Here is a 72,089-nt window from a genome sequence, read left to right as displayed (position 1 = left end):
CCATCAATATTCTAGTCCATATTCATTGAATCGTTGATGCTATCTAGCCATCTCATCCATATTCAAGTCCATATTCATTGCATCGGTGATGCTATCTTGCCATCTCAGCCATATTCAAGTCCATATTCATTGCATCGGTGATTCTATCTAGCCATCTCATCCATATTCAAGTCCATATTCATTGCATCGGTGATGCTATCTTGCCATCTCATCCTTATTCAAGTCCATATTCATTGCATCGGTGATGCCATCTAGCCATCTCAGCCATATTCAAGTCCATATTCATTGCATCGGTGATGCTATCTAGCCATCTCAGCCATATTCAAGGCCATATTCATTGCATCGGTGATGCTATCTAGCCATCTCATCCATATTCAAGTCCATATTCATTGAAACGGTGATGCCATCTAGCCATCTCAGCCATATTCAAGTCCATATTCATTGCATCGGTGATGCTATCTTGCCATCTCAGCCATATTCAAGTCCATATTCATTGCATCGGTGATGCTATCTAGCCGTCTCAGCCATATTCAAGTCCATATTCATTGCATCAATGATGCTATCTAGCTATCTCAGCCATATTCAAGTCCATATTCATTGCATCAGTGATGCTATCTTGCCATCCCATCCATATTCTAGTCCATATTCATTGCATCGGTGATGCTATCTAGCCATCTCATCCATATTCAAGTCCATATTCATTGCATCGGTGATGCTATCTTGCCATCTCAGCCATATTCAAGTCCATATTCATTGCATCGGTGATGCTATCTAGCCATCTCATCCATATTCAAGTCCATATTCATTGCATCGGTGATGCTATCTTGCCATCTCATCCATATTCAAGTCCATATTCATTGCATCGGTGATGCTATCTAGCCGTCTCAGCCATATTCAAGTCAATATTCATTGCATCAGTGATGCTATCTAGCCATCTCAGCCATATTCAAGTCCATATTCATTGCATCGGTGATGCTATCTTGCCATCTCATCCATATTCTAGTACATACTCATTGCATCGCTGATGCTATCTAGCCATCTCATCCATATTCAAGTCCATATTCATTGCATCGGTGATGCTATCTTGCCATCTCATCCATATTCAAGTCCATATTCATTGCATCGGTGATGCTATCTAGCCGTCTCAGCCATATTCAAGTCCATATTCATTGCATCGGTGATGCTATCTAGCCATCTCATCCACATTCAAGTCCATATTCATTGCATCGGTGATGCTATCTTGCCATCTCAGCCATATTCAAGTCCATATTCATTGCATCGGTGATGCTATCTAGCCATCTCATCGATATTCAAGTCCATATTCATTGCATCGGTGATGCTATCTTGCCATCTCATCCATATTCAAGTCCATATTCATTGCATCGGTGATGCTATCTAGCCGTCTCATCCATATTCAAGTCCATATTCATTGCATCAGTGATGCTACCTAGCCATCTCAGCCATATTCAAGGCCATATTCATTGCATCGGTGATGCTATCTAGCCATCTCAGCCATATTCAAGTCCATATTCATTGCATCGGTGATGCTATCTTGCCATCTCAGCCATATTCAAGTCCATATTCATTGCATCGGTGATGCCATCTAGCCATCTCAGCCATATTGAAGTCCATATTCATTGCATCGGTGATGCCATCTAGCCATCTCATCCATATTCAAGTCCAGATTCATTGCATCGGTGATGCTATCTAGCCGTCTCAGCCATATTCAAGTCCATATTCATTGCATCGGTGATGCTATCTTGCCATCTCATCCATATTCAAGTCCATATTCATTGCATCGGTGATGCTACCTAGCCGTCTCAGCCATATTCAAGTCCATATTCATTGCATCAGTGATGCTATCTAGCCATCTCAGCCATATTCAAGGCCATATTCATTGCATCGGTGATGCTATCTAGCCATCTCATCCACATTCAAGTCCATATTCATTGCATCGGTGATGCTATCTAGCCGTCTCAGCCATATTCAAGTCCATATTCATTGCATCAGAGATGCTATCTAGCCATCTCAGCCATATTCAAGTCCATATTTATTGCATCGGTGATGCTATCTAGCCATCTCATCCACATTCAAGTCCATATTCATTGCATCGGTGATGCTATCTAGCCGTCTCAGCCATATTCAAGTCCATATTCATTGCATCAGAGATGCTATCTAGCCGTCTCAGCCATATTCAAGTCCATATTCATTGCATCAGTGATGCTATCTAGCCATCTCAGCCATATTCAAGTCCATATTCATTGCATCGGTGATGCCATCTAGCCATCTCAGCCATATTCAAGTCCATGTTCATTGCATCGGTGATGCTATCTAGCCATCTCAGCCATATTCAAGTCCATATTCATTGCATCAGTGATGCTGTCTAGCCATCTCAGCCATATTCAAGTCCATATTCATTGCATCGGTGATGCTATCTAGCCATCTCATCCATATTCAAGACCATATTCATTGCATCGGTGATGCTATCTTGCCATCTCATCCATATTCAAGTCCATATTCATTGCATCGGTGATGCTATCTAGCTATCTCAGCCATATTCAAGTCCATATTCATTGCATCAGTGATGCTATCTTGCCATACCATCAATATTCTAGTCCATATTCATTGAATCGGTGATGCTATCTAGCCATCTCATCCATATTCAAGTCCATATTCACTGCATCGGTGATGCTATCTTGCCATCTCAGCCATATTCAAGTCCATATTCATTGCATCGGTGATGCTATCTAGCCATCTCATCCATATTCAAGTCCATATTCATTGCATCGGTGATGCTATCTTGCCATCTCATCCATATTCAAGTCCATATTCATTGCATCGGTGATGCTATCTAGCCGTCTCAGCCATATTCAAGTCCATATTCATTGCATCAGTGATGCTATCTAGCCATCTCAGCCATATTCAAGGCCATATTCATTGCATCGGTGATGCTATCTAGCCATCTCAGCCATATTCAAGTCCATATTCATTGCATCGGTGATGCCATCTAGCCATCTCAGCCATATTCAAGTCCATATTCATTGCATCGGTGATGCTATCTAGCCATCTCAGCCATATTCAAGGCCATATTCATTGCATCGGTGATGCTATCTAGCCATCTCATCCATATTCAAGTCCATATTCATTGAAACGGTGATGCCATCTAGCCATCTCAGCCATATTCAAGTCCATATTCATTGCATCAGTGATGCTATCTTGCCATCTCAGCCATATTCAAGTCCATATTCATTGCATCAGTGATGCTATCTAGCCGTCTCAGCCATATTCAAGTCCATATTCATTGCATCAATGATGCTATCTAGCTATCTCAGCCATATTCAAGTCCATATTCATTGCATCAGTGATGCTATCTTGCCATCCCATCCATATTCTAGTCCATATTCATTGCATCGGTGATGCTATCTAGCCATCTCATCCATATTCAAGTCCATATTCATTGCATCGGTGATGCTATCTTGCCATCTCAGCCATATTCAAGTCCATATTCATTGCATCGGTGATGCTATCTAGCCATCTCATCAATATTCAAGTCCATATTCATTGCATCGGTGATGCTATCTTGCCATCTCATCCATATTCAAGTCCATATTCATTGCATCGGTGATGCTATCTAGCCGTCTCAGCCATATTCAAGTCCATATTCATTGCATCAGTGATGCTATCTAGCCATCTCAGCCATATTCAAGTCCATATTCATTGCATCGGTGATGCTATCTTGCCATCTCATCCATATTCTAGTACATACTCATTGCATCGGTGATGCTATCTTGCCATCCCATCCATATTAAAGTCCATATTCATTGCATCGGTGATGCTATCTAGCCGTCTCATCCATATTCAAGTCCATATTCATTGCATCAGTGATGCTACCTAGCCATCTCAGCCATATTCAAGGCCATATTCATTGCATCGGTGATGCTATCTAGCCATCTCAGCCATATTCAAGTCCATATTCATTGCATCGGTGATGCTATCTTGCCATCTCAGCCATATTCAAGTCCATATTCATTGCATCGGTGATGCCATCTAGCCATCTCAGCCATATTCAAGTCCATATTCATTGCATCGGTGATGCCATCTAGCCATCTCATCCATATTCAAGTCCAGATTCATTGCATCGGTGATGCTATCTAGCCATCTCAGCCATATTCAAGTCCATATTCATTGCATCGGTGATGCTATCTTGCCCTCTCATCCATATTCAAGTCCATATTCATTGCATCGGTGATGCTATCTAGCCGTCTCAGCCATATTCAAGTCCATATTCATTGCATCAGTGATGCTATCTAGCCATCTCAGCCATATTCAAGGCCATATTCATTGCATCGGTGATGCTATCTAGCAATCTCAGCCATATTCAAGTCCATATTCATTGCATCGGTGATGCTATCTAGCCATCTCATCCACATTCAAGTCCATATTCATTGCATCGGTGATGCTATCTAGCCGTCTCAGCCATATTCAAGTCCATATTCATTGCATCAGTGATGCTATCTAGCCATCTCAGCCATATTCAAGTCCATATTTATTGCATCGGTGATGCTATCTAGCCATCTCATCCACATTCCATATTCATTGCATCGGTGATGCTATCTAGCCATCTCAGCCATATTCAAGTCCTTATTCATTGCATCGGTGATGCCATCTAGCCATCTCAGCCATATTCAAGTCCATATTCATTGCATCGGTGATGCCATCTAGCCATCTCAGCCATATTCAAGTCCATGTTCATTGCATCGTTGATGCCATCTAGCCATCTCATCCATATTCAAGTCCATATTCATTGCATCGGTGATGCTATCTTGCCATCTCAGCCATATTCAAGTCCATATTCATTGCATCACTGATGCTATCTGGCCATCTCAGCCATATTCAAGGCCATATGCATTGCATCGGTGATGCTATCTAGCAATCTCATCCACATTCCATATTCATTGCATCGGTGATGCTATCTAGCCATCTCAGCCATATTCAAGTCCATATTCATTGCATCGGTGATGCCATCTAGCCATCTCAGCCATATTCAAGTCCATATTCATTGCATCGGTGATGCCATCTAGCCATCTCAGCCATATTGAAGTCCATGTTCATTGCATCGTTGATGCCATCTAGCCATCTCATCCATATTCAAGTCCATATTCATTGCATCGGTGATGCTATCTTGCCATCTCATCCATATTCAAGTCCATATTCATTGCATCGGTGATGCTATCTGGCCATCTCAGCCATATTCAAGTCCATATTCATAGCATCGGTGATGCTATCTAGCCATCTCATCCACATTCAAGTCCATATTCATTGCATCGGTGATGCTGTCTAGCCATCTCAGCCATATTCAAGTCCATATTCATTGCATCGGTGATGCTATCTAGCCATCTCATCCATATTCAAGACCATATTCATTGCATCGGTGATGCTATCTTGCCATCTCATCCATATTCAAGTCCATATTCATTGCATCGGTGATGCTATCTAGCTATCTCAGCCATATTCAAGTCCATATTCATTGCATCAGTGATGCTATCTTGCCATACCATCAATATTCTAGTCCATATTCATTGAATCGGTGATGCTATCTAGCCATCTCATCCATATTCAAGTCCATATTCACTGCATCGGTGATGCTATCTTGCCATCTCAGCCATATTCAAGTCCATATTCATTGCATCGGTGATGCTATCTAGCCATCTCATCCATATTCAAGTCCATATTCATTGCATCGGTGATGCTATCTTGCCATCTCATCCATATTCAAGTCCATATTCATTGCATCGGTGATGCTATCTAGCCGTCTCAGCCATATTCAAGTCCATATTCATTGCATCAGTGATGCTATCTAGCCATCTCAGCCATATTCAAGGCCATATTCATTGCATCGGTGATGCTATCTAGCCATCTCAGCCATATTAAAGTCCATATTCATTGCATCAGTGATGCTATCTAGCCATCTCAGCCATATTCAAGGCCATATTCATTGCATCGGTGATGCTATCTAGCCATCTCATCCACATTCAAGTCCATATTCATTGCATCGGTGATGCTATCTAGCCGTCTCAGCCATATTCAAGTCCATATTCATTGCATCAGAGATGCTATCTAGCCATCTCAGCCATATTCAAGTCCATATTTATTGCATCGGTGATGCTATCTAGCCATCTCATCCACATTCAAGTCCATATTCATTGCATCGGTGATGCTATCTAGCCGTCTCAGCCATATTCAAGTCCATATTCATTGCATCAGAGATGCTATCTAGCCGTCTCAGCCATATTCAAGTCCATATTCATTGCATCAGTGATGCTATCTAGCCATCTCAGCCATATTCAAGTCCATATTCATTGCATCGGTGATGCCATCTAGCCATCTCAGCCATATTCAAGTCCATGTTCATTGCATCGGTGATGCTATCTAGCCATCTCAGCCATATTCAAGTCCATATTCATTGCATCAGTGATGCTGTCTAGCCATCTCAGCCAGATTCAAGTCCATATTCATTGCATCGGTGATGCTATCTAGCCATCTCATCCATATTCAAGACCATATTCATTGCATCGGTGATGCTATCTTGCCATCTCATCCATATTCAAGTCCATATTCATTGCATCGGTGATGCTATCTAGCTATCTCAGCCATATTCAAGTCCATATTCATTGCATCAGTGATGCTATCTTGCCATACCATCAATATTCTAGTCCATATTCATTGAATCGGTGATGCTATCTAGCCATCTCATCCATATTCAAGTCCATATTCACTGCATCGGTGATGCTATCTTGCCATCTCAGCCATATTCAAGTCCATATTCATTGCATCGGTGATGCTATCTAGCCATCTCATCCATATTCAAGTCCATGTTCATTGCATCGGTGATGCTATCTAGCCGTCTCAGCCATATTCAAGTCCATATTCATTGCATCAGTGATGCTATCTAGCCATCTCAGCCATATTCAAGGCCATATTCATTGCATCGGTGATGCTATCTAGCCATCTCAGCCATATTCAAGTCCATATTCATTGCATCGGTGATGCCATCTAGCCATCTCAGCCATATTCAAGTCCATATTCATTGCATCGGTGATGCTATCTAGCCATCTCAGCCATATTCAAGGCCATATTCATTGCATCGGTGATGCTATCTAGCCATCTCATCCATATTCAAGTCCATATTCATTGAAACGGTGATGCCATCTAGCCATCTCAGCCATATTCAAGTCCATATTCATTGCATCAGTGATGCTATCTTGCCATCTCAGCCATATTCAAGTCCATATTCATTGCATCAGTGATGCTATCTAGCCGTCTCAGCCATATTCAAGTCCATATTCATTGCATCAATGATGCTATCTAGCTATCTCAGCCATATTCAAGTCCATATTCATTGCATCAGTGATGCTATCTTGCCATCCCATCCATATTCTAGTCCATATTCATTGCATCGGTGATGCTATCTAGCCATCTCATCCATATTCAAGTCCATATTCATTGCATCGGTGATGCTATCTTGCCATCTCAGCCATATTCAAGTCCATATTCATTGCATCGGTGATGCTATCTAGCCATCTCATCAATATTCAAGTCCATATTCATTGCATCGGTGATGCTATCTTGCCATCTCATCCATATTCAAGTCCATATTCATTGCATCGGTGATGCTATCTAGCCGTCTCAGCCATATTCAAGTCCATATTCATTGCATCAGTGATGCTATTAAGCCATCTCAGCCATATTCAAGTCCATATTCATTGCATCGGTGATGCTATCTTGCCATCTCATCCATATTCTAGTACATACTCATTGCATCGGTGATGCTATCTTGCCATCCCATCCATATTAAAGTCCATATTCATTGCATCGGTGATGCTATCTAGCCGTCTCATCCATATTCAAGTCCATATTCATTGCATCAGTGATGCTACCTAGCCATCTCAGCCATATTCAAGGCCATATTCATTGCATCGGTGATGCTATCTAGCCATATCAGCCATATTCAAGTCCATATTCATTGCATCGGTGATGCTATCTTGCCATCTCAGCCATATTCAAGTCCATATTCATTGCATCGGTGATGCCATCTAGCCATCTCAGCCATATTCAAGTCCATATTCATTGCATCGGTGATGCCATCTAGCCATCTCATCCATATTCAAGTCCAGATTCATTGCATCGGTGATGCTATCTAGCCATCTCAGCCATATTCAAGTCCATATTCATTGCATCGGTGATGCTATCTTGCCCTCTCATCCATATTCAAGTCCATATTCATTGCATCGGTGATGCTATCTAGCCGTCTCAGCCATATTCAAGTCCATATTCATTGCATCAGTGATGCTATCTAGCCATCTCAGCCATATTCAAGGCCATATTCATTGCATCGGTGATGCTATCTAGCAATCTCAGCCATATTCAAGTCCATATTCATTGCATCGGTGATGCTATCTAGCCATCTCATCCACATTCAAGTCCATATTCATTGCATCGGTGATGCTATCTAGCCGTCTCAGCCATATTCAAGTCCATATTCATTGCATCAGTGATGCTATCTAGCCATCTCAGCCATATTCAAGTCCATATTTATTGCATCGGTGATGCTATCTAGCCATCTCATCCACATTCCATATTCATTGCATCGGTGATGCTATCTAGCCATCTCAGCCATATTCAAGTCCTTATTCATTGCATCGGTGATGCCATCTAGCCATCTCAGCCATATTCAAGTCCATATTCATTGCATCGGTGATGCCATCTAGCCATCTCAGCCATATTCAAGTCCATGTTCATTGCATCGTTGATGCCATCTAGCCATCTCATCCATATTCAAGTCCATATTCATTGCATAGGTGATGCTATCTTGCCATCTCAGCCATATTCAAGTCCATATTCATTGCATCACTGATGCTATCTGGCCATCTCAGCCATATTCAAGGCCATATGCATTGCATCGGTGATGCTATCTAGCAATCTCATCCACATTCCATATTCATTGCATCGGTGATGCTATCTAGCCATCTCAGCCATATTCAAGTCCATATTCATTGCATCGGTGATGCCATCTAGCCATCTCAGCCATATTCAAGTCCATATTCATTGCATCGGTGATGCCATCTAGCCATCTCAGCCATATTGAAGTCCATGTTCATTGCATCGTTGATGCCATCTAGCCATCTCATCCATATTCAAGTCCATATTCATTGCATCGGTGATGCTATCTTGCCATCTCATCCATATTCAAGTCCATATTCATTGCATCGGTGATGCTATCTGGCCATCTCAGCCATATTCAAGTCCATATTCATAGCATCGGTGATGCTATCTAGCCATCTCATCCACATTCAAGTCCATATTCATTGCATCGGTGATGCTGTCTAGCCATCTCAGCCATATTCAAGTCCATATTCATTGCATCGGTGATGCTATCTAGCCATCTCAGCCATATTCAAGTCCATATTCATTGCATCGGTGATGCTATCTTGCCATCTCATCCATATTCTAGTACATACTCATTGCATCGCTGATGCTATCTAGCCATCTCATCCATATTCAAGTCCATATTCATTGCATCGGTGATGCTATCTTGCCATCTCATCCATATTCAAGTCCATATTCATTGCATCGGTGATGCTATCTAGCCGTCTCAGCCATATTCAAGTCCATATTCATTGCATCGGTGATGCTATCTAGCCATCTCATCCACATTCAAGTCCATATTCATTGCATCGGTGATGCTATCTTGCCATCTCAGCCATATTCAAGTCCATATTCATTGCATCGGTGATGCTATCTAGCCATCTCATCGATATTCAAGTCCATATTCATTGCATCGGTGATGCTATCTTGCCATCTCATCCATATTCAAGTCCATATTCATTGCATCGGTGATGCTATCTAGCCGTCTCATCCATATTCAAGTCCATATTCATTGCATCAGTGATGCTACCTAGCCATCTCAGCCATATTCAAGGCCATATTCATTGCATCGGTGATGCTATCTAGCCATCTCAGCCATATTCAAGTCCATATTCATTGCATCGGTGATGCTATCTTGCCATCTCAGCCATATTCAAGTCCATATTCATTGCATCGGTGATGCCATCTAGCCATCTCAGCCATATTGAAGTCCATATTCATTGCATCGGTGATGCCATCTAGCCATCTCATCCATATTCAAGTCCAGATTCATTGCATCGGTGATGCTATCTAGCCGTCTCAGCCATATTCAAGTCCATATTCATTGCATCGGTGATGCTATCTTGCCATCTCATCCATATTCAAGTCCATATTCATTGCATCGGTGATGCTACCTAGCCGTCTCAGCCATATTCAAGTCCATATTCATTGCATCAGTGATGCTATCTAGCCATCTCAGCCATATTCAAGGCCATATTCATTGCATCGGTGATGCTATCTAGCCATCTCATCCACATTCAAGTCCATATTCATTGCATCGGTGATGCTATCTAGCCGTCTCAGCCATATTCAAGTCCATATTCATTGCATCAGAGATGCTATCTAGCCATCTCAGCCATATTCAAGTCCATATTTATTGCATCGGTGATGCTATCTAGCCATCTCATCCACATTCAAGTCCATATTCATTGCATCGGTGATGCTATCTAGCCGTCTCAGCCATATTCAAGTCCATATTCATTGCATCAGAGATGCTATCTAGCCGTCTCAGCCATATTCAAGTCCATATTCATTGCATCAGTGATGCTATCTAGCCATCTCAGCCATATTCAAGTCCATATTCATTGCATCGGTGATGCCATCTAGCCATCTCAGCCATATTCAAGTCCATGTTCATTGCATCGGTGATGCTATCTAGCCATCTCAGCCATATTCAAGTCCATATTCATTGCATCAGTGATGCTGTCTAGCCATCTCAGCCATATTCAAGTCCATATTCATTGCATCGGTGATGCTATCTAGCCATCTCATCCATATTCAAGACCATATTCATTGCATCGGTGATGCTATCTTGCCATCTCATCCATATTCAAGTCCATATTCATTGCATCGGTGATGCTATCTAGCTATCTCAGCCATATTCAAGTCCATATTCATTGCATCAGTGATGCTATCTTGCCATACCATCAATATTCTAGTCCATATTCATTGAATCGGTGATGCTATCTAGCCATCTCATCCATATTCAAGTCCATATTCACTGCATCGGTGATGCTATCTTGCCATCTCAGCCATATTCAAGTCCATATTCATTGCATCGGTGATGCTATCTAGCCATCTCATCCATATTCAAGTCCATATTCATTGCATCGGTGATGCTATCTTGCCATCTCATCCATATTCAAGTCCATATTCATTGCATCGGTGATGCTATCTAGCCGTCTCAGCCATATTCAAGTCCATATTCATTGCATCAGTGATGCTATCTAGCCATCTCAGCCATATTCAAGGCCATATTCATTGCATCGGTGATGCTATCTAGCCATCTCAGCCATATTCAAGTCCATATTCATTGCATCGGTGATGCCATCTAGCCATCTCAGCCATATTCAAGTCCATATTCATTGCATCGGTGATGCTATCTAGCCATCTCAGCCATATTCAAGGCCATATTCATTGCATCGGTGATGCTATCTAGCCATCTCATCCATATTCAAGTCCATATTCATTGAAACGGTGATGCCATCTAGCCATCTCAGCCATATTCAAGTCCATATTCATTGCATCAGTGATGCTATCTTGCCATCTCAGCCATATTCAAGTCCATATTCATTGCATCGGTGATGCCATCTAGCCATCTCAGCCATATTCAAGTCCATGTTCATTGCATCGGTGATGCTATCTAGCCATCTCAGCCATATTCAAGTCCATATTCATTGCATCAGTGATGCTGTCTAGCCATCTCAGCCATATTCAAGTCCATATTCATTGCATCGGTGATGCTATCTTGCCATCTCATCCATATTCAAGTCCATATTCATTGCATCGGTGATGCTATCTAGCCGTCTCAGCCATATTCAAGTCCATATTCATTGCATCGGTGATGCTATCTAGCCATCTCATCCACATTCAAGTCCATATTCATTGCATCGGTGATGCTATCTTGCCATCTCAGCCATATTCAAGTCCATATTCATTGCATCGGTGATGCTATCTAGCCATCTCATCGATATTCAAGTCCATATTCATTGCATCGGGGATGCTATCTAGCCATCTCAGCCATATTCAAGTCCATATTCATTGCATCGGTGATGCCATCTAGCCATCTCATCCATATTCAAGTCCAGATTCATTGCATCGGTGATGCTATCTAGCCGTCTCAGCCATATTCAAGTCCATATTCATTGCATCGGTGATGCTATCTTGCCATCTCATCCATATTCAAGTCCATATTCATTGCATCGGTGATGCTACCTAGCCGTCTCAGCCATATTCAAGTCCATATTCATTGCATCAGTGATGCTATCTAGCCATCTCAGCCATATTCAAGGCCATATTCATTGCATCGGTGATGCTATCTAGCCATCTCATCCACATTCAAGTCCATATTCATTGCATCGGTGATGCTATCTAGCCGTCTCAGCCATATTCAAGTCCATATTCATTGCATCAGAGATGCTATCTAGCCATCTCAGCCATATTCAAGTCCATATTTATTGCATCGGTGATGCTATCTAGCCATCTCATCCACATTCAAGTCCATATTCATTGCATCGGTGATGCTATCTAGCCGTCTCAGCCATATTCAAGTCCATATTCATTGCATCAGAGATGCTATCTAGCCGTCTCAGCCATATTCAAGTCCATATTCATTGCATCAGTGATGCTATCTAGCCATCTCAGCCATATTCAAGTCCATATTCATTGCATCGGTGATGCCATCTAGCCATCTCAGCCATATTCAAGTCCATGTTCATTGCATCGGTGATGCTATCTAGCCATCTCAGCCATATTCAAGTCCATATTCATTGCATCAGTGATGCTGTCTAGCCATCTCAGCCATATTCAAGTCCATATTCATTGCATCGGTGATGCTATCTAGCCATCTCATCCATATTCAAGACCATATTCATTGCATCGGTGATGCTATCTTGCCATCTCATCCATATTCAAGTCCATATTCATTGCATCGGTGATGCTATCTAGCTATCTCAGCCATATTCAAGTCCATATTCATTGCATCAGTGATGCTATCTTGCCATACCATCAATATTCTAGTCCATATTCATTGAATCGGTGATGCTATCTAGCCATCTCATCCATATTCAAGTCCATATTCACTGCATCGGTGATGCTATCTTGCCATCTCAGCCATATTCAAGTCCATATTCATTGCATCGGTGATGCTATCTAGCCATCTCATCCATATTCAAGTCCATATTCATTGCATCGGTGATGCTATCTTGCCATCTCATCCATATTCAAGTCCATATTCATTGCATCGGTGATGCTATCTAGCCGTCTCAGCCATATTCAAGTCCATATTCATTGCATCAGTGATGCTATCTAGCCATCTCAGCCATATTCAAGGCCATATTCATTGCATCGGTGATGCTATCTAGCCATCTCAGCCATATTCAAGTCCATATTCATTGCATCGGTGATGCCATCTAGCCATCTCAGCCATATTCAAGTCCATATTCATTGCATCGGTGATGCTATCTAGCCATCTCAGCCATATTCAAGGCCATATTCATTGCATCGGTGATGCTATCTAGCCATCTCATCCATATTCAAGTCCATATTCATTGAAACGGTGATGCCATCTAGCCATCTCAGCCATATTCAAGTCCATATTCATTGCATCAGTGATGCTATCTTGCCATCTCAGCCATATTCAAGTCCATATTCATTGCATCAGTGATGCTATCTAGCTGTCTCAGCCATATTCAAGTCCATATTCATTGCATCAAAGATGCTATCTAGCTATCTCAGCCATATTCAAGTCCATATTCATTGCATCTGTGATGCTATCTTGCCATCCCATCCATATTCTAGTCCATATTCATTGCATCGGTGATGCTATCTAGCCATCTCATCCATATTCAAGTCCATATTCATTGCATCGGTGATGCTATCTTGCCATCTCAGCCATATTCAAGTCCATATTCATTGCATCGGTGATGCTATCTAGCCATCTCATCAATATTCAAGTCCATATTCATTGCATCGGTGATGCTATCTTGCCATCTCATCCATATTCAAGTCCATATTCATTGCATCGGTGATGCTATCTAGCCGTCTCAGCCATATTCAAGTCCATATTCATTGCATCAGTGATGCTATCTAGCCATCTCATCCATATTCAAGTCCATATTCATTGCATCGGTGATGCTATCTTGCCATCTCATCCATATTCTAGTACATACTCATTGCATCGTTGATGCTATCTTGCCATCCCATCCATATTAAAGTCCATATTCATTGCATCGGTGATGCTATCTAGCCGTCTCATCCATATTCAAGTCCATATTCATTGCATCAGTGATGCTACCTAGCCATCTCAGCCATATTCAAGGCCATATTCATTGCATCGGTGATGCTATCTAGCCATCTCAGCCATATTCAAGTCCATATTCATTGCATCGGTGATGCTATCTTGCCATCTCAGCCATATTCAAGTCCATATTCATTGCATCGGTGATGCCATCTAGCCATCTCAGCCATATTCAAGTCCATATTCATTGCATCGGTGATGCCATCTAGCCATCTCATCCATATTCAAGTCCAGATTCATTGCATCGGTGATGCTATCTAGCCATCTCAGCCATATTCAAGTCCATATTCATTGCATCGGTGATGCTATCTTGCCCTCTCATCCATATTCAAGTCCATATTCATTGCATCGGTGATGCTATCTAGCCGTCTCAGCCATATTCAAGTCCATATTCATAGCATCAGTGATGCTATCTAGCCATCTCAGCCATATTCAAGGCCATATTCATTGCATCGGTGATGCTATCTAGCAATCTCAGCCATATTCAAGTCCATATTCATTGCATCGGTGATGCTATCTAGCCATCTCATCCACATTCAAGTCCATATTCATTGCATCGGTGATGCTATCTAGCCGTCTCAGCCATATTCAAGTCCATATTCATTGCATCAGTGATGCTATCTAGCCATCTCAGCCATATTCAAGTCCATATTTATTGCATCGGTGATGCTATCTAGCCATCTCATCCACATTCCATATTCATTGCATCGGTGATGCTATCTAGCCATCTCAGCCATATTCAAGTCCTTATTCATTGCATCGGTGATGCCATCTAGCCATCTCAGCCATATTCAAGTCCATATTCATTGCATCGGTGATGCCATCTAGCCATCTCAGCCATATTCAAGTCCATGTTCATTGCATCGTTGATGCCATCTAGCCATCTCATCCATATTCAAGTCCATATTCATTGCATCGGTGATGCTATCTTGCCATCTCAGCCATATTCAAGTCCATATTCATTGCATCACTGATGCTATCTGGCCATCTCAGCCATATTCAAGGCCATATGCATTGCATCGGTGATGCTATCTAGCAATCTCATCCACATTCCATATTCATTGCATCGGTGATGCTATCTAGCCATCTCAGCCATATTCAAGTCCATATTCATTGCATCGGTGATGCCATCTAGCCATCTCAGCCATATTCAAGTCCATATTCATTGCATCGGTGATGCCATCTAGCCATCTCAGCCATATTGAAGTCCATGTTCATTGCATCGTTGATGCCATCTAGCCATCTCATCCATATTCAAGTCCATATTCATTGCATCGGTGATGCTATCTTGCCATCTCATCCATATTCAAGTCCATATTCATTGCATCGGTGATGCTATCTGGCCATCTCAGCCATATTCAAGTCCATATTCATAGCATCGGTGATGCTATCTAGCCATCTCATCCACATTCAAGTCCATATTCATTGCATCGGTGATGCTATCTTGCCATCTCAGCCATATTCAAGTCCATATTCATTGCATCGGTGATGCTATCTTGCCATCTCATCCATATTCAAGTCCATATTCATTGCATCGGTGATGCTATCTAGCCGTCTCACCCATATTCAAGTCCATATTCATTGCATCAGTGATGCTATCTAGCCGTCTTATCCATATTCAAGTCCATATTCATTGCATCAGTGATGCTATCTAGCCGTCTCAGCCATATTCAAGTCCATATTCATGGCATCGGTGATGCTATCTAACCATCTCAGCCATATTCAAGTCCATATTCATTGCATCGGTGATGCTATCTAGCCGTCTCAGCCATATTCAAGTCCATATTCATTGCATCAGTGATGCTATCTAGCCATCTCAGCCATATTCAAGGCCATATTCATTGCATCGGTGATGCTATCTAGCCATCTCAGCCATATTCAAGTCCATATTCATTGCAACGGTGATGCCATTTAGCCATCTCAGCCATATTCAAGTCCATATTCATTGCATCGGTGATGCCATCTAGCCATCTCAGCCATATTCAAGTCCATATTCATTGCATCGGTGATGCTATCTAGCCGTCTCATCCATATTCAAGTCCATATTCATTGCATCAGTGATGCTACCTAGCCATCTCAGCCATATTCAAGGCCATATTCATTGCATCGGTGATGCTATCTAGCCATCTCAGCCATATTCAAGTCCATATTCCTTGCATCGGTGATGCTATCTTGCCATCTCAGCCATATTCAAGTCCAAATTCATTGCATCGGTGATGCCATCTAGCCATCTCAGCCATATTCAAGTCCATATTCATTGCATCGGTGATGCCATCTAGCCATCTCATCCATATTCAAGTCCAGATTCATTGCATCGGTGATGCTATCTAGCCGTCTCAGCCATATTCAAGTCCATATTCATTGCATCGGTGATGCTATCTTGCCATCTCATCCATATTCAAGTCCATATTCATTGCATCGGTGATGCTACCTAGCCATCTCAGCCATATTCAAGTCCATATTCATTGCATCAGTGATGCTATCTAGCCATCTCAGCCATATTCAAGGCCATATTCATTGCATCGGTGATGCTATCTAGCCATCTCATCCACATTCAAGTCCATATTCATTGCATCGGTGATGCTATCTAGCCGTCTCAGCCATATTCAAGTCCATATTGATTGCATCGGAGATGCTATCTAGCCATCTCAGCCATATTCAAGTCCATATTTATTGCATCGGTGATGCTATCTAGCCATCTCATCCACATTCCATATTCATTGCATCGGTGATGCTATCTAGCCATCTCAGCCATATTCAAGTCCATATTCATTGCATCGGTGATGCCATCTAGCCATCTCAGCCATATTCAAGTCCATCTTCATTGCATCGGTGATGCCATCTAGCCATCTCAGCCATATTCAAGTCCATGGTCATTGCATCGGTGATGCTATCTAGCAATCTCAGCCATATTCAAGTCCATATTCATTGCAACGGTGATGCTATCTAGCCATCTCATCCACATTCAAGTCCATATTCATTGCATCGGTGAGGCTATCTGGCCGTCTCAGCCATATTCAAGTCCATATTCATTGCATCAGTGATGCTATCTAGCCATCTCAGCCATATTCAAGTCCATATTCATTGCATCGGTGATGCTATCTAGCCATCTCATCGATATTCAAGTCCATATTCATTGCATCGGTGATGCTATCTTGCCATCTCATCCATATTCAAGTCCATATTCATTGCATCGGTGATGCTATCTAGCCGTCTCAGCCATATTCAAGTCCATATTCATTGCATCAGTGATGCTATCTAGACATCTCAGCCATATTCAAGTCCATATTCATTGCATCGGTGATGCCATCTAGCCATCTCAGCCATATTCAAGTCCATATTTATTGCATCGGTGATGCTATCTAGCCATCTCATCCACATTCCATATTCATTGCATCGGTGATGCTATCTAGCCATCTCAGCCATATTCAAGTCCATATTCATTGCATCGGTGATGCCATCTAGCCATCTCAGCCATATTCAAGTCCATATTCATTGCATCGGTGATGCCATCTAGCCATCTCAGCCATATTCAAGTCCATGTTCATTGCATCGGTGATGCTATCTAGCAATCTCAGCCATATTCAAGTCCATATTCATTGCAACGGTGATCCTATCTAGCCATCTCATCCACATTCAAGTCCATATTCATTGCATCGGTGATGCTATCTGGCCGTCTCACCCATATTCAAGTCCATATTCATTGCATCAGTGATGCTATCTAGCCATCTCAGCCATATTCAAGTCCATATTCATTGCATCGGTGATGCTATCTAGCCATCTCATTGATATTCAAGTCCATATTCATTGCATCGGTGATGCTATCTTGCCATCTCATCCATATTCAAGTCCATATTCATTGCCTCGGTGATGGTATCTAGCCGTCTCAGCCATATTCAAGTCCATATTCATTGCATCAGTGATGCTATCTAGCCATCTCAGCCATATTCAAGTCCATATTCATTGCATCGGTGATGCCATCTAGCCATCTCAGCCATATTCAAGTCCATGTTCATTGCATCGGTGATGCTATCTAGCCATCTCAGCCATATTCAAGTCCATATTCATTGCATCAGTGATGCTGTCTAGCCATCTCAGCCATATTCAAGTCCATATTCATTGCATCGGTGATGCTATCTAGCCATCTCATCCATATTCAAGACCATATTCATTGCATCGGTGATGCTATCTTGCCATCTCATCCATATTCAAGTCCATATTCATTGCATCGGTGATGCTATCTAGCTATCTCAGCCATATTCAAGTCCATATTCATTGCATCAGTGATGCTATCTTGCCATACCATCAATATTCTAGTCCATATTCATTGAATCGTTGATGCTATCTAGCCATCTCATCCATATTCAAGTCCATATTCATTGCATCGGTGATGCTATCTTGCCATCTCAGCCATATTCAAGTCCATATTCATTGCATCGGTGATGCTATCTAGCCATCTCATCCATATTCAAGTCCATATTCATTGCATCGGTGATGCTATCTTGCCATCTCATCCTTATTCAAGTCCATATTCATTGCATCGGTGATGCCATCTAGCCATCTCAGCCATATTCAAGTCCATATTCATTGCATCGGTGATGCTATCTAGCCATCTCAGCCATATTCAAGGCCATATTCATTGCATCGGTGATGCTATCTAGCCATCTCATCCATATTCAAGTCCATATTCATTGAAACGGTGATGCCATCTAGCCATCTCAGCCATATTCAAGTCCATATTCATTGCATCGGTGATGCTATCTTGCCATCTCAGCCATATTCAAGTCCATATTCATTGCATCGGTGATGCTATCTAGCCGTCTCAGCCATATTCAAGTCCATATTCATTGCATCAATGATGCTATCTAGCTATCTCAGCCATATTCAAGTCCATATTCATTGCATCAGTGATGCTATCTTGCCATCCCATCCATATTCTAGTCCATATTCATTGCATCGGTGATGCTATCTAGCCATCTCATCCATATTCAAGTCCATATTCATTGCATCGGTGATGCTATCTTGCCATCTCAGCCATATTCAAGTCCATATTCATTGCATCGGTGATGCTATCTAGCCATCTCATCCATATTCAAGTCCATATTCATTGCATCGGTGATGCTATCTTGCCATCTCATCCATATTCAAGTCCATATTCATTGCATCGGTGATGCTATCTAGCCGTCTCAGCCATATTCAAGTCAATATTCATTGCATCAGTGATGCTATCTAGCCATCTCAGCCATATTCAAGTCCATATTCATTGCATCGGTGATGCTATCTTGCCATCTCATCCATATTCTAGTACATACTCATTGCATCGCTGATGCTATCTAGCCATCTCATCCATATTCAAGTCCATATTCATTGCATCGGTGATGCTATCTTGCCATCTCATCCATATTCAAGTCCATATTCATTGCATCGGTGATGCTATCTAGCCGTCTCAGCCATATTCAAGTCCATATTCATTGCATCGGTGATGCTATCTAGCCATCTCATCCACATTCAAGTCCATATTCATTGCATCGGTGATGCTATCTTGCCATCTCAGCCATATTCAAGTCCATATTCATTGCATCGGTGATGCTATCTAGCCATCTCATCGATATTCAAGTCCATATTCATTGCATCGGTGATGCTATCTTGCCATCTCATCCATATTCAAGTCCATATTCATTGCATCGGTGATGCTATCTAGCCGTCTCATCCATATTCAAGTCCATATTCATTGCATCAGTGATGCTACCTAGCCATCTCAGCCATATTCAAGGCCATATTCATTGCATCGGTTATGCTATCTAGCCATCTCAGCCATATTCAAGTCCATATTCATTGCATCGGTGATGCTATCTTGCCATCTCAGCCATATTCAAGTCCATATTCATTGCATCGGTGATGCCATCTAGCCATCTCAGCCATATTGAAGTCCATATTCATTGCATCGGTGATGCCATCTAGCCATCTCATCCATATTCAAGTCCAGATTCATTGCATCGGTGATGCTATCTAGCCGTCTCAGCCATATTCAAGTCCATATTCATTGCATCGGTGATGCTATCTTGCCATCTCATCCATATTCAAGTCCATATTCATTGCATCGGTGATGCTACCTAGCCGTCTCAGCCATATTCAAGTCCATATTCATTGCATCAGTGATGCTATCTAGCCATCTCAGCCATATTCAAGGCCATATTCATTGCATCGGTGATGCTATCTAGCCATCTCATCCACATTCAAGTCCATATTCATTGCATCGGTGATGCTATCTAGCCGTCTCAGCCATATTCAAGTCCATATTCATTGCATCAGAGATGCTATCTAGCCATCTCAGCCATATTCAAGTCCATATTTATTGCATCGGTGATGCTATCTAGCCATCTCATCCACATTCAAGTCCATATTCATTGCATCGGTGATGCTATCTAGCCGTCTCAGCCATATTCAAGTCCATATTCATTGCATCAGAGATGCTATCTAGCCGTCTCAGCCATATTCAAGTCCATATTCATTGCATCAGTGATGCTATCTAGCCATCTCAGCCATATTCAAGTCCATATTCATTGCATCGGTGATGCCATCTAGCCATCTCAGCCATATTCAAGTCCATGTTCATTGCATCGGTGATGCTATCTAGCCATCTCAGCCATATTCAAGTCCATATTCATTGCATCAGTGATGCTGTCTAGCCATCTCAGCCATATTCAAGTCCATATTCATTGCATCGGTGATGCTATCTAGCCATCTCATCCATATTCAAGTCCATATTCATTGCATCGGTGATGCTATCTAGCTATCTCAGCCATATTCAAGTCCATATTCATTGCATCAGTGATGCTATCTTGCCATACCATCAATATTCTAGTCCATATTCATTGAATCGGTGATGCTATCTAGCCATCTCATCCATATTCAAGTCCATATTCACTGCATCGGTGATGCTATCTTGCCATCTCAGCCATATTCAAGTCCATATTCATTGCATCGGTGATGCTATCTAGCCATCTCATCCATATTCAAGTCCATATTCATTGCATCGGTGATGCTATCTTGCCATCTCATCCATATTCAAGTCCATATTCATTGCATCGGTGATGCTATCTAGCCGTCTCAGCCATATTCAAGTCCATATTCATTGCATCAGTGATGCTATCTAGCCATCTCAGCCATATTCAAGGCCATATTCATTGCATCGGTGATGCTATCTAGCCATCTCATCCATATTCAAGTCCATATTCATTGAAACGGTGATGCCATCTAGCCATCTCAGCCATATTCAAGTCCATATTCATTGCATCGGTGATGCTATCTTGCCATCTCAGCCATATTCAAGTCCATATTCATTGCATCGGTGATGCTATCTAGCCGTCTCAGCCATATTCAAGTCCATATTCATTGCATCAATGATGCTATCTAGCTATCTCAGCCATATTCAAGTCCATATTCATTGCATCAGTGATGCTATCTTGCCATCCCATCCATATTCTAGTCCATATTCATTGCATCGGTGATGCTATCTAGCCATCTCATCCATATTCAAGTCCATATTCATTGCATCGGTGATGCTATCTTGCCATCTCAGCCATATTCAAGTCCATATTCATTGCATCGGTGATGCTATCTAGCCATCTCATCCATATTCAAGTCCATATTCATTGCATCGGTGATGCTATCTTGCCATCTCATCCATATTCAAGTCCATATTCATTGCATCGGTGATGCTATCTAGCCGTCTCAGCCATATTCAAGTCAATATTCATTGCATCAGTGATGCTATCTAGCCATCTCAGCCATATTCAAGTCCATATTCATTGCATCGGTGATGCTATCTTGCCATCTCATCCATATTCTAGTACATACTCATTGCATCGCTGATGCTATCTAGCCATCTCATCCATATTCAAGTCCATATTCATTGCATCGGTGATGCTATCTTGCCATCTCATCCATATTCAAGTCCATATTCATTGCATCGGTGATGCTATCTAGCCGTCTCAGCCATATTCAAGTCCATATTCATTGCATCGGTGATGCTATCTAGCCATCTCATCCACATTCAAGTCCATATTCATTGCATCGGTGATGCTATCTTGCCATCTCAGCCATATTCAAGTCCATATTCATTGCATCGGTGATGCTATCTAGCCATCTCATCGATATTCAAGTCCATATTCATTGCATCGGTGATGCTATCTTGCCATCTCATCCATATTCAAGTCCATATTCATTGCATCGGTGATGCTATCTAGCCGTCTCATCCATATTCAAGTCCATATTCATTGCATCAGTGATGCTACCTAGCCATCTCAGCCATATTCAAGGCCATATTCATTGCATCGGTGATGCTATCTAGCCATCTCAGCCATATTCAAGTCCATATTCATTGCATCGGTGATGCTATCTTGCCATCTCAGCCATATTCAAGTCCATATTCATTGCATCGGTGATGCCATCTAGCCATCTCAGCCATATTGAAGTCCATATTCATTGCATCGGTGATGCCATCTAGCCATCTCATCCACATTCAAGTCCAGATTCATTGCATCGGTGATGCTATCTAGCCGTCTCAGCCATATTCAAGTCCATATTCATTGCATCGGTGATGCTATCTTGCCATCTCATCCATATTCAAGTCCATATTCATTGCATCGGTGATGCTACCTAGCCGTCTCAGCCATATTCAAGTCCATATTCATTGCATCAGTGATGCTATCTAGCCATCTCAGCCATATTCAAGGCCATATTCATTGCATCGGTGATGCTATCTAGCCATCTCATCCACATTCAAGTCCATATTCATTGCATCGGTGATGCTATCTAGCCGTCTCAGCCATATTCAAGTCCATATTCATTGCATCAGAGATGCTATCTAGCCATCTCAGCCATATTCAAGTCCATATTTATTGCATCGGTGATGCTATCTAGCCATCTCATCCACATTCAAGTCCATATTCATTGCATCGGTGATGCTATCTAGCCGTCTCAGCCATATTCAAGTCCATATTCATTGCATCAGAGATGCTATCTAGCCGTCTCAGCCATATTCAAGTCCATATTCATTGCATCAGTGATGCTATCTAGCCATCTCAGCCATATTCAAGTCCATATTCATTGCATCGGTGATGCCATCTAGCCATCTCAGCCATATTCAAGTCCATGTTCATTGCATCGGTGATGCTATCTAGCCATCTCAGCCATATTCAAGTCCATATTCATTGCATCAGTGATGCTGTCTAGCCATCTCAGCCATATTCAAGTCCATATTCATTGCATCGGTGATGCTATCTAGCCATCTCATCCATATTCAAGACCATATTCATTGCATCGGTGATGCTATCTTGCCATCTCATCCATATTCAAGTCCATATTCATTGCATCGGTGATGCTATCTAGCTATCTCAGCCATATTCAAGTCCATATTCATTGCATCAGTGATGCTATCTTGCCATACCATCAATATTCTAGTCCATATTCATTGAATCGGTGATGCTATCTAGCCATCTCATCCATATTCAAGTCCATATTCACTGCATTGGTGATGCTATCTTGCCATCTCAGCCATATTCAAGTCCATATTCATTGCATCGGTGATGCTATCTAGCCATCTCATCCATATTCAAGTCCATATTCATTGCATCGGTGATGCTATCTTGCCATCTCATCCATATTCAAGTCCATATTCATTGCATCGGTGATGCTATCTAGCCGTCTCAGCCATATTCAAGTCCATATTCATTGCATCAGTGATGCTATCTAGCCATCTCAGCCATATTCAAGGCCATATTCATTGCATCGGTGATGCTATCTAGCCATCTCAGCCATATTCAAGTCCATATTCATTGCATCGGTGATGCCATCTAGCCATCTCAGCCATATTCAAGTCCATATTCATTGCATCGGTGATGCTATCTAGCCATCTCAGCCATATTCAAGGCCATATTCATTGCATCGGTGATGCTATCTAGCCATCTCATCCATATTCAAGTCCATATTCATTGAAACGGTGATGCCATCTAGCCATCTCAGCCATATTCAAGTCCATATTCATTGCATCAGTGATGCTATCTTGCCATCTCAGCCATATTCAAGTCCATATTCATTGCATCAGTGATGCTATCTAGCCGTCTCAGCCATATTCAAGTCCATATTCATTGCATCAATGATGCTATCTAGCTATCTCAGCCATATTCAAGTCCATATTCATTGCATCGGTGATGCTATCTTGCCATCTCATCCATATTCAAGTCCATATTCATTGCATCGGTGATGCTACCTAGCCGTCTCAGCCATATTCAAGTCCATATTCATTGCATCAGTGATGCTATCTAGCCATCTCAGCCATATTCAAGGCCATATTCATTGCATCGGTGATGCTATCTAGCCATCTCATCCACATTCAAGTCCATATTCATTGCATCGGTGATGCTATCTAGCCGTCTCAGCCATATTCAAGTCCATATTCATTGCATCAGAGATGCTATCTAGCCATCTCAGCCATATTCAAGTCCATATTTATTGCATCGGTGATGCTATCTAGCCATCTCATCCACATTCAAGTCCATATTCATTGCATCGGTGATGCTATCTAGCCGTCTCAGCCATATTCAAGTCCATATTCATTGCATCAGAGATGCTATCTAGCCGTCTCAGCCATATTCAAGTCCATATTCATTGCATCAGTGATGCTATCTAGCCATCTCAGCCATATTCAAGTCCATATTCATTGCATCGGTGATGCCATCTAGCCATCTCAGCCATATTCAAGTCCATGTTCATTGCATCGGTGATGCTATCTAGCCATCTCAGCCATATTCAAGTCCATATTCATTGCATCAGTGATGCTGTCTAGCCATCTCAGCCATATTCAAGTCCATATTCATTGCATCGGTGATGCTATCTAGCCATCTCATCCATATTCAAGACCATATTCATTGCATCGGTGATGCTATCTTGCCATCTCATCCATATTCAAGTCCATATTCATTGCATCGGTGATGCTATCTAGCTATCTCAGCCATATTCAAGTCCATATTCATTGCATCAGTGATGCTATCTTGCCATACCATCAATATTCTAGTCCATATTCATTGAATCGGTGATGCTATCTAGCCATCTCATCCATATTCAAGTCCATATTCACTGCATCGGTGATGCTATCTTGCCATCTCAGCCATATTCAAGTCCATATTCATTGCATCGGTGATGCTATCTAGCCATCTCATCCATATTCAAGTCCATATTCATTGCATCGGTGATGCTATCTTGCCATCTCATCCATATTCAAGTCCATATTCATTGCATCGGTGATGCTATCTAGCCGTCTCAGCCATATTCAAGTCCATATTCATTGCATCAGTGATGCTATCTAGCCATCTCAGCCATATTCAAGGCCATATTCATTGCATCGGTGATGCTATCTAGCCATCTCAGCCATATTCAAGTCCATATTCATTGCATCGGTGATGCCATCTAGCCATCTCAGCCATATTCAAGTCCATATTCATTGCATCGGTGATGCTATCTAGCCATCTCAGCCATATTCAAGGCCATATTCATTGCATCGGTGATGCTATCTAGCCATCTCATCCATATTCAAGTCCATATTCATTGAAACGGTGATGCCATCTAGCCATCTCAGCCATATTCAAGTCCATATTCATTGCATCAGTGATGCTATCTTGCCATCTCAGCCATATTCAAGTCCATATTCATTGCATCGGTGATGCCATCTAGCCATCTCAGCCATATTCAAGTCCATGTTCATTGCATCGGTGATGCTATCTAGCCATCTCAGCCATATTCAAGTCCATATTCATTGCATCAGTGATGCTGTCTAGCCATCTCAGCCATATTCAAGTCCATATTCATTGCATCGGTGATGCTATCTTGCCATCTCATCCATATTCAAGTCCATATTCATTGCATCGGTGATGCTATCTAGCCGTCTCAGCCATATTCAAGTCCATATTCATTGCATCGGTGATGCTATCTAGCCATCTCATCCACATTCAAGTCCATATTCATTGCATCGGTGATGCTATCTTGCCATCTCAGCCATATTCAAGTCCATATTCATTGCATCGGTGATGCTATCTAGCCATCTCATCGATATTCAAGTCCATATTCATTGCATCGGGGATGCTATCTAGCCATCTCAGCCATATTCAAGTCCATATTCATTGCATCGGTGATGCCATCTAGCCATCTCATCCATATTCAAGTCCAGATTCATTGCATCGGTGATGCTATCTAGCCGTCTCAGCCATATTCAAGTCCATATTCATTGCATCGGTGATGCTATCTTGCCATCTCATCCATATTCAAGTCCATATTCATTGCATCGGTGATGCTACCTAGCCGTCTCAGCCATATTCAAGTCCATATTCATTGCATCAGTGATGCTATCTAGCCATCTCAGCCATATTCAAGGCCATATTCATTGCATCGGTGATGCTATCTAGCCATCTCATCCACATTCAAGTCCATATTCATTGCATCGGTGATGCTATCTAGCCGTCTCAGCCATATTCAAGTCCATATTCATTGCATCAGAGATGCTATCTAGCCATCTCAGCCATATTCAAGTCCATATTTATTGCATCGGTGATGCTATCTAGCCATCTCATCCACATTCAAGTCCATATTCATTGCATCGGTGATGCTATCTAGCCGTCTCAGCCATATTCAAGTCCATATTCATTGCATCAGAGATGCTATCTAGCCGTCTCAGCCATATTCAAGTCCATATTCATTGCATCAGTGATGCTATCTAGCCATCTCAGCCATATTCAAGTCCATATTCATTGCATCGGTGATGCCATCTAGCCATCTCAGCCATATTCAAGTCCATGTTCATTGCATCGGTGATGCTATCTAGCCATCTCAGCCATATTCAAGTCCATATTCATTGCATCAGTGATGCTGTCTAGCCATCTCAGCCATATTCAAGTCCATATTCATTGCATCGGTGATGCTATCTAGCCATCTCATCCATATTCAAGACCATATTCATTGCATCGGTGATGCTATCTTGCCATCTCATCCATATTCAAGTCCATATTCATTGCATCGGTGATGCTATCTAGCTATCTCAGCCATATTCAAGTCCATATTCATTGCATCAGTGATGCTATCTTGCCATACCATCAATATTCTAGTCCATATTCATTGAATCGGTGATGCTATCTAGCCATCTCATCCATATTCAAGTCCATATTCACTGCATCGGTGATGCTATCTTGCCATCTCAGCCATATTCAAGTCCATATTCATTGCATCGGTGATGCTATCTAGCCATCTCATCCATATTCAAGTCCATATTCATTGCATCGGTGATGCTATCTTGCCATCTCATCCATATTCAAGTCCATATTCATTGCATCGGTGATGCTATCTAGCCGTCTCAGCCATATTCAAGTCCATATTCATTGCATCAGTGATGCTATCTAGCCATCTCAGCCATATTCAAGGCCATATTCATTGCATCGGTGATGCTATCTAGCCATCTCAGCCATATTCAAGTCCATATTCATTGCATCGGTGATGCCATCTAGCCATCTCAGCCATATTCAAGTCCATATTCATTGCATCGGTGATGCTATCTAGCCATCTCAGCCATATTCAAGGCCATATTCATTGCATCGGTGATGCTATCTAGCCATCTCATCCATATTCAAGTCCATATTCATTGAAACGGTGATGCCATCTAGCCATCTCAGCCATATTCAAGTCCATATTCATTGCATCAGTGATGCTATCTTGCCATCTCAGCCATATTCAAGTCCATATTCATTGCATCAGTGATGCTATCTAGCTGTCTCAGCCATATTCAAGTCCATATTCATTGCATCAAAGATGCTATCTAGCTATCTCAGCCATATTCAAGTCCATATTCATTGCATCTGTGATGCTATCTTGCCATCCCATCCATATTCTAGTCCATATTCATTGCATCGGTGATGCTATCTAGCCATCTCATCCATATTCAAGTCCATATTCATTGCATCGGTGATGCTATCTTGCCATCTCAGCCATATTCAAGTCCATATTCATTGCATCGGTGATGCTATCTAGCCATCTCATCAATATTCAAGTCCATATTCATTGCATCGGTGATGCTATCTTGCCATCTCATCCATATTCAAGTCCATATTCATTGCATCGGTGATGCTATCTAGCCGTCTCAGCCATATTCAAGTCCATATTCATTGCATCAGTGATGCTATCTAGCCATCTCATCCATATTCAAGTCCATATTCATTGCATCGGTGATGCTATCTTGCCATCTCATCCATATTCTAGTACATACTCATTGCATCGTTGATGCTATCTTGCCATCCCATCCATATTAAAGTCCATATTCATTGCATCGGTGATGCTATCTAGCCGTCTCATCCATATTCAAGTCCATATTCATTGCATCAGTGATGCTACCTAGCCATCTCAGCCATATTCAAGGCCATATTCATTGCATCGGTGATGCTATCTAGCCATCTCAGCCATATTCAAGTCCATATTCATTGCATCGGTGATGCTATCTTGCCATCTCAGCCATATTCAAGTCCATATTCATTGCATCGGTGATGCCATCTAGCCATCTCAGCCATATTCAAGTCCATATTCATTGCATCGGTGATGCCATCTAGCCATCTCATCCATATTCAAGTCCAGATTCATTGCATCGGTGATGCTATCTAGCCATCTCAGCCATATTCAAGTCCATATTCATTGCATCGGTGATGCTATCTTGCCCTCTCATCCATATTCAAGTCCATATTCATTGCATCGGTGATGCTATCTAGCCGTCTCAGCCATATTCAAGTCCATATTCATAGCATCAGTGATGCTATCTAGCCATCTCAGCCATATTCAAGGCCATATTCATTGCATCGGTGATGCTATCTAGCAATCTCAGCCATATTCAAGTCCATATTCATTGCATCGGTGATGCTATCTAGCCATCTCATCCACATTCAAGTCCATATTCATTGCATCGGTGATGCTATCTAGCCGTCTCAGCCATATTCAAGTCCATATTCATTGCATCAGTGATGCTATCTAGCCATCTCAGCCATATTCAAGTCCATATTTATTGCATCGGTGATGCTATCTAGCCATCTCATCCACATTCCATATTCATTGCATCGGTGATGCTATCTAGCCATCTCAGCCATATTCAAGTCCTTATTCATTGCATCGGTGATGCCATCTAGCCATCTCAGCCATATTCAAGTCCATATTCATTGCATCGGTGATGCCATCTAGCCATCTCAGCCATATTCAAGTCCATGTTCATTGCATCGTTGATGCCATCTAGCCATCTCATCCATATTCAAGTCCATATTCATTGCATCGGTGATGCTATCTTGCCATCTCAGCCATATTCAAGTCCATATTCATTGCATCACTGATGCTATCTGGCCATCTCAGCCATATTCAAGGCCATATGCATTGCATCGGTGATGCTATCTAGCAATCTCATCCACATTCCATATTCATTGCATCGGTGATGCTATCTAGCCATCTCAGCCATATTCAAGTCCATATTCATTGCATCGGTGATGCCATCTAGCCATCTCAGCCATATTCAAGTCCATATTCATTGCATCGGTGATGCCATCTAGCCATCTCAGCCATATTGAAGTCCATGTTCATTGCATCGTTGATGCCATCTAGCCATCTCATCCATATTCAAGTCCATATTCATTGCATCGGTGATGCTATCTTGCCATCTCATCCATATTCAAGTCCATATTCATTGCATCGGTGATGCTATCTGGCCATCTCAGCCATATTCAAGTCCATATTCATAGCATCGGTGATGCTATCTAGCCATCTCATCCACATTCAAGTCCATATTCATTGCATCGGTGATGCTATCTTGCCATCTCAGCCATATTCAAGTCCATATTCATTGCATCGGTGATGCTATCTTGCCATCTCATCCATATTCAAGTCCATATTCATTGCATCGGTGATGCTATCTAGCCGTCTCACCCATATTCAAGTCCATATTCATTGCATCAGTGATGCTATCTAGCCGTCTTATCCATATTCAAGTCCATATTCATTGCATCAGTGATGCTATCTAGCCGTCTCAGCCATATTCAAGTCCATATTCATGGCATCGGTGATGCTATCTAACCATCTCAGCCATATTCAAGTCCATATTCATTGCATCGGTGATGCTATCTAGCCGTCTCAGCCATATTCAAGTCCATATTCATTGCATCAGTGATGCTATCTAGCCATCTCAGCCATATTCAAGGCCATATTCATTGCATCGGTGATGCTATCTAGCCATCTCAGCCATATTCAAGTCCATATTCATTGCAACGGTGATGCCATTTAGCCATCTCAGCCATATTCAAGTCCATATTCATTGCATCGGTGATGCCATCTAGCCATCTCAGCCATATTCAAGTCCATATTCATTGCATCGGTGATGCTATCTAGCCGTCTCATCCATATTCAAGTCCATATTCATTGCATCAGTGATGCTACCTAGCCATCTCAGCCATATTCAAGGCCATATTCATTGCATCGGTGATGCTATCTAGCCATCTCAGCCATATTCAAGTCCATATTCCTTGCATCGGTGATGCTATCTTGCCATCTCAGCCATATTCAAGTCCAAATTCATTGCATCGGTGATGCCATCTAGCCATCTCAGCCATATTCAAGTCCATATTCATTGCATCGGTGATGCCATCTAGCCATCTCATCCATATTCAAGTCCAGATTCATTGCATCGGTGATGCTATCTAGCCGTCTCAGCCATATTCAAGTCCATATTCATTGCATCGGTGATGCTATCTTGCCATCTCATCCATATTCAAGTCCATATTCATTGCATCGGTGATGCTACCTAGCCATCTCAGCCATATTCAAGTCCATATTCATTGCATCAGTGATGCTATCTAGCCATCTCAGCCATATTCAAGGCCATATTCATTGCATCGGTGATGCTATCTAGCCATCTCATCCACATTCAAGTCCATATTCATTGCATCGGTGATGCTATCTAGCCGTCTCAGCCATATTCAAGTCCATATTGATTGCATCGGAGATGCTATCTAGCCATCTCAGCCATATTCAAGTCCATATTTATTGCATCGGTGATGCTATCTAGCCATCTCATCCACATTCCATATTCATTGCATCGGTGATGCTATCTAGCCATCTCAGCCATATTCAAGTCCATATTCATTGCATCGGTGATGCCATCTAGCCATCTCAGCCATATTCAAGTCCATCTTCATTGCATCGGTGATGCCATCTAGCCATCTCAGCCATATTCAAGTCCATGGTCATTGCATCGGTGATGCTATCTAGCAATCTCAGCCATATTCAAGTCCATATTCATTGCAACGGTGATGCTATCTAGCCATCTCATCCACATTCAAGTCCATATTCATTGCATCGGTGAGGCTATCTGGCCGTCTCAGCCATATTCAAGTCCATATTCATTGCATCAGTGATGCTATCTAGCCATCTCAGCCATATTCAAGTCCATATTCATTGCATCGGTGATGCTATCTAGCCATCTCATCGATATTCAAGTCCATATTCATTGCATCGGTGATGCTATCTTGCCATCTCATCCATATTCAAGTCCATATTCATTGCATCGGTGATGCTATCTAGCCGTCTCAGCCATATTCAAGTCCATATTCATTGCATCAGTGATGCTATCTAGACATCTCAGCCATATTCAAGTCCATATTCATTGCATCGGTGATGCCATCTAGCCATCTCAGCCATATTCAAGTCCATATTTATTGCATCGGTGATGCTATCTAGCCATCTCATCCACATTCCATATTCATTGCATCGGTGATGCTATCTAGCCATCTCAGCCATATTCAAGTCCATATTCATTGCATCGGTGATGCCATCTAGCCATCTCAGCCATATTCAAGTCCATATTCATTGCATCGGTGATGCCATCTAGCCATCTCAGCCATATTCAAGTCCATGTTCATTGCATCGGTGATGCCATCTAGCCATCTCATCCATATTCAAGTCCAGATTCATTGCATCGGTGATGCTATCTAGCCATCTCAGCCATATTCAAGTCCATATTCATTGCATCGGTGATGCTATCTTGCCCTCTCATCCATATTCAAGTCCATATTCATTGCATCGGTGATGCTATCTAGCCGTCTCAGCCATATTCAAGTCCATATTCATAGCATCAGTGATGCTATCTAGCCATCTCAGCCATATTCAAGGCCATATTCATTGCATCGGTGATGCTATCTAGCAATCTCAGCCATATTCAAGTCCATATTCATTGCATCGGTGATGCTATCTAGCCATCTCATCCACATTCAAGTCCATATTCATTGCATCGGTGATGCTATCTAGCCGTCTCAGCCATATTCAAGTCCATATTCATTGCATCAGTGATGCTATCTAGCCATCTCAGCCATATTCAAGTCCATATTTATTGCATCGGTGATGCTATCTAGCCATCTCATCCACATTCCATATTCATTGCATCGGTGATGCTATCTAGCCATCTCAGCCATATTCAAGTCCTTATTCATTGCATCGGTGATGCCATCTAGCCATCTCAGCCATATTCAAGTCCATATTCATTGCATCGGTGATGCCATCTAGCCATCTCAGCCATATTCAAGTCCATGTTCATTGCATCGTTGATGCCATCTAGCCATCTCATCCATATTCAAGTCCATATTCATTGCATCGGTGATGCTATCTTGCCATCTCAGCCATATTCAAGTCCATATTCATTGCATCACTGATGCTATCTGGCCATCTCAGCCATATTCAAGGCCATATGCATTGCATCGGTGATGCTATCTAGCAATCTCATCCACATTCCATATTCATTGCATCGGTGATGCTATCTAGCCATCTCAGCCATATTCAAGTCCATATTCATTGCATCGGTGATGCCATCTAGCCATCTCAGCCATATTCAAGTCCATATTCATTGCATCGGTGATGCCATCTAGCCATCTCAGCCATATTGAAGTCCATGTTCATTGCATCGTTGATGCCATCTAGCCATCTCATCCATATTCAAGTCCATATTCATTGCATCGGTGATGCTATCTTGCCATCTCATCCATATTCAAGTCCATATTCATTGCATCGGTGATGCTATCTGGCCATCTCAGCCATATTCAAGTCCATATTCATAGCATCGGTGATGCTATCTAGCCATCTCATCCACATTCAAGTCCATATTCATTGCATCGGTGATGCTATCTTGCCATCTCAGCCATATTCAAGTCCATATTCATTGCATCGGTGATGCTATCTTGCCATCTCATCCATATTCAAGTCCATATTCATTGCATCGGTGATGCTATCTAGCCGTCTCACCCATATTCAAGTCCATATTCATTGCATCAGTGATGCTATCTAGCCGTCTTATCCATATTCAAGTCCATATTCATTGCATCAGTGATGCTATCTAGCCGTCTCAGCCATATTCAAGTCCATATTCATGGCATCGGTGATGCTATCTAACCATCTCAGCCATATTCAAGTCCATATTCATTGCATCGGTGATGCTATCTAGCCGTCTCAGCCATATTCAAGTCCATATTCATTGCATCAGTGATGCTATCTAGCCATCTCAGCCATATTCAAGGCCATATTCATTGCATCGGTGATGCTATCTAGCCATCTCAGCCATATTCAAGTCCATATTCATTGCAACGGTGATGCCATTTAGCCATCTCAGCCATATTCAAGTCCATATTCATTGCATCGGTGATGCCATCTAGCCATCTCAGCCATATTCAAGTCCATATTCATTGCATCGGTGATGCTATCTAGCCGTCTCATCCATATTCAAGTCCATATTCATTGCATCAGTGATGCTACCTAGCCATCTCAGCCATATTCAAGGCCATATTCATTGCATCGGTGATGCTATCTAGCCATCTCAGCCATATTCAAGTCCATATTCCTTGCATCGGTGATGCTATCTTGCCATCTCAGCCATATTCAAGTCCAAATTCATTGCATCGGTGATGCCATCTAGCCATCTCAGCCATATTCAAGTCCATATTCATTGCATCGGTGATGCCATCTAGCCATCTCATCCATATTCAAGTCCAGATTCATTGCATCGGTGATGCTATCTAGCCGTCTCAGCCATATTCAAGTCCATATTCATTGCATCGGTGATGCTATCTTGCCATCTCATCCATATTCAAGTCCATATTCATTGCATCGGTGATGCTACCTAGCCATCTCAGCCATATTCAAGTCCATATTCATTGCATCAGTGATGCTATCTAGCCATCTCAGCCATATTCAAGGCCATATTCATTGCATCGGTGATGCTATCTAGCCATCTCATCCACATTCAAGTCCATATTCATTGCATCGGTGATGCTATCTAGCCGTCTCAGCCATATTCAAGTCCATATTGATTGCATCGGAGATGCTATCTAGCCATCTCAGCCATATTCAAGTCCATATTTATTGCATCGGTGATGCTATCTAGCCATCTCATCCACATTCCATATTCATTGCATCGGTGATGCTATCTAGCCATCTCAGCCATATTCAAGTCCATATTCATTGCATCGGTGATGCCATCTAGCCATCTCAGCCATATTCAAGTCCATCTTCATTGCATCGGTGATGCCATCTAGCCATCTCAGCCATATTCAAGTCCATGGTCATTGCATCGGTGATGCTATCTAGCAATCTCAGCCATATTCAAGTCCATATTCATTGCAACGGTGATGCTATCTAGCCATCTCATCCACATTCAAGTCCATATTCATTGCATCGGTGAGGCTATCTGGCCGTCTCAGCCATATTCAAGTCCATATTCATTGCATCAGTGATGCTATCTAGCCATCTCAGCCATATTCAAGTCCATATTCATTGCATCGGTGATGCTATCTAGCCATCTCATCGATATTCAAGTCCATATTCATTGCATCGGTGATGCTATCTTGCCATCTCATCCATATTCAAGTCCATATTCATTGCATCGGTGATGCTATCTAGCCGTCTCAGCCATATTCAAGTCCATATTCATTGCATCAGTGATGCTATCTAGACATCTCAGCCATATTCAAGTCCATATTCATTGCATCGGTGATGCCATCTAGCCATCTCAGCCATATTCAAGTCCATATTTATTGCATCGGTGATGCTATCTAGCCATCTCATCCACATTCCATATTCATTGCATCGGTGATGCTATCTAGCCATCTCAGCCATATTCAAGTCCATATTCATTGCATCGGTGATGCCATCTAGCCATCTCAGCCATATTCAAGTCCATATTCATTGCATCGGTGATGCCATCTAGCCATCTCAGCCATATTCAAGTCCATGTTCATTGCATCGGTGATGCTATCTAGCAATCTCAGCCATATTCAAGTCCATATTCATTGCAACGGTGATCCTATCTAGCCATCTCATCCACATTCAAGTCCATATTCATTGCATCGGTGATGCTATCTGGCCGTCTCACCCATATTCAAGTCCATATTCATTGCATCAGTGATGCTATCTAGCCATCTCAGCCATATTCAAGTCCATATTCATTGCATCGGTGATGCTATCTAGCCATCTCATCGATATTCAAGTCCATATTCATTGCATCGGTGATGCTATCTTGCCATCTCATCCATATTCAAGTCCATATTCATTGCCTCGGTGATGGTATCTAGCCGTCTCAGCCATATTCAAGTCCATATTCATTGCATCAGTGATGCTATCTAGCCATCTCAGCCATATTCAAGTCCATATTCATTGCATCGGTGATGCCATCTAGCCATCTCAGCCATATTCAAGTCCATGTTCATTGCATCGGTGATGCTATCTAGCCATCTCAGCCATATTCAAGTCCATATTCATTGCATCAGTGATGCTGTCTAGCCATCTCAGCCATATTCAAGTCCATATTCATTGCATCGGTGATGCTATCTAGCCATCTCATCCATATTCAAGACCATATTCATTGCATCGGTGATGCTATCTTGCCATCTCATCCATATTCAAGTCCATATTCATTGCATCGGTGATGCTATCTAGCTATCTCAGCCATATTCAAGTCCATATTCATTGCATCAGTGATGCTATCTTGCCATACCATCAATATTCTAGTCCATATTCATTGAATCGTTGATGCTATCTAGCCATCTCATCCATATTCAAGTCCATATTCATTGAAACGGTGATGCCATCTAGCCATCTCAGCCATATTCAAGTCCATATTCATTGCATCGGTGATGCTATCTTGCCATCTCAGCCATATTCAAGTCCATATTCATTGCATCGGTGATGCTATCTAGCCGTCTCAGCCATATTCAAGTCCATATTCATTGCATCAATGATGCTATCTAGCTATCTCAGCCATATTCAAGTCCATATTCATTGCATCAGTGATGCTATCTTGCCATCCCATCCATATTCTAGTCCATATTCATTGCATCGGTGATGCTATCTAGCCATCTCATCCATATTCAAGTCCATATTCATTGCATCGGTGATGCTATCTTGCCATCTCAGCCATATTCAAGTCCATATTCATTGCATCGGTGATGCTATCTAGCCATCTCATCCATATTCAAGTCCATATTCATTGCATCGGTGATGCTATCTTGCCATCTCATCCATATTCAAGTCCATATTCATTGCATCGGTGATGCTATCTAGCCGTCTCAGCCATATTCAAGTCAATATTCATTGCATCAGTGATGCTATCTAGCCATCTCAGCCATATTCAAGTCCATATTCATTGCATCGGTGATGCTATCTTGCCATCTCATCCATATTCTAGTACATACTCATTGCATCGCTGATGCTATCTAGCCATCTCATCCATATTCAAGTCCATATTCATTGCATCGGTGATGCTATCTTGCCATCTCATCCATATTCAAGTCCATATTCATTGCATCGGTGATGCTATCTAGCCGTCTCAGCCATATTCAAGTCCATATTCATTGCATCGGTGATGCTATCTAGCCATCTCATCCACATTCAAGTCCATATTCATTGCATCGGTGATGCTATCTTGCCATCTCAGCCATATTCAAGTCCATATTCATTGCATCGGTGATGCTATCTAGCCATCTCATCGATATTCAAGTCCATATTCATTGCATCGGTGATGCTATCTTGCCATCTCATCCATATTCAAGTCCATATTCATTGCATCGGTGATGCTATCTAGCCGTCTCATCCATATTCAAGTCCATATTCATTGCATCAGTGATGCTACCTAGCCATCTCAGCCATATTCAAGGCCATATTCATTGCATCGGTGATGCTATCTAGCCATCTCAGCCATATTCAAGTCCATATTCATTGCATCGGTTATGCTATCTTGCCATCTCAGCCATATTCAAGTCCATATTCATTGCATCGGTGATGCCATCTAGCCATCTCAGCCATATTGAAGTCCATATTCATTGCATCGGTGATGCCATCTAGCCATCTCATCCATATTCAAGTCCAGATTCATTGCATCGGTGATGCTATCTAGCCGTCTCAGCCATATTCAAGTCCATATTCATTGCATCGGTGATGCTATCTTGCCATCTCATCCATATTCAAGTCCATATTCATTGCATCGGTGATGCTACCTAGCCGTCTCAGCCATATTCAAGTCCATATTCATTGCATCAGTGATGCTATCTAGCCATCTCAGCCATATTCAAGGCCATATTCATTGCATCGGTGATGCTATCTAGCCATCTCATCCACATTCAAGTCCATATTCATTGCATCGGTGATGCTATCTAGCCGTCTCAGCCATATTCAAGTCCATATTCATTGCATCAGAGATGCTATCTAGCCATCTCAGCCATATTCAAGTCCATATTTATTGCATCGGTGATGCTATCTAGCCATCTCATCCACATTCAAGTCCATATTCATTGCATCGGTGATGCTATCTAGCCGTCTCAGCCATATTCAAGTCCATATTCATTGCATCAGAGATGCTATCTAGCCGTCTCAGCCATATTCAAGTCCATATTCATTGCATCAGTGATGCTATCTAGCCATCTCAGCCATATTCAAGTCCATATTCATTGCATCGGTGATGCCATCTAGCCATCTCAGCCATATTCAAGTCCATGTTCATTGCATCGGTGATGCTATCTAGCCATCTCAGCCATATTCAAGTCCATATTCATTGCATCAGTGATGCTGTCTAGCCATCTCAGCCATATTCAAGTCCATATTCATTGCATCGGTGATGCTATCTAGCCATCTCATCCATATTCAAGACCATATTCATTGCATCGGTGATGCTATCTTGCCATCTCATCCATATTCAAGTCCATATTCATTGCATCGGTGATGCTATCTAGCTATCTCAGCCATATTCAAGTCCATATTCATTGCATCAGTGATGCTATCTTGCCATACCATCAATATTCTAGTCCATATTCATTGAATCGGTGATGCTATCTAGCCATCTCATCCATATTCAAGTCCATATTCACTGCATTGGTGATGCTATCTTGCCATCTCAGCCATATTCAAGTCCATATTCATTGCATCGGTGATGCTATCTAGCCATCTCATCCATATTCAAGTCCATATTCATTGCATCGGTGATGCTATCTTGCCATCTCATCCATATTCAAGTCCATATTCATTGCATCGGTGATGCTATCTAGCCGTCTCAGCCATATTCAAGTCCATATTCATTGCATCAGTGATGCTATCTAGCCATCTCAGCCATATTCAAGGCCATATTCATTGCATCGGTGATGCTATCTAGCCATCTCAGCCATATTCAAGTCCATATTCATTGCATCGGTGATGCCATCTAGCCATCTCAGCCATATTCAAGTCCATATTCATTGCATCGGTGATGCTATCTAGCCATCTCAGCCATATTCAAGGCCATATTCATTGCATCGGTGATGCTATCTAGCCATCTCATCCATATTCAAGTCCATATTCATTGAAACGGTGATGCCATCTAGCCATCTCAGCCATATTCAAGTCCATATTCATTGCATCAGTGATGCTATCTTGCCATCTCAGCCATATTCAAGTCCATATTCATTGCATCAGTGATGCTATCTAGCCGTCTCAGCCATATTCAAGTCCATATTCATTGCATCAATGATGCTATCTAGCTATCTCAGCCATATTCAAGTCCATATTCATTGCATCAGTGATGCTATCTTGCCATCCCATCCATATTCTAGTCCATATTCATTGCATCGGTGATGCTATCTAGCCATCTCATCCATATTCAAGTCCATATTCATTGCATCGGTGATGCTATCTTGCCATCTCAGCCATATTCAAGTCCATATTCATTGCATCGGTGATGCTATCTAGCCATCTCATCAATATTCAAGTCCATATTCATTGCATCGGTGATGCTATCTTGCCATCTCATCCATATTCAAGTCCATATTCATTGCATCGGTGATGCTATCTAGCCGTCTCAGCCATATTCAAGTCCATATTCATTGCATCAGTGATGCTATCTAGCCATCTCAGCCATATTCAAGTCCATATTCATTGCATCGGTGATGCTATCTTGCCATCTCATCCATATTCTAGTACATACTCATTGCATCGGTGATGCTATCTTGCCATCCCATCCATATTAAAGTCCATATTCATTGCATCGGTGATGCTATCTAGCCGTCTCATCCATATTCAAGTCCATATTCATTGCATCAGTGATGCTACCTAGCCATCTCAGCCATATTCAAGGCCATATTCATTGCATCGGTGATGCTATCTAGCCATCTCAGCCATATTCAAGTCCATATTCATTGCATCGGTGATGCTATCTTGCCATCTCAGCCATATTCAAGTCCATATTCATTGCATCGGTGATGCCATCTAGCCATCTCAGCCATATTCAAGTCCATATTCATTGCATCGGTGATGCCATCTAGCCATCTCATCCATATTCAAGTCCATATTCATTGCATCGGTGATGCTATCTTGCCATCTCATCCATATTCAAGTCCATATTCATTGCCTCGGTGATGGTATCTAGCCGTCTCAGCCATATTCAAGTCCATATTCATTGCATCAGTGATGCTATCTAGCCATCTCAGCCATATTCAAGTCCATATTCATTGCATCGGTGATGCCATCTAGCCATCTCAGCCATATTCAAGTCCATGTTCATTGCATCGGTGATGCTATCTAGCCATCTCAGCCATATTCAAGTCCATATTCATTGCATCAGTGATTCTGTCTAGCCATCTCAGCCATATTCAAGTCCATATTCATTGCATCGGTGATGCTATCTAGCCATCTCAGCCATATTCAAGTCCATATTCATTGCATCGGTGATGCCATCTAGCCATCTCATCCATATTCAAGTCCATATTCATTGCATCGGTGATGCTATCTTGCCATCTCAGCCATATTCAAGTCCATATTCATTGCATCGGTGATGCTATCTAGCCATCTCATCCATATTCAAGTCCATATTCATTGCATCGGTGATGCTATCTTGCCATCTCATCCTTATTCAAGTCCATATTCATTGCATCGGTGATGCCATCTAGCCATCTCAGCCATATTCAAGTCCATATTCATTGCATCGGTGATGCTATCTAGCCATCTCAGCCATATTCAAGGCCATATTCATTGCATCGGTGATGCTATCTAGCCATCTCATCCATATTCAAGTCCATATTCATTGAAACGGTGATGCCATCTAGCCATCTCAGCCATATTCAAGTCCATATTCATTGCATCGGTGATGCTATCTTGCCATCTCTGCCATATTCAAGTCCATATTCATTGCATCGGTGATGCTATCTAGCCGTCTCAGCCATATTCAAGTCCATATTCATTGCATCAATGATGCTATCTAGCTATCTCAGCCATATTCAAGTCCATATTCATTGCATCAGTGATGCTATCTTGCCATCCCATCCATATTCTAGTCCATATTCATTGCATCGGTGATGCTATCTAGCCATCTCATCCATATTCAAGTCCATATTCATTGCATCGGTGATGCTATCTTGCCATCTCAGCCATATTCAAGTCCATATTCATTGCATCGGTGATGCTATCTAGCCATCTCATCCATATTCAAGTCCATATTCATTGCATCGGTGATGCTATCTTGCCATCTCATCCATATTCAAGTCCATATTCATTGCATCGGTGATGCTATCTAGCCGTCTCAGCCATATTCAAGTCAATATTCATTGCATCAGTGATGCTATCTAGCCATCTCAGCCATATTCAAGTCCATATTCATTGCATCGGTGATGCTATCTTGCCATCTCATCCATATTCTAGTACATACTCATTGCATCGCTGATGCTATCTAGCCATCTCATCCATATTCAAGTCCATATTCATTGCATCGGTGATGCTATCTTGCCATCTCATCCATATTCAAGTCCATATTCATTGCATCGGTGATGCTATCTAGCCGTCTCAGCCATATTCAAGTCCATATTCATTGCATCGGTGATGCTATCTAGCCATCTCATCCACATTCAAGTCCATATTCATTGCATCGGTGATGCTATCTTGCCATCTCAGCCATATTCAAGTCCATATTCATTGCATCGGTGATGCTATCTAGCCATCTCATCGATATTCAAGTCCATATTCATTGCATCGGTGATGCTATCTTGCCATCTCATCCATATTCAAGTCCATATTCATTGCATCGGTGATGCTATCTAGCCGTCTCATCCATATTCAAGTCCATATTCATTGCATCAGTGATGCTACCTAGCCATCTCAGCCATATTCAAGGCCATATTCATTGCATCGGTGATGCTATCTAGCCATCTCAGCCATATTCAAGTCCATATTCATTGCATCGGTGATGCTATCTTGCCATCTCAGCCATATTCAAGTCCATATTCATTGCATCGGTGATGCCATCTAGCCATCTCAGCCATATTGAAGTCCATATTCATTGCATCGGTGATGCCATCTAGCCATCTCATCCATATTCAAGTCCAGATTCATTGCATCGGTGATGCTATCTAGCCGTCTCAGCCATATTCAAGTCCATATTCATTGCATCGGTGATGCTATCTTGCCATCTCATCCATATTCAAGTCCATATTCATTGCATCGGGGATGCTACCTAGCCGTCTCAGCCATATTCAAGTCCATATTCATTGCATCAGTGATGCTATCTAGCCATCTCAGCCATATTCAAGGCCATATTCATTGCATCGGTGATGCTATCTAGCCATCTCATCCACATTCAAGTCCATATTCATTGCATCGGTGATGCTATCTAGCCGTCTCAGCCATATTCAAGTCCATATTCATTGCATCAGAGATGCTATCTAGCCATCTCAGCCATATTCAAGTCCATATTTATTGCATCGGTGATGCTATCTAGCCATCTCATCCACATTCAAGTCCATATTCATTGCATCGGTGATGCTATCTAGCCGTCTCAGCCATATTCAAGTCCATATTCATTGCATCAGAGATGCTATCTAGCCGTCTCAGCCATATTCAAGTCCATATTCATTGCATCAGTGATGCTATCTAGCCATCTCAGCCATATTCAAGTCCATATTCATTGCATCGGTGATGCCATCTAGCCATCTCAGCCATATTCAAGTCCATGTTCATTGCATCGGTGATGCTATCTAGCCATCTCAGCCATATTCAAGTCCATATTCATTGCATCAGTGATGCTGTCTAGCCATCTCAGCCATATTCAAGTCCATATTCATTGCATCGGTGATGCTATCTAGCCATCTCATCCATATTCAAGACCATATTCATTGCATCGGTGATGCTATCTTGCCATCTCATCCATATTCAAGTCCATATTCATTGCATCGGTGATGCTATCTAGCTATCTCAGCCATATTCAAGTCCATATTCATTGCATCAGTGATGCTATCTTGCCATACCATCAATATTCTAGTCCATATTCATTGAATCGGTGATGCTATCTAGCCATCTCATCCATATTCAAGTCCATATTCACTGCATCGGTGATGCTATCTTGCCATCTCAGCCATATTCAAGTCCATATTCATTGCATCGGTGATGCTATCTAGCCATCTCATCCATATTCAAGTCCATATTCATTGCATCGGTGATGCTATCTTGCCATCTCATCCATATTCAAGTCCATATTCATTGCATCGGTGATGCTATCTAGCCGTCTCAGCCATATTCAAGTCCATATTCATTGCATCAGTGATGCTATCTAGCCATCTCAGCCATATTCAAGGCCATATTCATTGCATCGGTGATGCTATCTAGCCATCTCAGCCATATTCAAGTCCATATTCATTGCATCGGTGATGCCATCTAGCCATCTCAGCCATATTCAAGTCCATATTCATTGCATCGGTGATGCTATCTAGCCATCTCAGCCATATTCAAGGCCATATTCATTGCATCGGTGATGCTATCTAGCCATCTCATCCATATTCAAGTCCATATTCATTGAAACGGTGATGCCATCTAGCCATCTCAGCCATATTCAAGTCCATATTCATTGCATCAGTGATGCTATCTTGCCATCTCAGCCATATTCAAGTCCATATTCATTGCATCAGTGATGCTATCTAGCCGTCTCAGCCATATTCAAGTCCATATTCATTGCATCAATGATGCTATCTAGCTATCTCAGCCATATTCAAGTCCATATTCATTGCATCAGTGATGCTATCTTGCCATCCCATCCATATTCTAGTCCATATTCATTGCATCGGTGATGCTATCTAGCCATCTCATCCATATTCAAGTCCATATTCATTGCATCGGTGATGCTATCTTGCCATCTCAGCCATATTCAAGTCCATATTCATTGCATCGGTGATGCTATCTAGCCATCTCATCAATATTCAAGTCCATATTCATTGCATCGGTGATGCTATCTTGCCATCTCATCCATATTCAAGTCCATATTCATTGCATCGGTGATGCTATCTAGCCGTCTCAGCCATATTCAAGTCCATATTCATTGCATCAGTGATGCTATCTAGCCATCTCAGCCATATTCAAGTCCATATTCATTGCATCGGTGATGCTATCTTGCCATCTCATCCATATTCTAGTACATACTCATTGCATCGGTGATGCTATCTTGCCATCCCATCCATATTAAAGTCCATATTCATTGCATCGGTGATGCTATCTAGCCGTCTCATCCATATTCAAGTCCATATTCATTGCATCAGTGATGCTACCTAGCCATCTCAGCCATATTCAAGGCCATATTCATTGCATCGGTGATGCTATCTAGCCATCTCAGCCATATTCAAGTCCATATTCATTGCATCGGTGATGCTATCTTGCCATCTCAGCCATATTCAAGTCCATATTCATTGCATCGGTGATGCCATCTAGCCATCTCAGCCATATTCAAGTCCATATTCATTGCATCGGTGATGCCATCTAGCCATCTCATCCATATTCAAGTCCAGATTCATTGCATCGGTGATGCTATCTAGCCATCTCAGCCATATTCAAGTCCATATTCATTGCATCGGTGATGCTATCTTGCCCTCTCATCCATATTCAAGTCCATATTCATTGCATCGGTGATGCTATCTAGCCGTCTCAGCCATATTCAAGTCCATATTCATTGCATCAGTGATGCTATCTAGCCATCTCAGCCATATTCAAGGCCATATTCATTGCATCGGTGATGCTATCTAGCAATCTCAGCCATATTCAAGTCCATATTCATTGCATCGGTGATGCTATCTAGCCATCTCATCCACATTCAAGTCCATATTCATTGCATCGGTGATGCTATCTAGCCGTCTCAGCCATATTCAAGTCCATATTCATTGCATCAGTGATGCTATCTAGCCATCTCAGCCATATTCAAGTCCATATTTATTGCATCGGTGATGCTATCTAGCCATCTCATCCACATTCCATATTCATTGCATCGGTGATGCTATCTAGCCATCTCAGCCATATTCAAGTCCTTATTCATTGCATCGGTGATGCCATCTAGCCATCTCAGCCATATTCAAGTCCATATTCATTGCATCGGTGATGCCATCTAGCCATCTCAGCCATATTCAAGTCCATGTTCATTGCATCGTTGATGCCATCTAGCCATCTCATCCATATTCAAGTCCATATTCATTGCATCGGTGATGCTATCTTGCCATCTCAGCCATATTCAAGTCCATATTCATTGCATCACTGATGCTATCTGGCCATCTCAGCCATATTCAAGGCCATATGCATTGCATCGGTGATGCTATCTAGCAATCTCATCCACATTCCATATTCATTGCATCGGTGATGCTATCTAGCCATCTCAGCCATATTCAAGTCCATATTCATTGCATCGGTGATGCCATCTAGCCATCTCAGCCATATTCAAGTCCATATTCATTGCATCGGTGATGCCATCTAGCCATCTCAGCCATATTGAAGTCCATGTTCATTGCATCGTTGATGCCATCTAGCCATCTCATCCATATTCAAGTCCATATTCATTGCATCGGTGATGCTATCTTGCCATCTCATCCATATTCAAGTCCATATTCATTGCATCGGTGATGCTATCTGGCCATCTCAGCCATATTCAAGTCCATATTCATAGCATCGGTGATGCTATCTAGCCATCTCATCCACATTCAAGTCCATATTCATTGCATCGGTGATGCTGTCTAGCCATCTCAGCCATATTCAAGTCCATATTCATTGCATCGGTGATGCTATCTAGCCATCTCATCCATATTCAAGACCATATTCATTGCATCGGTGATGCTATCTTGCCATCTCATCCATATTCAAGTCCATATTCATTGCATCGGTGATGCTATCTAGCTATCTCAGCCATATTCAAGTCCATATTCATTGCATCAGTGATGCTATCTTGCCATACCATCAATATTCTAGTCCATATTCATTGAATCGGTGATGCTATCTAGCCATCTCATCCATATTCAAGTCCATATTCACTGCATCGGTGATGCTATCTTGCCATCTCAGCCATATTCAAGTCCATATTCATTGCATCGGTGATGCTATCTAGCCATCTCATCCATATTCAAGTCCATATTCATTGCATCGGTGATGCTATCTTGCCATCTCATCCATATTCAAGTCCATATTCATTGCATCGGTGATGCTATCTAGCCGTCTCAGCCATATTCAAGTCCATATTCATTGCATCAGTGATGCTATCTAGCCATCTCAGCCATATTCAAGGCCATATTCATTGCATCGGTGATGCTATCTAGCCATCTCAGCCATATTCAAGTCCATATTCATTGCATCAGTGATGCTATCTAGCCATCTCAGCCATATTCAAGGCCATATTCATTGCATCGGTGATGCTATCTAGCCATCTCATCCACATTCAAGTCCATATTCATTGCATCGGTGATGCTATCTAGCCGTCTCAGCCATATTCAAGTCCATATTCATTGCATCAGAGATGCTATCTAGCCATCTCAGCCATATTCAAGTCCATATTTATTGCATCGGTGATGCCATCTAGCCATCTCAGCCATATTCAAGTCCATATTCATTGCATCGGTGATGCCATCTAGCCATCTCAGCCATATTCAAGTCCATGTTCATTGCATCGTTGATGCCATCTAGCCATCTCATCCATATTCAAGTCCATATTCATTGCATCGGTGATGCTATCTTGCCATCTCAGCCATATTCAAGTCCATATTCATTGCATCACTGATGCTATCTGGCCATCTCAGCCATATTCAAGGCCATATGCATTGCATCGGTGATGCTATCTAGCAATCTCATCCACATTCCATATTCATTGCATCGGTGATGCTATCTAGCCATCTCAGCCATATTCAAGTCCATATTCATTGCATCGGTGATGCCATCTAGCCATCTCAGCCATATTCAAGTCCATATTCATTGCATCGGTGATGCCATCTAGCCATCTCAGCCATATTGAAGTCCATATTCATTGCATCGTTGATGCCATCTAGCCATCTCATCCATATTCAAGTCCATATTCATTGCATCGGTGATGCTATCTTGCCATCTCATCCATATTCAAGTCCATATTCATTGCATCGGTGATGCTATCTGGCCATCTCAGCCATATTCAAGTCCATATTCATAGCATCGGTGATGCTATCTAGCCATCTCATCCACATTCAAGTCCATATTCATTGCATCGGTGATGCTGTCTAGCCATCTCAGCCATATTCAAGTCCATATTCATTGCATCGGTGATGCTATCTAGCCATCTCATCCATATTCAAGACCATATTCATTGCATCGGTGATGCTATCTTGCCATCTCATCCATATTCAAGTCCATATTCATTGCATCGGTGATGCTATCTAGCTATCTCAGCCATATTCAAGTCCATATTCATTGCATCAGTGATGCTATCTTGCCATACCATCAATATTCTAGTCCATATTCATTGAATCGGTGATGCTATCTAGCCATCTCATCCATATTCAAGTCCATATTCACTGCATCGGTGATGCTATCTTGCCATCTCAGCCATATTCAAGTCCATATTCATTGCATCGGTGATGCTATCTAGCCATCTCATCCATATTCAAGTCCATATTCATTGCATCGGTGATGCTATCTTGCCATCTCATCCATATTCAAGTCCATATTCATTGCATCGGTGATGCTATCTAGCCGTCTCAGCCATATTCAAGTCCATATTCATTGCATCAGTGATGCTATCTAGCCATCTCAGCCATATTCAAGGCCATATTCATTGCATCGGTGATGCTATCTAGCCATCTCAGCCATATTCAAGTCCATATTCATTGCATCAGTGATGCTATCTAGCCATCTCAGCCATATTCAAGGCCATATTCATTGCATCGGTGATGCTATCTAGCCATCTCATCCACATTCAAGTCCATATTCATTGCATCGGTGATGCTATCTAGCCGTCTCAGCCATATTCAAGTCCATATTCATTGCATCAGAGATGCTATCTAGCCATCTCAGCCATATTCAAGTCCATATTTATTGCATCGGTGATGCTATCTAGCCATCTCATCCACATTCAAGTCCATATTCATTGCATCGGTGATGCTATCTAGCCGTCTCAGCCATATTCAAGTCCATATTCATTGCATCAGAGATGCTATCTAGCCGTCTCAGCCATATTCAAGTCCATATTCATTGCATCAGTGATGCTATCTAGCCATCTCAGCCATATTCAAGTCCATATTCATTGCATCGGTGATGCCATCTAGCCATCTCAGCCATATTCAAGTCCATGTTCATTGCATCGGTGATGCTATCTAGCCATCTCAGCCATATTCAAGTCCATATTCATTGCATCAGTGATGCTGTCTAGCCATCTCAGCCATATTCAAGTCCATATTCATTGCATCGGTGATGCTATCTAGCCATCTCATCCATATTCAAGACCATATTCATTGCATCGGTGATGCTATCTTGCCATCTCATCCATATTCAAGTCCATATTCATTGCATCGGTGATGCTATCTAGCTATCTCAGCCATATTCAAGTCCATATTCATTGCATCAGTGATGCTATCTTGCCATACCATCAATATTCTAGTCCATATTCATTGAATCGGTGATGCTATCTAGCCATCTCATCCATATTCAAGTCCATATTCACTGCATCGGTGATGCTATCTTGCCATCTCAGCCATATTCAAGTCCATATTCATTGCATCGGTGATGCTATCTAGCCATCTCATCCATATTCAAGTCCATATTCATTGCATCGGTGATGCTATCTAGCCGTCTCAGCCATATTCAAGTCCATATTCATTGCATCAGTGATGCTATCTAGCCATCTCAGCCATATTCAAGGCCATATTCATTGCATCGGTGATGCTATCTAGCCATCTCAGCCATATTCAAGTCCATATTCATTGCATCGGTGATGCCATCTAGCCATCTCAGCCATATTCAAGTCCATATTCATTGCATCGGTGATGCTATCTAGCCATCTCAGCCATATTCAAGGCCATATTCATTGCATCGGTGATGCTATCTAGCCATCTCATCCATATTCAAGTCCATATTCATTGAAACGGTGATGCCATCTAGCCATCTCAGCCATATTCAAGTCCATATTCATTGCATCAGTGATGCTATCTTGCCATCTCAGCCATATTCAAGTCCATATTCATTGCATCAGTGATGCTATCTAGCCGTCTCAGCCATATTCAAGTCCATATTCATTGCATCAATGATGCTATCTAGCTATCTCAGCCATATTCAAGTCCATATTCATTGCATCAGTGATGCTATCTTGCCATCCCATCCATATTCTAGTCCATATTCATTGCATCGGTGATGCTATCTAGCCATCTCATCCATATTCAAGTCCATATTCATTGCATCGGTGATGCTATCTTGCCATCTCAGCCATATTCAAGTCCATATTCATTGCATCGGTGATGCTATCTAGCCATCTCATCAATATTCAAGTCCATATTCATTGCATCGGTGATGCTATCTTGCCATCTCATCCATATTCAAGTCCATATTCATTGCATCAGTGATGCTATCTAGCCATCTCAGCCATATTCAAGTCCATATTCATTGCATCGGTGATGCTATCTTGCCATCTCATCCATATTCTAGTACATACTCATTGCATCGGTGATGCTATCTTGCCATCCCATCCATATTAAAGTCCATATTCATTGCATCGGTGATGCTATCTAGCCGTCTCATCCATATTCAAGTCCATATTCATTGCATCAGTGATGCTACCTAGCCATCTCAGCCATATTCAAGGCCATATTCATTGCATCGGTGATGCTATCTAGCCATATCAGCCATATTCAAGTCCATATTCATTGCATCGGTGATGCTATCTTGCCATCTCAGCCATATTCAAGTCCATATTCATTGCATCGGTGATGCCATCTAGCCATCTCAGCCATATTCAAGTCCATATTCATTGCATCGGTGATGCCATCTAGCCATCTCATCCATATTCAAGTCCAGATTCATTGCATCGGTGATGCTATCTAGCCATCTCAGCCATATTCAAGTCCATATTCATTGCATCGGTGATGCTATCTTGCCCTCTCATCCATATTCAAGTCCATATTCATTGCATCGGTGATGCTATCTAGCCGTCTCAGCCATATTCAAGTCCATATTCATTGCATCAGTGATGCTATCTAGCCATCTCAGCCATATTCAAGGCCATATTCATTGCATCGGTGATGCTATCTAGCAATCTCAGCCATATTCAAGTCCATATTCATTGCATCGGTGATACTATCTAGCCATCTCATCCACATTCAAGTCCATATTCATTGCATCGGTGATGCTATCTAGCCGTCTCAGCCATATTCAAGTCCATATTCATTGCATCAGTGATGCTATCTAGCCATCTCAGCCATATTCAAGTCCATATTTATTGCATCGGTGATGCTATCTAGCCATCTCATCCACATTCCATATTCATTGCATCGGTGATGCTATCTAGCCATCTCAGCCATATTCAAGTCCTTATTCATTGCATCGGTGATGCCATCTAGCCATCTCAGCCATATTCAAGTCCATATTCATTGCATCGGTGATGCCATCTAGCCATCTCAGCCATATTCAAGTCCATGTTCATTGCATCGTTGATGCCATCTAGCCATCTCATCCATATTCAAGTCCATATTCATTGCATAGGTGATGCTATCTTGCCATCTCAGCCATATTCAAGTCCATATTCATTGCATCACTGATGCTATCTGGCCATCTCAGCCATATTCAAGGCCATATGCATTGCATCGGTGATGCTATCTAGCAATCTCATCCACATTCCATATTCATTGCATCGGTGATGCTATCTAGCCATCTCAGCCATATTCAAGTCCATATTCATTGCATCGGTGATGCCATCTAGCCATCTCAGCCATATTCAAGTCCATATTCATTGCATCGGTGATGCCATCTAGCCATCTCAGCCATATTGAAGTCCATGTTCATTGCATCGTTGATGCCATCTAGCCATCTCATCCATATTCAAGTCCATATTCATTGCATCGGTGATGCTATCTTGCCATCTCATCCATATTCAAGTCCATATTCATTGCATCGGTGATGCTATCTGGCCATCTCAGCCATATTCAAGTCCATATTCATAGCATCGGTGATGCTATCTAGCCATCTCATCCACATTCAAGTCCATATTCATTGCATCGGTGATGCTGTCTAGCCATCTCAGCCATATTCAAGTCCATATTCATTGCATCGGTGATGCTATCTAGCCATCTCAGCCATATTCAAGTCCATATTCATTGCATCGGTGATGCTATCTTGCCATCTCATCCATATTCTAGTACATACTCATTGCATCGCTGATGCTATCTAGCCATCTCATCCATATTCAAGTCCATATTCATTGCATCGGTGATGCTATCTTGCCATCTCATCCATATTCAAGTCCATATTCATTGCATCGGTGATGCTATCTAGCCGTCTCAGCCATATTCAAGTCCATATTCATTGCATCGGTGATGCTATCTAGCCATCTCATCCACATTCAAGTCCATATTCATTGCATCGGTGATGCTATCTTGCCATCTCAGCCATATTCAAGTCCATATTCATTGCATCGGTGATGCTATCTAGCCATCTCATCGATATTCAAGTCCATATTCATTGCATCGGTGATGCTATCTTGCCATCTCATCCATATTCAAGTCCATATTCATTGCATCGGTGATGCTATCTAGCCGTCTCATCCATATTCAAGTCCATATTCATTGCATCAGTGATGCTACCTAGCCATCTCAGCCATATTCAAGGCCATATTCATTGCATCGGTGATGCTATCTAGCCATCTCAGCCATATTCAAGTCCATATTCATTGCATCGGTGATGCTATCTTGCCATCTCAGCCATATTCAAGTCCATATTCATTGCATCGGTGATGCCATCTAGCCATCTCAGCCATATTGAAGTCCATATTCATTGCATCGGTGATGCCATCTAGCCATCTCATCCATATTCAAGTCCAGATTCATTGCATCGGTGATGCTATCTAGCCGTCTCAGCCATATTCAAGTCCATATTCATTGCATCGGTGATGCTATCTTGCCATCTCATCCATATTCAAGTCCATATTCATTGCATCGGTGATGCTACCTAGCCGTCTCAGCCATATTCAAGTCCATATTCATTGCATCAGTGATGCTATCTAGCCATCTCAGCCATATTCAAGGCCATATTCATTGCATCGGTGATGCTATCTAGCCATCTCATCCACATTCAAGTCCATATTCATTGCATCGGTGATGCTATCTAGCCGTCTCAGCCATATTCAAGTCCATATTCATTGCATCAGAGATGCTATCTAGCCATCTCAGCCATATTCAAGTCCATATTTATTGCATCGGTGATGCTATCTAGCCATCTCATCCACATTCAAGTCCATATTCATTGCATCGGTGATGCTATCTAGCCGTCTCAGCCATATTCAAGTCCATATTCATTGCATCAGAGATGCTATCTAGCCGTCTCAGCCATATTCAAGTCCATATTCATTGCATCAGTGATGCTATCTAGCCATCTCAGCCATATTCAAGTCCATATTCATTGCATCGGTGATGCCATCTAGCCATCTCAGCCATATTCAAGTCCATGTTCATTGCATCGGTGATGCTATCTAGCCATCTCAGCCATATTCAAGTCCATATTCATTGCATCAGTGATGCTGTCTAGCCATCTCAGCCATATTCAAGTCCATATTCATTGCATCGGTGATGCTATCTAGCCATCTCATCCATATTCAAGACCATATTCATTGCATCGGTGATGCTATCTTGCCATCTCATCCATATTCAAGTCCATATTCATTGCATCGGTGATGCTATCTAGCTATCTCAGCCATATTCAAGTCCATATTCATTGCATCAGTGATGCTATCTTGCCATACCATCAATATTCTAGTCCATATTCATTGAATCGGTGATGCTATCTAGCCATCTCATCCATATTCAAGTCCATATTCACTGCATCGGTGATGCTATCTTGCCATCTCAGCCATATTCAAGTCCATATTCATTGCATCGGTGATGCTATCTAGCCATCTCATCCATATTCAAGTCCATATTCATTGCATCGGTGATGCTATCTTGCCATCTCATCCATATTCAAGTCCATATTCATTGCATCGGTGATGCTATCTAGCCGTCTCAGCCATATTCAAGTCCATATTCACTGCATCAGTGATGCTATCTAGCCATCTCAGCCATATTCAAGGCCATATTCATTGCATCGGTGATGCTATCTAGCCATCTCAGCCATATTCAAGTCCATATTCATTGCATCGGTGATGCCATCTAGCCATCTCAGCCATATTCAAGTCCATATTCATTGCATCGGTGATGCTATCTAGCCATCTCAGCCATATTCAAGGCCATATTCATTGCATCGGTGATGCTATCTAGCCATCTCATCCATATTCAAGTCCATATTCATTGAAACGGTGATGCCATCTAGCCATCTCAGCCATATTCAAGTCCATATTCATTGCATCAGTGATGCTATCTTGCCATCTCAGCCATATTCAAGTCCATATTCATTGCATCAGTGATGCTATCTAGCCGTCTCAGCCATATTCAAGTCCATATTCATTGCATCAATGATGCTATCTAGCTATCTCAGCCATATTCAAGTCCATATTCATTGCATCAGTGATGCTATCTTGCCATCCCATCCATATTCTAGTCCATATTCATTGCATCGGTGATGCTATCTAGCCATCTCATCCATATTCAAGTCCATATTCATTGCATCGGTGATGCTATCTTGCCATCTCAGCCATATTCAAGTCCATATTCATTGCATCGGTGATGCTATCTAGCCATCTCATCAATATTCAAGTCCATATTCATTGCATCGGTGATGCTATCTTGCCATCTCATCCATATTCAAGTCCATATTCATTGCATCGGTGATGCTATCTAGCCGTCTCAGCCATATTCAAGTCCATATTCATTGCATCAGTGATGCTATCTAGCCATCTCAGCCATATTCAAGTCCATATTCATTGCATCGGTGATGCTATCTTGCCATCTCATCCATATTCTAGTACATACTCATTGCATCGGTGATGCTATCTTGCCATCCCATCCATATTAAAGTCCATATTCATTGCATCGGTGATGCTATCTAGCCGTCTCATCCATATTCAAGTCCATATTCATTGCATCAGTGATGCTACCTAGCCATCTCAGCCATATTCAAGGCCATATTCATTGCATCGGTGATGCTATCTAGCCATCTCAGCCATATTCAAGTCCATATTCATTGCATCGGTGATGCTATCTTGCCATCTCAGCCATATTCAAGTCCATATTCATTGCATCGGTGATGCCATCTAGCCATCTCAGCCATATTCAAGTCCATATTCATTGCATCGGTGATGCCATCTAGCCATCTCATCCATATTCAAGTCCAGATTCATTGCATCGGTGATGCTATCTAGCCATCTCAGCCATATTCAAGTCCATATTCATTGCATCGGTGATGCTATCTTGCCCTCTCATCCATATTCAAGTCCATATTCATTGCATCGGTGATGCTATCTAGCCGTCTCAGCCATATTCAAGTCCATATTCATTGCATCTGTGATGCTATCTAGCCATCTCAGCCATATTCAAGGCCATATTCATTGCATCGGTGATGCTATCTAGCAATCTCAGCCATATTCAAGTCCATATTCATTGCATCGGTGATGCTATCTAGCCATCTCATCCACATTCAAGTCCATATTCATTGCATCGGTGATGCTATCTAGCCGTCTCAGCCATATTCAAGTCCATATTCATTGCATCAGTGATGCTATCTAGCCATCTCAGCCATATTCAAGTCCATATTTATTGCATCGGTGATGCTATCTAGCCATCTCATCCACATTCCATATTCATTGCATCGGTGATGCTATCTAGCCATCTCAGCCATATTCAAGTCCTTATTCATTGCATCGGTGATGCCATCTAGCCATCTCAGCCATATTCAAGTCCATATTCATTGCATCGGTGATGCCATCTAGCCATCTCAGCCATATTCAAGTCCATGTTCATTGCATCGTTGATGCCATCTAGCCATCTCATCCATATTCAAGTCCATATTCATTGCATCGGTGATGCTATCTTGCCATCTCAGCCATATTCAAGTCCATATTCATTGCATCACTGATGCTATCTGGCCATCTCAGCCATATTCAAGGCCATATGCATTGCATCGGTGATGCTATCTAGCAATCTCATCCACATTCCATATTCATTGCATCGGTGATGCTATCTAGCCATCTCAGCCATATTCAAGTCCATATTCATTGCATCGGTGATGCCATCTAGCCATCTCAGCCATATTCAAGTCCATATTCATTGCATCGGTGATGCCATCTAGCCATCTCAGCCATATTGAAGTCCATGTTCATTGCATCGTTGATGCCATCTAGCCATCTCATCCATATTCAAGTCCATATTCATTGCATCGGTGATGCTATCTTGCCATCTCATCCATATTCAAGTCCATATTCATTGCATCGGTGATGCTATCTGGCCATCTCAGCCATATTCAAGTCCATATTCATAGCATCGGTGATGCTATCTAGCCATCTCATCCACATTCAAGTCCATATTCATTGCATCGGTGATGCTGTCTAGCCATCTCAGCCATATTCAAGTCCATATTCATTGCATCGGTGATGCTATCTAGCCATCTCATCCATATTCAAGACCATATTCATTGCATCGGTGATGCTATCTTGCCATCTCATCCATATTCAAGTCCATATTCATTGCATCGGTGATGCTATCTAGCTATCTCAGCCATATTCAAGTCCATATTCATTGCATCAGTGATGCTATCTTGCCATACCATCAATATTCTAGTCCATATTCATTGAATCGGTGATGCTATCTAGCCATCTCATCCATATTCAAGTCCATATTCACTGCATCGGTGATGCTATCTTGCCATCTCAGCCATATTCAAGTCCATATTCATTGCATCGGTGATGCTATCTAGCCATCTCATCCATATTCAAGTCCATATTCATTGCATCGGTGATGCTATCTTGCCATCTCATCCATATTCAAGTCCATATTCATTGCATCGGTGATGCTATCTAGCCGTCTCAGCCATATTCAAGTCCATATTCATTGCATCAGTGATGCTATCTAGCCATCTCAGCCATATTCAAGGCCATATTCATTGCATCGGTGATGCTATCTAGCCATCTCAGCCATATTCAAGTCCATATTCATTGCATCAGTGATGCTATCTAGCCATCTCAGCCATATTCAAGGCCATATTCATTGCATCGGTGATGCTATCTAGCCATCTCATCCACATTCAAGTCCATATTCATTGCATCGGTGATGCTATCTAGCCGTCTCAGCCATATTCAAGTCCATATTCATTGCATCAGAGATGCTATCTAGCCATCTCAGCCATATTCAAGTCCATATTTATTGCATCGGTGATGCTATCTAGCCATCTCATCCACATTCAAGTCCATATTCATTGCATCGGTGATGCTATCTAGCCGTCTCAGCCATATTCAAGTCCATATTCATTGCATCAGAGATGCTATCTAGCCGTCTCAGCCATATTCAAGTCCATATTCATTGCATCAGTGATGCTATCTAGCCATCTCAGCCATATTCAAGTCCATATTCATTGCATCGGTGATGCCATCTAGCCATCTCAGCCATATTCAAGTCCATGTTCATTGCATCGGTGATGCTATCTAGCCATCTCAGCCATATTCAAGTCCATATTCATTGCATCAGTGATGCTGTCTAGCCATCTCAGCCATATTCAAGTCCATATTCATTGCATCGGTGATGCTATCTAGCCATCTCATCCATATTCAAGACCATATTCATTGCATCGGTGATGCTATCTTGCCATCTCATCCATATTCAAGTCCATATTCATTGCATCGGTGATGCTATCTAGCTATCTCAGCCATATTCAAGTCCATATTCATTGCATCAGTGATGCTGTCTTGCCATACCATCAATATTCTAGTCCATATTCATTGAATCGGTGATGCTATCTAGCCATCTCATCCATATTCAAGTCCATATTCACTGCATCGGTGATGCTATCTTGCCATCTCAGCCATATTCAAGTCCATATTCATTGCATCGGTGATGCTATCTAGCCATCTCATCCATATTCAAGTCCATATTCATTGCATCGGTGATGCTATCTAGCCGTCTCAGCCATATTCAAGTCCATATTCATTGCATCAGTGATGCTATCTAGCCATCTCAGCCATATTCAAGGCCATATTCATTGCATCGGTGATGCTATCTAGCCATCTCAGCCATATTCAAGTCCATATTCATTGCATCGGTGATGCCATCTAGCCATCTCAGCCATATTCAAGTCCATATTCATTGCATCGGTGATGCTATCTAGCCATCTCAGCCATATTCAAGGCCATATTCATTGCATCGGTGATGCTATCTAGCCATCTCATCCATATTCAAGTCCATATTCATTGAAACGGTGATGCCATCTAGCCATCTCAGCCATATTCAAGTCCATATTCATTGCATCAGTGATGCTATCTTGCCATCTCAGCCATATTCAAGTCCATATTCATTGCATCAGTGATGCTATCTAGCCGTCTCAGCCATATTCAAGTCCATATTCATTGCATCAATGATGCTATCTAGCTATCTCAGCCATATTCAAGTCCATATTCATTGCATCAGTGATGCTATCTTGCCATCCCATCCATATTCTAGTCCATATTCATTGCATCGGTGATGCTATCTAGCCATCTCATCCATATTCAAGTCCATATTCATTGCATCGGTGATGCTATCTTGCCATCTCAGCCATATTCAAGTCCATATTCATTGCATCGGTGATGCTATCTAGCCATCTCATCAATATTCAAGTCCATATTCATTGCATCGGTGATGCTATCTTGCCATCTCATCCATATTCAAGTCCATATTCATTGCATCGGTGATGCTATCTAGCCGTCTCAGCCATATTCAAGTCCATATTCATTGCATCAGTGATGCTATCTAGCCATCTCAGCCATATTCAAGTCCATATTCATTGCATCGGTGATGCTATCTTGCCATCTCATCCATATTCTAGTACATACTCATTGCATCGGTGATGCTATCTTGCCATCCCATCCATATTAAAGTCCATATTCATTGCATCGGTGATGCTATCTAGCCGTCTCATCCATATTCAAGTCCATATTCATTGCATCAGTGATGCTACCTAGCCATCTCAGCCATATTCAAGGCCATATTCATTGCATCGGTGATGCTATCTAGCCATATCAGCCATATTCAAGTCCATATTCATTGCATCGGTGATGCTATCTTGCCATCTCAGCCATATTCAAGTCCATATTCATTGCATCGGTGATGCCATCTAGCCATCTCAGCCATATTCAAGTCCATATTCATTGCATCGGTGATGCCATCTAGCCATCTCATCCATATTCAAGTCCAGATTCATTGCATCGGTGATGCTATCTAGCCATCTCAGCCATATTCAAGTCCATATTCATTGCATCGGTGATGCTATCTTGCCCTCTCATCCATATTCAAGTCCATATTCATTGCATCGGTGATGCTATCTAGCCGTCTCAGCCATATTCAAGTCCATATTCATTGCATCAGTGATGCTATCTAGCCATCTCAGCCATATTCAAGGCCATATTCATTGCATCGGTGATGCTATCTAGCAATCTCAGCCATATTCAAGTCCATATTCATTGCATCGGTGATGCTATCTAGCCATCTCATCCACATTCAAGTCCATATTCATTGCATCGGTGATGCTATCTAGCCGTCTCAGCCATATTCAAGTCCATATTCATTGCATCAGTGATGCTATCTAGCCATCTCAGCCATATTCAAGTCCATATTTATTGCATCGGTGATGCTATCTAGCCATCTCATCCACATTCCATATTCATTGCATCGGTGATGCTATCTAGCCATCTCAGCCATATTCAAGTCCTTATTCATTGCATCGGTGATGCCATCTAGCCATCTCAGCCATATTCAAGTCCATATTCATTGCATCGGTGATGCCATCTAGCCATCTCAGCCATATTCAAGTCCATGTTCATTGCATCGTTGATGCCATCTAGCCATCTCATCCATATTCAAGTCCATATTCATTGCATAGGTGATGCTATCTTGCCATCTCAGCCATATTCAAGTCCATATTCATTGCATCACTGATGCTATCTGGCCATCTCAGCCATATTCAAGGCCATATGCATTGCATCGGTGATGCTATCTAGCAATCTCATCCACATTCCATATTCATTGCATCGGTGATGCTATCTAGCCATCTCAGCCATATTCAAGTCCATATTCATTGCATCGGTGATGCCATCTAGCCATCTCAGCCATATTCAAGTCCATATTCATTGCATCGGTGATGCCATCTAGCCATCTCAGCCATATTGAAGTCCATGTTCATTGCATCGTTGATGCCATCTAGCCATCTCATCCATATTCAAGTCCATATTCATTGCATCGGTGATGCTATCTTGCCATCTCATCCATATTCAAGTCCATATTCATTGCATCGGTGATGCTATCTGGCCATCTCAGCCATATTCAAGTCCATATTCATAGCATCGGTGATGCTATCTAGCCATCTCATCCACATTCAAGTCCATATTCATTGCATCGGTGATGCTGTCTAGCCATCTCAGCCATATTCAAGTCCATATTCATTGCATCGGTGATGCTATCTAGCCATCTCATCCATATTCAAGACCATATTCATTGCATCGGTGATGCTATCTTGCCATCTCATCCATATTCAAGTCCATATTCATTGCATCGGTGATGCTATCTAGCTATCTCAGCCATATTCAAGTCCATATTCATTGCATCAGTGATGCTATCTTGCCATACCATCAATATTCTAGTCCATATTCATTGAATCGGTGATGCTATCTAGCCATCTCATCCATATTCAAGTCCATATTCACTGCATCGGTGATGCTATCTTGCCATCTCAGCCATATTCAAGTCCATATTCATTGCATCGGTGATGCTATCTAGCCATCTCATCCATATTCAAGTCCATATTCATTGCATCGGTGATGCTATCTTGCCATCTCATCCATATTCAAGTCCATATTCATTGCATCGGTGATGCTATCTAGCCGTCTCAGCCATATTCAAGTCCATATTCATTGCATCAGTGATGCTATCTAGCCATCTCAGCCATATTCAAGGCCATATTCATTGCATCGGTGATGCTATCTAGCCATCTCAGCCATATTCAAGTCCATATTCATTGCATCGGTGATGCCATCTAGCCATCTCAGCCATATTCAAGTCCATATTCATTGCATCGGTGATGCTATCTAGCCATCTCAGCCATATTCAAGGCCATATTCATTGCATCGGTGATGCTATCTAGCCATCTCATCCATATTCAAGTCCATATTCATTGCATCGGTGATGCTATCTAGCCATCTCATCCACATTCAAGTCCATATTCATTGCATCGGTGATGCTATCTGGCCGTCTCAGCCATATTCAAGTCCATATTCATTGCATCAGTGATGCTATCTAGCCATCTCAGCCATATTCAAGTCCATATTCATTGCATCGGTGATGCTATCTAGCCATCTCATCGATATTCAAGTCCATATTCATTGCATCGGTGATGCTATCTTGCCATCTCATCCATATTCAAGTCCATATTCATTGCCTCGGTGATGCTATCTAGCCGTCTCAGCCATATTCAAGTCCATATTCATTGCATCAGTGATGCTATCTAGCCATCTCAGCCATATTCAAGTCCATATTCATTGCATCGGTGATGCCATCTAGCCATCTCAGCCATATTCAAGTCCATGTTCATAGCATCGGTGATGCTATCTAGCCATCTCAGCCATATTCAAGTCCATATTCATTGCATCAGTGATGCTGTCTAGCCATCTCAGCCATATTCAAGTCCATATTCATTGCATCGGTGATGCTATCTAGCCATCTCATCCATATTCAAGACCATATTCATTGCATCGGTGATGCTATCTTGCCATCTCATCCATATTCAAGTCCATATTCATTGCATCGGTGATGCTATCTAGCTATCTCAGCCATATTCAAGTCCATATTCATTGCATCAGTGATGCTATCTTGCCATACCATCAATATTCTAGTCCATATTCATTGAATCGGTGATGCTATCTAGCCATCTCATCCATATTCAAGTCCATATTCATTGCATCGGTGATGCTATCTTGCCATCTCAGCCATATTCAAGTCCATATTCATTGCATCGGTGATGCTATCTAGCCATCTCATCCATATTCAAGTCCATATTCATTGCATCGGTGATGCTATCTTGCCATCTCATCCATATTCAAGTCCATATTCATTGCATCGGTGATGCTATCTAGCCGTCTCAGCCATATTCAAGTCCATATTCATTGCATCAGTGATGCTATCTAGCCATCTCAGCCATATTCAAGGCCATATTCATTGCATCGGTGATGCTATCTAGCCATCTCAGCCATATTCAAGTCCATATTCATTGCATCGGTGATACCATCTAGCCATCTCAGCCATATTCAAGTCCATATTCATTGCATCGGTGATGCTATCTAGCCATCTCAGCCATATTCAAGGCCATATTCATTGCATCGGTGATGCTATCTAGCCATCTCATCCATATTCAAGTCCATATTCATTGAAACGGTGATGCCATCTAGCCATCTCAGCCATATTCAAGTCCATATTCATTGCATCGGTGATGCTATCTTGCCATCTCAGCCATATTCAAGTCCATATTCATTGCATCGGTGATGCTATCTAGCCGTCTCAGCCATATTCAAGTCCATATTCATTGCATCAATGATGCTATCTAGCTATCTCAGCCATATTCAAGTCCATATTCATTGCATCAGTGATGCTATCTTGCCATCCCATCCATATTCTAGTCCATATTCATTGCATCGGTGATGCTATCTAGCCATCTCATCCATATTCAAGTCCATATTCATTGCATCGGTGATGCTATCTTGCCATCTCAGCCATATTCAAGTCCATATTCATTGCATCGGTGATGCTATCTAGCCATCTCATCCATATTCAAGTCCATATTCATTGCGTCGGTGATGCTATCTTGCCATCTCATCCATATTCAAGTCCATATTCATTGCATCGGTGATGCTATCTAGCCGTCTCAGCCATATTCAAGTCAATATTCATTGCATCAGTGATGCTATCTAGCCATCTCAGCCATATTCAAGTCCATATTCATTGCATCGGTGATGCTATCTTGCCATCTCATCCATATTCTAGTACATACTCATTGCATCGCTGATGCTATCTAGCCATCTCATCCATATTCAAGTCCATATTCATTGCATCGGTGATGCTATCTTGCCATCTCATCCATATTCAAGTCCATATTCATTGCATCGGTGATGCTATCTAGCCGTCTCAGCCATATTCAAGTCCATATTCATTGCATCGGTGATGCTATCTAGCCATCTCATCCACATTCAAGTCCATATTCATTGCATCGGTGATGCTATCTTGCCATCTCAGCCATATTCAAGTCCATATTCATTGCATCGGTGATGCTATCTAGCCATCTCATCGATATTCAAGTCCATATTCATTGCATCGGGGATGCTATCTAGCCATCTCAGCCATATTCAAGTCCATATTCATTGCATCGGTGATGCCATCTAGCCATCTCATCCATATTCAAGTCCAGATTCATTGCATCGGTGATGCTATCTAGCCGTCTCAGCCATATTCAAGTCCATATTCATTGCATCGGTGATGCTATCTTGCCATCTCATCCATATTCAAGTCCATATTCATTGCATCGGTGATGCTACCTAGCCGTCTCAGCCATATTCAAGTCCATATTCATTGCATCGGTGATGCTATCTAGCCATCTCAGCCATATTCAAGGCCATATTCATTGCATCGGTGATGCTATCTAGCCATCTCATCCACATTCAAGTCCATATTCATTGCATCGGTGATGCTATCTAGCCGTCTCAGCCATATTCAAGTCCATATTCATTGCATCAGAGATGCTATCTAGCCATCTCAGCCATATTCAAGTCCATATTTATTGCATCGGTGATGCTATCTAGCCATCTCATCCACATTCAAGTCCATATTCATTGCATCGGTGATGCTATCTAGCCGTCTCAGCCATATTCAAGTCCATATTCATTGCATCAGAGATGCTATCTAGCCGTCTCAGCCATATTCAAGTCCATATTCATTGCATCAGTGATGCTATCTAGCCATCTCAGCCATATTCAAGTCCATATTCATTGCATCGGTGATGCCATCTAGCCATCTCAGCCATATTCAAGTCCATGTTCATTGCATCGGTGATGCTATCTAGCCATCTCAGCCATATTCAAGTCCATATTCATTGCATCAGTGATGCTGTCTAGCCATCTCAGCCATATTCAAGTCCATATTCATTGCATCGGTGATGCTATCTTGCCATACCATCAATATTCTAGTCCATATTCATTGAATCGGTGATGCTATCTAGCCATCTCATCCATATTCAAGTCCATATTCACTGCATCGGTGATGCTATCTTGCCATCTCAGCCATATTCAAGTCCATATTCATTGCATCGGTGATGCTATCTAGCCATCTCATCCATATTCAAGTCCATATTCATTGCATCGGTGATGCTATCTTGCCATCTCATCCATATTCAAGTCCATATTCATTGCATCGGTGATGCTATCTAGCCGTCTCAGCCATATTCAAGTCCATATTCATTGCATCAGTGATGCTATCTAGCCATCTCAGCCATATTCAAGGCCATATTCATTGCATCGGTGATGCTATCTAGCCATCTCAGCCATATTCAAGTCCATATTCATTGCATCGGTGATGCCATCTAGCCATCTCAGCCATATTCAAGTCCATATTCATTGCATCGGTGATGCTATCTAGCCATCTCAGCCATATTCAAGGCCATATTCATTGCATCGGTGATGCTATCTAGCCATCTCATCCATATTCAAGTCCATATTCATTGAAACGGTGATGCCATCTAGCCATCTCAGCCATATTCAAGTCCATATTCATTGCATCAGTGATGCTATCTTGCCATCTCAGCCATATTCAAGTCCATATTCATTGCATCAGTGATGCTATCTAGCCGTCTCAGCCATATTCAAGTCCATATTCATTGCATCAAAGATGCTATCTAGCTATCTCAGCCATATTCAAGTCCATATTCATTGCATCTGTGATGCTATCTTGCCATCCCATCCATATTCTAGTCCATATTCATTGCATCGGTGATGCTATCTAGCCATCTCATCCATATTCAAGTCCATATTCATTGCATCGGTGATGCTATCTTGCCATCTCAGCCATATTCAAGTCCATATTCATTGCATCGGTGATGCTATCTAGCCATCTCATCAATATTCAAGTCCATATTCATTGCATCGGTGATGCTATCTTGCCATCTCATCCATATTCAAGTCCATATTCATTGCATCGGTGATGCTATCTAGCCGTCTCAGCCATATTCAAGTCCATATTCATTGCATCAGTGATGCTATCTAGCCATCTCATCCATATTCAAGTCCATATTCATTGCATCGGTGATGCTATCTTGCCATCTCATCCATATTCTAGTACATACTCATTGCATCGGTGATGCTATCTTGCCATCCCATCCATATTAAAGTCCATATTCATTGCATCGGTGATGCTATCTAGCCGTCTCATCCATATTCAAGTCCATATTCATTGCATCAGTGATGCTACCTAGCCATCTCAGCCATATTCAAGGCCATATTCATTGCATCGGTGATGCTATCTAGCCATCTCAGCCATATTCAAGTCCATATTCATTGCATCGGTGATGCTATCTTGCCATCTCAGCCATATTCAAGTCCATATTCATTGCATCGGTGATGCCATCTAGCCATCTCAGCCATATTCAAGTCCATATTCATTGCATCGGTGATGCCATCTAGCCATCTCATCCATATTCAAGTCCAGATTCATTGCATCGGTGATGCTATCTAGCCATCTCAGCCATATTCAAGTCCATATTCATTGCATCGGTGATGCTATCTTGCCCTCTCATCCATATTCAAGTCCATATTCATTGCATCGGTGATGCTATCTAGCCGTCTCAGCCATATTCAAGTCCATATTCATAGCATCAGTGATGCTATCTAGCCATCTCAGCCATATTCAAGGCCATATTCATTGCATCGGTGATGCTATCTAGCAATCTCAGCCATATTCAAGTCCATATTCATTGCATCGGTGATGCTATCTAGCCATCTCATCCACATTCAAGTCCATATTCATTGCATCGGTGATGCTATCTAGCCGTCTCAGCCATATTCAAGTCCATATTCATTGCATCAGTGATGCTATCTAGCCATCTCAGCCATATTCAAGTCCATATTTATTGCATCGGTGATGCTATCTAGCCATCTCATCCACATTCCATATTCATTGCATCGGTGATGCTATCTAGCCATCTCAGCCATATTCAAGTCCTTAGTCATTGCATCGGTGATGCCATCTAGCCATCTCAGCCATATTCAAGTCCATATTCATTGCATCGGTGATGCCATCTAGCCATCTCAGCCATATTCAAGTCCATGTTCATTGCATCGTTGATGCCATCTAGCCATCTCATCCATATTCAAGTCCATATTCATTGCATCGGTGATGCTATCTTGCCATCTCAGCCATATTCAAGTCCATATTCATTGCATCACTGATGCTATCTGGCCATCTCAGCCATATTCAAGGCCATATGCATTGCATCGGTGATGCTATCTAGCAATCTCATCCACATTCCATATTCATTGCATCGGTGATGCTATCTAGCCATCTCAGCCATATTCAAGTCCATATTCATTGCATCGGTGATGCCATCTAGCCATCTCAGCCATATTCAAGTCCATATTCATTGCATCGGTGATGCCATCTAGCCATCTCAGCCATATTGAAGTCCATGTTCATTGCATCGTTGATGCCATCTAGCCATCTCATCCATATTCAAGTCCATATTCATTGCATCGGTGATGCTATCTTGCCATCTCATCCATATTCAAGTCCATATTCATTGCATCGGTGATGCTATCTGGCCATCTCAGCCATATTCAAGTCCATATTCATAGCATCGGTGATGCTATCTAGCCATCTCATCCACATTCAAGTCCATATTCATTGCATCGGTGATGCTATCTTGCCATCTCAGCCATATTCAAGTCCATATTCATTGCATCGGTGATGCTATCTTGCCATCTCATCCATATTCAAGTCCATATTCATTGCATCGGTGATGCTATCTAGCCGTCTCACCCATATTCAAGTCCATATTCATTGCATCAGTGATGCTATCTAGCCGTCTTATCCATATTCAAGTCCATATTCATTGCATCAGTGATGCTATCTAGCCGTCTCAGCCATATTAAAGTCCATATTCATGGCATCGGTGATGCTATCTAACCATCTCAGCCATATTCAAGTCCATATTCATTGCATCGGTGATGCTATCTAGCCGTCTCAGCCATATTCAAGTCCATATTCATTGCATCAGTGATGCTATCTAGCCATCTCAGCCATATTCAAGGCCATATTCACTGCATCGGTGATGCTATCTAGCCATCTCAGCCATATTCAAGTCCATATTCATTGCAACGGTGATGCCATTTAGCCATCTCAGCCATATTCAAGTCCATATTCATTGCATCGGTGATGCCATCTAGCCATCTCAGCCATATTCAAGTCCATATTCATTGCATCGGTGATGCTATCTAGCCGTCTCATCCATATTCAAGTCCATATTCATTGCATCAGTGATGCTACCTAGCCATCTCAGCCATATTCAAGGCCATATTCATTGCATCGGTGATGCTATCTAGCCATCTCAGCCATATTCAAGTCCATATTCCTTGCATCGGTGATGCTATCTTGCCATCTCAGCCATATTCAAGTCCAAATTCATTGCATCGGTGATGCCATCTAGCCATCTCAGCCATATTCAAGTCCATATTCATTGCATCGGTGATGCTATCTAGCCATCTCATCCATATTCAAGACCATATTCATTGCATCGGTGATGCTATCTTGCCATCTCATCCATATTCAAGTCCATATTCATTGCATCGGTGATGCTATCTAGCTATCTCAGCCATATTCAAGTCCATATTCATTGCATCAGTGATGCTATCTTGCCATACCATCAATATTCTAGTCCATATTCATTGAATCGGTGATGCTATCTAGCCATCTCATCCATATTCAAGTCCATATTCACTGCATCGGTGATGCTATCTTGCCATCTCAGCCATATTCAAGTCCATATTCATTGCATCGGTGATGCTATCTAGCCATCTCATCCATATTCAAGTCCATATTCATTGCATCGGTGATGCTATCTTGCCATCTCATCCATATTCAAGTCCATATTCATTGCATCGGTGATGCTATCTAGCCGTCTCAGCCATATTCAAGTCCATATTCATTGCATCAGTGATGCTATCTAGCCATCTCAGCCATATTCAAGGCCATATTCATTGCATCGGTGATGCTATCTAGCCATCTCAGCCATATTCAAGTCCATATTCATTGCATCGGTGATGCCATCTAGCCATCTCAGCCATATTCAAGTCCATATTCATTGCATCGGTGATGCTATCTAGCCATCTCAGCCATATTCAAGGCCATATTCATTGCATCGGTGATGCTATCTAGCCATCTCATCCATATTCAAGTCCATATTCATTGAAACGGTGATGCCATCTAGCCATCTCAGCCATATTCAAGTCCATATTCATTGCATCAGTGATGCTATCTTGCCATCTCAGCCATATTCAAGTCCATATTCATTGCATCAGTGATGCTATCTAGCCGTCTCAGCCATATTCAAGTCCATATTCATTGCATCAAAGATGCTATCTAGCTATCTCAGCCATATTCAAGTCCATATTCATTGCATCTGTGATGCTATCTTGCCATCCCATCCATATTCTAGTCCATATTCATTGCATCGGTGATGCTATCTAGCCATCTCATCCATATTCAAGTCCATATTCATTGCATCGGTGATGCTATCTTGCCATCTCAGCCATATTCAAGTCCATATTCATTGCATCGGTGATGCTATCTAGCCATCTAATCAATATTCAAGTCCATATTCATTGCATCGGTGATGCTATCTTGCCATCTCATCCATATTCAAGTCCATATTCATTGCATCGGTGATGCTATCTAGCCGTCTCAGCCATATTCAAGTCCATATTCATTGCATCAGTGATGCTATCTAGCCATCTCATCCATATTCAAGTCCATATTCATTGCATCGGTGATGCTATCTTGCCATCTCATCCATATTCTAGTACATACTCATTGCATCGGTGATGCTATCTTGCCATCCCATCCATATTAAAGTCCATATTCATTGCATCGGTGATGCTATCTAGCCGTCTCATCCATATTCAAGTCCATATTCATTGCATCAGTGATGCTACCTAGCCATCTCAGCCATATTCAAGGCCATATTCATTGCATCGGTGATGCTATCTAGCCATCTCAGCCATATTCAAGTCCATATTCATTGCATCGGTGATGCTATCTTGCCATCTCAGCCATATTCAAGTCCATATTCATTGCATCGGTGATGCCATCTAGCCATCTCAGCCATATTCAAGTCCATATTCATTGCATCGGTGATGCCATCTAGCCATCTCATCCATATTCAAGTCCAGATTCATTGCATCGGTGATGCTATCTAGCCATCTCAGCCATATTCAAGTCCATATTCATTGCATCGGTGATGCTATCTTGCCCTCTCATCCATATTCAAGTCCATATTCATTGCATCGGTGATGCTATCTAGCCGTCTCAGCCATATTCAAGTCCATATTCATAGCATCAGTGATGCTATCTAGCCATCTCAGCCATATTCAAGGCCATATTCATTGCATCGGTGATGCTATCTAGCAATCTCAGCCATATTCAAGTCCATATTCATTGCATCGGTGATGCTATCTAGCCATCTCATCCACATTCAAGTCCATATTCATTGCATCGGTGATGCTATCTAGCCGTCTCAGCCATATTCAAGTCCATATTCATTGCATCAGTGATGCTATCTAGCCATCTCAGCCATATTCAAGTCCATATTTATTGCATCGGTGATGCTATCTAGCCATCTCATCCACATTCCATATTCATTGCATCGGTGATGCTATCTAGCCATCTCAGCCATATTCAAGTCCTTATTCATTGCATCGGTGATGCCATCTAGCCATCTCAGCCATATTCAAGTCCATATTCATTGCATCGGTGATGCCATCTAGCCATCTCAGCCATATTCAAGTCCATGTTCATTGCATCGTTGATGCCATTTAGCCATCTCATCCATATTCAAGTCCATATTCATTGCATCGGTGATGCTATCTTGCCATCTCAGCCATATTCAAGTCCATATTCATTGCATCACTGATGCTATCTGGCCATCTCAGCCATATTCAAGGCCATATGCATTGCATCGGTGATGCTATCTAGCAATCTCATCCACATTCCATATTCATTGCATCGGTGATGCTATCTAGCCATCTCAGCCATATTCAAGTCCATATTCATTGCATCGGTGATGCCATCTAGCCATCTCAGCCATATTCAAGTCCATATTCATTGCATCGGTGATGCCATCTAGCCATCTCAGCCATATTGAAGTCCATGTTCATTGCATCGTTGATGCCATCTAGCCATCTCATCCATATTCAAGTCCATATTCATTGCATCGGTGATGCTATCTTGCCATCTCATCCATATTCAAGTCCATATTCATTGCATCGGTGATGCTATCTGGCCATCTCAGCCATATTCAAGTCCATATTCATAGCATCGGTGATGCTATCTAGCCATCTCATCCACATTCAAGTCCATATTCATTGCATCGGTGATGCTATCTTGCCATCTCAGCCATATTCAAGTCCATATTCATTGCATCGGTGATGCTATCTTGCCATCTCATCCATATTCAAGTCCATATTCATTGCATCGGTGATGCTATCTAGCCGTCTCACCCATATTCAAGTCCATATTCATTGCATCAGTGATGCTATCTAGCCGTCTTATCCATATTCAAGTCCATATTCATTGCATCAGTGATGCTATCTAGCCGTCTCAGCCATATTCAAGTCCATATTCATGGCATCGGTGATGCTATCTAACCATCTCAGCCATATTCAAGTCCATATTCATTGCATCGGTGATGCTATCTAGCCGTCTCAGCCATATTCAAGTCCATATTCATTGCATCAGTGATGCTATCTAGCCATCTCAGCCATATTCAAGGCCATATTCATTGCATCGGTGATGCTATCTAGCCATCTCAGCCATATTCAAGTCCATATTCATTGCAACGGTGATGCCATTTAGCCATCTCAGCCATATTCAAGTCCATATTCATTGCATCGGTGATGCCATCTAGCCATCTCAGCCATATTCAAGTCCATATTCATTGCATCGGTGATGCTATCTAGCCGTCTCATCCATATTCAAGTCCATATTCATTGCATCAGTGATGCTACCTAGCCATCTCAGCCATATTCAAGGCCATATTCATTGCATCGGTGATGCTATCTAGCCATCTCAGCCATATTCAAGTCCATATTCCTTGCATCGGTGATGCTATCTTGCCATCTCAGCCATATTCAAGTCCAAATTCATTGCATCGGTGATGCCATCTAGCCATCTCAGCCATATTCAAGTCCATATTCATTGCATCGGTGATGCCATCTAGCCATCTCATCCATATTCAAGTCCAGATTCATTGCATCGGTGATGCTATCTAGCCGTCTCAGCCATATTCAAGTCCATATTCATTGCATCGGTGATGCTATCTTGCCATCTCATCCATATTCAAGTCCATATTCATTGCATCGGTGATGCTACCTAGCCATCTCAGCCATATTCAAGTCCATATTCATTGCATCAGTGATGCTATCTAGCCATCTCAGCCATATTCAAGGCCATATTCATTGCATCGGTGATGCTATCTAGCCATCTCATCCACATTCAAGTCCATATTCATTGCATCGGTGATGCTATCTAGCCGTCTCAGCCATATTCAAGTCCATATTGATTGCATCGGAGATGCTATCTAGCCATCTCAGCCATATTCAAGTCCATATTTATTGCATCGGTGATGCTATCTAGCCATCTCATCCACATTCCATATTCATTGCATCGGTGATGCTATCTAGCCATCTCAGCCATATTCAAGTCCATATTCATTGCATCGGTGATGCCATCTAGCCATCTCAGCCATATTCAAGTCCATCTTCATTGCATCGGTGATGCCATCTAGCCATCTCAGCCATATTCAAGTCCATGGTCATTGCATCGGTGATGCTATCTAGCAATCTCAGCCATATTCAAGTCCATATTCATTGCAACGGTGATGCTATCTAGCCATCTCATCCACATTCAAGTCCATATTCATTGCATCGGTGATGCTATCTGGCCGTCTCAGCCATATTCAAGTCCATATTCATTGCATCAGTGATGCTATCTAGCCATCTCATCCATATTCAAGTCCATATTCATTGCATCGGTGATGCTATCTAGCCATCTCATCGATATTCAAGTCCATATTCATTGCATCGGTGATGCTATCTTGCCATCTCATCCATATT

Source organism: Heloderma suspectum, chromosome W (genome assembly GCF_057233095.1).
Source record: "Heloderma suspectum isolate Gila_16-S chromosome W, 16-S_ref, whole genome shotgun sequence".
Classification (NCBI taxonomy): Eukaryota; Metazoa; Chordata; class Lepidosauria; order Squamata; family Helodermatidae; genus Heloderma; species Heloderma suspectum.
Note: the sequence above shows the minus strand (reverse complement) of the source record.